Below are 72089 nucleotides of genomic sequence, written 5' to 3' on the forward strand. Positions count from 1 at the left end.
TAAAAATGTTAAACAAATATTTGATGAATGTTGAATAAGTATTAAAAATTGTCAAACTAGTATTTGAAAAATGTTGAACAAGTATTTAAATTTTTTGAGTATCTAAAATGTTGAACAAGTATTTCAAAATGTTGAATAAGAATTAAAATATATTGAAATGAGTATTTTTTAAATGTTGAACGTGTATTAAAAATGTTGAGATAGTATTTCAAAATATGGAATAAGTATTAAAAATATTAAAATGAGTATTTGAAATTCTTTGAAAAATATTGAATAAGCGTTCGGACAATGTTGAACATCTATAAAAAAAATGTTGATCACTTATTGAACATTAAGTTTTTTGACATATGCAAACATGTAGGGTGAAAACAAAAACAAACATAAGGGAAAAAAATGAAAAATGGTGAAGAAAAAAGAAAACCAAACTAAAAATGGAGAAAGAAAAAGAAAACCAGACAAAAAAATGAAGAAAGAAAAAACAAACATAAATGGAGAAGAAAAAATAAAACGAAGAAAAACCTTGTCATAAAATAAAAAGAAAAAACCCCGAAGAAAGCGGCTGCAGTAGCCATGAGTAGAACGCGCCCCTAGTTCTTACCACGAAGGAAACGTGGTTAGCGCGGCGCGACTTCCCCTTGGAGACCCTGGTTGGATCCCTCCTTCTCGCACATTTCTTTGTTCTTTTTACACAACACGTGTGTGAATGGGCCGGCGCAATATGACGCGAGGGAGGAAAAAGCTACAACGATAGAAGGTGCTTATATCGATTAAGGCGATATAAGGCCCTGTTTGATAGCAAAGTACTACAAAAAATAGAGTATAAAAACTACAGTAATTTAGCATGTAGGTACAAAATACCATGGTTTTAATATAACAACGTTTTTTTGAAGTATTCACAATACAGAGGACCTGTTTGGCTACGCCACAAAACGCTGTAAAATTTCCTGGCTAGCCATTCGCCGTGCATGCCTTTGCTGAATTAAGTTTGTGTATGATGTACATGCACTCACTCCACAGTAACAATGTCTCCTTCACCGCACGCACAGTCAAGGTAGCAATGAGTTGGGCAGCAAGAACGAACAACAGTAGATGATAGGCTACGGTTGTAAACGTATAATAGCTAGATGAAAAATATAGTGGATGGAAGTAGCACCGTGGTGTAGTACTAGAATATATGGATCGATTAGGCTAATGATGATTAGCGGCAGCTACGGCGGCGGAGTAATTAGCAGATGGATAATCAGAACTAGTAGAAGTAGGAGGAAACAAGGATTCGCCCTTTGCAGATAGCAAGAACCGAATTGATCTAGTGCCTATTCCACCACGGGCCGAGCTGAGCGACATGCAGAGTGGAGAAAGGTGATCAGTAAGGGACCAGTGGTCGGCGGGAGAGGCTGGAGGAGCCAATGAGGGAGGATGAAGGACACAATACTCACCTTTGGTCTCTCCATCACTGTCTCTTTGGTTCCCTATGGCCGTCGAGGGAGGTTTTTTTCAAAGACGACAGGGCGGCGGCGGCGTGACAGCTAGCTAGGTCTCTTTTTTTTTATCGAGCTAGCTGTTGTGCACGACAGGGAAGAAGATAACGACGCCAGTCCCTTCTTTTCGGCTGCTCAGTTTTTTAAAAAGAAGTCCGAGATTCTTTTTTTTATGCAGAGAAAAAATTGTAGTTTGCTTAATACTGTATACTGTAGTATTAAAACCACAATTTTTAGAGGCAACTTTACCCTACAGTAAATATTAAAAAAATAATTAGAGGCAACCAAACAACTCATTGTAAATAAAACTATGATAGTCTCAAAAACTGTAGTATTCTCAAGAAACTTAAAACATACTCTGCTATCAAACGGGGCGTAAATAGTCTCCGCGAAGATATCCTTTCGCGGCTTGCCTCTGGTGCAAGGTTAGTTGGCTGGCTAGTACTGCAGCTTCCAGGAGCGGGTTTAGGAAGCTTCTGTGAAATAGTTCGGTCTGATTGCAGAAGCTTCTGTTTTTTTCCTTGTGTTTTTCTTATCAGTTTTCATGGTATTTTTGTCTTATTTTGAATGTCTTTTGTTTTTCATTGTGTATTTTCCTTTTTTTAAATACATGTCGAATTTTTGATACACGCTCTACGTTTTTAACAAGGTAACATTTATTTTATACAGGATGAACATTTCGCAAATATGCATTGAACATTTTTTGAATGCTATGAAACCTTTTTGGGACTACATGAACTTTTTTAACATGTATAATTTTTTTCTGGAAATGCGCTATATTGATTCTTGGAATGAGTGGACATTTCTTTAAATGTCAATTTTTTGAAACTATGTGAAAATTTATTTTTGTTATATAAATACCTATTTAGCAAATGTGAGAAACATATTCTAGGAACGTGTGGACATTTTTTTAGAATAGCATGAAACATTTTTCGAAAATGCTATGAAGAATTTTCCGAATGCTTTAACATTGTTTAAATGACATGCAAGATTTTTTTGAATGCTATCGTCATTTTTCAATGGCTGCTTAAAGAATTAAGTGCAATTTTCACTTTTTTTTACAGCAGTTACATCATTGTTTTCGCGTGAAAAGGGCAAGTTTATTTCTTCAGGGAAGTACTAGTTCTTAAAACTTGTTTATTCAAAATTTTCTTTGAGAGGTAACCTTTTTTGGATCAACTTATTAGAGAGGAAGTACTCAAAATTGGACTAACCAAAAGCACACAATTATGTATGTGGGCCGAAGTATAGTAGCCTAGCCCACCAGTGGTCATGCTTTGGGGTGAATATATGCATCTCCATGGCTTCACCTATGGCGTGAGGGGTCAGTGGAACGACCGAGTACTGTAGTTATCAGGGGTGGCTTTGGCTGTAGGAGATATGCCCTAGAGGCAATAATAAATGATATTATTTATCTCCGAGTTCATAATTATGTTTATGTTCCATGCTATAACTGCAATGATTCTCGAGTCTGCAATATCCACGAGGCTCGGAGGAAGACTCATATGCACGTGTGGAATAATAAACGGTAAGAAGTATTCCTAGTCTGGCAAGACTAGCTCAAGTGTTGCATGATGGTTCTGTTTTTCTGATCATGGGCATGTCTATGCCAGCAATTTTGAGGGCACAATGTTAAGAGAACATTTGTGTTGAATTGACCCGGATTGATGTTATGCTAAGAGATTCATTCATCACAAGTTAATGATGCATAACACAGAGATGGTTAATGTTTGCATGATTCCTTAGACCATGAGAGTATCTAGTTTCTTCATGCTTGCTTCATGAACTTTGGGGTTTGTTAAACGTCATCCGTAAATGGGTGGCTATTACGGCGGCTTACGGGTTCACGGAAAAGTGTGTCAAGTAACTTGATAGCTCAAGATTGGGATTTGCTCCTCCGACGATGGAGATATATTCTCGGGCCCTCTCGGTATTACGGTATCCATCATCGTCTGGCCAGACACAGTGTGATTTGATCACTGGGATGCCGGAACACGGAAACCAGAAAAGAGAACAAAACCGGTAACGAGGTAACTTGCATGGTGGACAAATTGTTCATCCACGGGGATGCAACAAATCTCACCTCGGGTGTTTGTGACATATCGCGAAGCAACAGGAATAGCTCACTGCAACTGGAGGTTCACTCGAATATTCATTCGTGTGGGTATAGGGGTCAATATGGGTGTCCACGGCTCCGATGTTGATCATTGATCGGAAGGGGTTCTGGGTCATGTCTATACTTCACCGAACCTATAGGGTCACACGCTTAAGGGTCATCTATCTGCTGAATACTAGATAGGGAGTCTGAGAGAAAATCATCGAAAAAGTTTCGGACACCGAGAAGTTTCGGACAGCGGAAAAGTTCCACAGAGAGAGGTCACCGGATGAGTTTCGGTAAAACCAAAATAGTTGTTTCGGGGTATGCCATTAAGTCAAAATGGTTTCGGCACATGCCTGATAATTCTTGGAGGGTGCCAGAATCATTCTGGAAACTTTTTGGAATTTTCAGAAATAAAAACCGGAAATGTTCCGGAGCTGCAGGAACCGGTTCAGATGCTTTTCACAGATGAAAATCACTAAACTGGAATTGTTCCAGAACGCTTTGAAAATTATTATGGTGGGTATTGGAAATGTTCTAAGCCCACATAAATATTTTCAGTTCGAACGGACGCTGAAAAATGTCGTCGTGAATAGTGAAAGTGCTTTTTGGGATATTTTATGGAAAGCCACCTTTTGGAGCTTTGCCCAAAAGATCTAGGGATGACATGGATGTATTGGGAGGCCCTCATGGGGCCCCCCCAAGGAGTGTGGCCGGCCACACTTGGGGCTCCACCTTGGAGCCCCTCTTGTTCCTTGGTTTCACTCTTATGCCCTTGAGGAAGGACTTCATTCATGTGCATTTTGGGTCTTTGTGTTAAATTACCCTACCCCTTGGGATTTCCTATAAATAGAGGTTGAGGGGCAGCCCTCCACACTCACTCTTTCTCACATACATGTGCCATGCATGATCTGGCTTCTCTCTCCCTCCCAGCGAAATAGTTTCGTAGAGCCGTAAGGCTGTCTGGGTTCCGGCAGGAACTAGTTCTGGACGGCGAAACCCTGCCCGATAGATGACGCCGTATGTGTGCAACTCTGTAGAGAGATCGTAGTTTCGGTCTTAGTTCGTGAGTGCCTCCCGAAGGGCTGTCCGAGTGACCGTTCGAGTTTCGAAGGTCCTCCCGAAGGGCTGTCCGCGACACCGTCTGGGGGGCTGTTCGACCGTCTCCCGGAGGGCTGTCTGAGGAGCAGATGAGGGTCTACATCCTCGCGGTTGGGAGGTTGAAAATCCTAGCTGCGGGGATCTGCACCACCGTTCGTCATCGACTCTACTTCCCGCTGCGCTACGAGTCGGTAACGAAAAAGATCAAACCATGTATGCAGTCTCCATAGTGGTCCTGGGCTGGTGCGTAGGTCGGAAATTTTTTGTTTTCTGTCACGTTCCCCTACATGGGCAAACTTCTATGAACTGGTTCGGTCCGTTGTAGCTTCTGTGCATTTTATTCTTTGTGTTTTTATTATCGATTTTGATGGTTTTTGTCAGTCTTTCTTCAGGTTCCTTTCCTTTTCCGTTTCTTGTTAACTTTTGTTTTTCAAATACATGTCGACTTTTATAGTACATGTTGAATAGTTTTGTTATGCATGCATAACACTTTTCGATACACATTGACCATTTTTCAAATATTTGATGAAATAATTTTCTGAATAGATATTTGACTCTTGTTTTCAAAGAAATGTTAAACATTTTCAAATATGCATTGATCATTCTTTTGAAATGTATGAATCATTTTTAACTACGTGAATTTTTTAATATTTTTTTAAATGCAATAAACATATTCATGGAACACGTGAACATTTTTCCGAATGGCAAGAAACAATTTTTATGCTACGTGACCATTTTATTGCATTGTATATGTTTGGTTCAGATTTGACGAACATAATCTTTAAACATGTGAACAGTTTATAGAACTGCAGGATACATTAAATTAGGCAAACACTTTTTTAAGTTATGTAAACATTTTTTTAAAACGTCATGAACATTCTTTCCAAATGCTTCAATATTTCTTAAATGACACGAAACAGTATATTTGAATGCATCAATACTTTCTAAAAGTTGCATGAACGGAAATTTGATTGGAATTTTTACATCTTTCTAAAGCAGTTACGGGGTTGTATTCGCCTAAAAAAATTGAGATTTTTATATTTTTAGGGATAAAGCAATAGTAGCTCTTACCACTTTTTTATATAAGATTTTCCTTTGAGATAACCTTTTTGTTTAGAAATGAAGTACTAGAAAGTCGACTAGCCAAAAGCACTAGACCAGCCGAAAGCACACATCTATGTAAGTGGGCTGAAGTATAGTAGCCTACCCACCAGTGATCACCCTTTGGAGTGAATCTATACATCGCCAGGTCTATATCTGGCCGTAGCGAGAGGTCCTTCGATTTCGCCTCTGGCACAAAGTTAGCAAGCGACCCTAATACTATAGCAGATAGGAGTTGTTTTGGGAAGCTTGTATGAACCGGTTAGGTCCGGTTTTAAAAGCATGCGTGCAACTTATCTTGCTTGTGTTTTTCTTATAGGCTTTCATAGGTTTTCTTCGATCTTTTTTGGGTTTTTCTTTTTTATATAAATACCTGTAGATTTTTTCAATAGACGTTGTACATTGTTTTTCTACATGCATAACATTTTGTTGATACACCTTGAATGTTTCTAAAAAAAATGATGAATATTTTCCAAACACATATTTCAAATATTTTCCAAGTAAATTTTAAACATTTTCAAATGCATGTTGGCCATTTTTTTGTATTGTATGAAACATTTTTGTAACTGCTTGAACATTATTTTACATTGTATAAACATCCTTTTGAAATGCATGTACACATTCTTGGAATGCATGAAGATTTTTATTAAATGTCACGAACATTGTTTTGAAAGTTTTAAAACATTGTTCTAAAGCATTCAAACCTTTTTTTACATTGTATAAGCATGTTTATTTTACAAATGCGATGAACATATTTTTAAAATGCACGAACATTTGTTTGGATGGCCAAAATATTTTTGAAATTATTATTTTTACATTATGTCATTTTATTTTGGAAATGCCACGAACATTTTTTTCCAAACATATCAATATGTTTTAAATGGAACAGAACATCTGTTTGAATGCTATCCACATTTTTAAAAAGTTGCATGAACAAAATTTTAACTGCTTTTAAAACAGTTACTGAGTTGTATTCACGTAAAAAAAAATTGAGAATTGTATTGAAAAAACGAGAGGAGTTCTTACCATTCATTTCTATTTTCCGTTGAGGGTAACCTTTTTTTTACTTCTTCTAATCAACCTTTGTTTAGAGATGAAGGGCATGCACGTTTGGCTCTGTCCTGAAGTACTACACACTATACTAGCAAAAAAACACAACTATGTATGTGGACCAAAATATAGTAACCTATCGTACTAGTGGTCAAACATTGGGATCGCCAGGGCTATGTCTCGCCCGCACGGAGAGGTTTTTCAATCTCGCCTCTGGCGTGAGGTTAGTGGGCCTGCCCAGTACTGTGTCTGGTAGGAGCGGTTTTCTGAAGCTTCTGTGAACTGCTTCGGTCCAGTTTTAGAAGCTTCCAGGCAGTTTTTTCTTTGTGTTTTTCTTATCGTGTTTCATAGGTTTTCTTCATGTATTTTTATTATTCTCTTTTAAAATAAATTTTGAATTTTTTAAATACATGTTGTACATTATTCTTATTCATGTGTTAGATTTTTTTGATATGCGTTGAGCATTTTTTAAATATATGATGCAAATTTATAATAATAAATGTTTTAAAAGGTTTTTGAAATAAATTTTAAGAAAATCAAGTACACATTGAGCTTTTTTGAATGGTGCAAAACATTTTTTTAACTACATGAACATTTTTACATTGTGTAAATATTTTTCAAAAGTTTGACAAACATATTCACAAACATTTGTTTTTACAAATGTGACTCTTGAGTGCCACAGAGCGAGCAACACCCATTCGACGGGCTCATGCTTTTTCGCAATTTCCTCTCATATAGGCAAACATCCCCTAATCATTTGCCACCGGAAAAATCTGAACACGCAAAATTTGGCGAAAATGGGAGATAGAAAATTTGCCTGCAGGCTCGATAACCCCCAAGAGATCACGTCCTGACTGTGCAAAAGAGAAACATCGTCTAGTTCCTTAAGCATGTTAATTCCACTCAATCGTTTTTAGAGGCCCCAAGCCCCGCCTAATTCAGTTGCCATCCCTTATCCGTAAGAGCAAACTCGACCTAGATCTTGGGTTTGACCGCGATCTAAACGGAAATCATCTTTGACCCCCCTCTCTTCCCGATCCACCAATTCTAGAGGGCCAAGCCTTGCTTGAAATTTAAGTGCTGGTGGATTGACCAGTTACGACCGGATGCTTCGCACAACAGGTGCTAACTAGCCCCAACGGTCAAAAAGTTGTGGGTCTGAAGGTATTTAGCCATACGATCAACACAATCACACACCCATAGCTAGTGACGATACGCAAAAGCATGCACAATGGGGGACTTTGAACCATGTGCGATGACCCGAAGAAAATTGTTTTTGTACATTTTGTTTAATTCCAAGGGACCATCAGCCATCAGCCCAACAAAAATGAAACGACAATTTTGTATAAAAACAACAACAATGAAACAACATCTAGTGCAACACAAGGAAAACTTGGGATACAATCAAAACTGTCTACCGTCCAGATCGAACGATCCATCGTGCATGGGTAGGGAATTAAACTCTTCCATATACTCCCTCCGTTCCTAAATATTTGTCTTTCTAGAGATTTCAAATGGTCACCACATACGGATGTATATAGACATATTTTAGAGTGTAGATTCACTCATTTTGCTCCGTATGTAGTCACCATTTGAAACCTCTAGAAAGACAACTATTTAGGAACGGAGGGAGTATCTTTCAGGCTTTTAGGGCATATAAATTAATTCGGATGACATAATTAAGTTAGCAAACTGAATAACTAAGGTGATGGGAAACAGAAAAGGAGACAAATACGGCTGCCATCCTAAGTTGCCTTTTGTGTTCCTAATTAATCTTAACCCAACGTACGCTCTACCAATGACAGCAAATGAGATCATAATCAGACGTTACATGCAGGATTCGCGTGTACATATACCCCGTTAATTGCTCCATTTCATCTGTATATATATATGCTGCTCGCCCGGCCAAGTTGCATACTCGTTCACCAATTGACCCAGTGCTTCTATTTACTTTTCGGAAAATAATGTTGATTGAAAACCCTTTGGCATCGAACTAATTGTCCGAGATGAAAGTCTACTTTTAATTACTAGAATTAGTGCATTAGATATATTCTGCAATGTAGTCAATCAATGGATGTCTTATTGAAATTCAACAAAGAATTATAAAAGTTAACAAAGAAAATTTGATAGCGGCCATGCCAACTCATCCTTTTTCTGGTGCACGTACTATCACATCTTTCCCATTTTTGACTCTTGAAATTCTCACAAACACTGTCGGGCATCCAACAAACATGACGTGACACATGCCTAAGGCTATGAACATCTGCTACCTCTTTGATTAAAACAATCAGGTTATTTTTTCTGTTAAGGAAAAGGGTAATACCGATGATATGTAATTGACAAACTTGTACCAATAAAAGTACGTCTTAGTGTCTTACAAGCATATGACGCGTGATGGTTGTTTTCTACATGTCGACAATATTTCTCTCGCATTTCCTGATTAAAATCAAATGTTTTCTGCTTTGAAGGAAGTGTACCTATGTGTGACATGGTTTTTAGTAAGTAAGGCAATTGGATAAACATAAATTATCATAAGACCTATTTCTGTAACGTGATAGCAAAAAATATTGGCCAACTAGTAGAAAAAAAGAATCTATAATACATTTTTTTCCTTAATGTGATTTAAGTGAAACAATTTTTTTTCTGTAGAAAAGTAAGACATTTCTCTCTTGGCTTCTAGAAAGTACGAGATTTCTCTCCGCTCTTTCAATTTTCTTCATTCCTTTTTGTTGAACTTATAAAAGATTCTAGGTATAACTTTTCAGAGATAATCAAATGGGTTTGGTGTACAAGCCATATTCTATTATGTTCCTTTTTTTCGGTGGGAAATATTATGTACAAGTACCTTTTTCGACAGTGCCACTAGATCTTTATTTGGTCTCTGTTACATCCTGTGGTGGTGTGGGATTCTGTAACTATTAATCGCAAACATTTAAATATGGTTACACGAGATTTGTTAAAGAAATACGGATAGCATGAAAATAATTGGATATGGGTGCAACGAGAGTTTTGCTATATTTGTGTGGATTTTGTTACGGAATGGTCTTAAAAACACATAGTGGAGGAAATCAGTGGGGGGCCGGTTGATTTTTAAAATGGATAGTGTGACGATAATTGTATATGGGATTTGACGATACATGAGTTGTATCAGATAGCCTATTATCAGTGGACGTTTCGGGTTCATTGTAGAACCGACAATAATAAAGAAATGGATGTTTGCTTCACCTGATTTACAGGCCGGGGTGACGATCTTTCTCGAGGTTTGGGGAATAAAAGTTCGATGTTTATACTAAACTAATAAACATAAACTTGTTGTTTACTTAACTAATAGACTCACATTGAAATTTTCTTTGTGATCTCTTTTGGATACATTCATGATGCAAATTCACCTCTTCTCATTGATGAAGGTTGATGATTTGATCGGGACATCTTTATCCTTAGTTGACAAGTTGTTCCCCGACCAATCCATGGGGCGGTTCGGTTCTTCATATGCCCCGCAGAACTGGCTGCCCCTTGGTATTTTTGCTTAAAGCCTACAATCTCCCTAGCCAGGATTGTCGCCACATACTTGCCCTCTTCTACTTTACTTATTTCCTGACATGAAGGAGCATTTGAATGGCTTAAGCAATTGGCCCATCACACCATTGACTTTGTTTGCTTGGTCTCGGGATTCCTATTTGTCGCACATGGGTCAAACTGGTGCCCTTTCACACATGGCACCCCCAACTAGGCTGGCATATGTATCTGGTGCGCCAGGACAATTGGTGCTACCGGCGCACCGGTCCCCCATTGCACATTCAGAAATGTTCCAAAAAAATTCGGAAAACATTTAGTGCATCGACATCAATGTATGTTGTCACTAAAATTCAAATCAAAATCCAAAACATTTACAAAAATGACAAATTTGACACTGAATAGTACATAACACAAGTTGGGCTTCAGTTTTGGCCCATTAGCACATTGATGTCAAAATTGTTATTTTTTGTATGTCCAGCAATGTTTTGAATTTTGATTTGATTTTTTCTGACAATATACATTGATGTTGTGTCAATGCACTAATTTTTTCAAACATTTTGAAAGTACATCGGGGGACTGGTGCACCGGTAGCACCAATTACCCTGGTGCACCAGATATGTTCCCGCTGAGTCGACCCATGTAGCTATGTTGTGTACTGTAGTGGGGTCAACTCTAGAGACCAGGGACTGTAGCAAATAGAAACCGTAGCGTTTTTTCCATTCGAGTTTTCAAAAATTCAAATTGTTTTTTCTAACAAAATGAATATTATTTGGGAAATATTTTTTGGAAAAGTTCATATCATTTGAATTTTGATTTTTTTTGAAAAAGTGACATTTTATTGAAATTTTAATTTTTTTGATATCATGAACAATTTTTGAAAACCTGTTTTTCTATTGAAAATTCCAAACATTATTGAAAACATGAACAAATTTTGCAAGTGTAAACATTTTTCTAAATTCCAAACATATTTTAAATTGCGAGTATGTTTTGAAATAAGTTATTTTTAAAACGTGAACATCTTTTGAAAAATGTTGAATATGTTTTGTAAAGTAAATATTTTTTAAATTTATGACTTTTTTTAATAAAATGTTCATGTCTCAGAAAAAAATGAATTTAAAAAAAGATCAGGAATTTGAGAAAATTTTCTAGATTTGAAAAATTGTTCATGGATTTGAAAATTATTCCTTTATTTCAAAATATGTTCAAAATTTTTCAATAAAAAGATTTAAATATCTTCATGGTTTTAAAAAATGTTCATGGATTTAAAAAAAATGTGTCGTATGTAATATTTCTTTAAAATATTCAAAAAAGTTCATGATCTAAATTTTTTTTGGGATTCAAAAGAATCATGAAATTTAAATTTGTCTTTATTCCGAAAAATGTTCCAAATTTCAAAAGTTGTTCACAAATTTTAAAAATGTTCCAAGAGTTCAGGAAATATTGTTTGGAAATAAGTCACGGATTTCAGAGAATGTTCTTGAAATTCAAAAAGAAGTAATGAATTTAAAAAATGTTCACAAATTTCGTACAATATTTCAAAATTCTAAAAATCATGAATTTCGACCACATTAGAAAAATGCTCTGTATTTTGAAAAAAATCATGAAATTGAGAAAATGGAAATTAAGAAAAAATGAAAACAAAAACCTAAAAGAAAAATCGCAAGATAATACATCAAAAATAAAAACTGTTTCAAGGAAGTTTCTAGAACCTGAAACCGAGAAATAGCAACCTAACGCTCGCGAGGTGTGCACATTTGTGCAGTATCCGCCCAGCATGCACGCACTATAATCCATCGGTGAGATAAAGCCGCAGTCCCAGACCCTCTCCCGTGTCCGTCCATTCTTGGCTACCCTTGCACGCATGTGTTTGGGATCACCCCTCACGCGCTCACGGGAGGGCGCTTTAGCTAGTTTCCAGCGTGTCTGTCTTTATTTTAACACAGTACGAACATAGACGTTCATATACACACATACATTCAACGCTATGAATGCACGCACACACATCCTACTCTATGAGCACCTACGATATACTAAGCTGGCACAACATTTGAGATTGACGAAGTCGCCCCAAATTCCTTTGTAGTCGATGAGACCGCCTTCTCCTACTGAATGCCAATCACCGGAAGGTCTGAAACAAATCTTGGAAATCACGTTTCCTTTTTGGTTTCAACATTTTTGTCCCTATTTATTTTCTAGTTTTCGTTCTTGTGTGCTTCTTCCGATTTTTACTATTTTTACTACCGATTTTTGTTAGGTTTTTTTAATCGATTGGTATTTTGTGGTTTTGTGTTTATATATTTTTATGTTTTTTAAATATTATTTTTTGAAGAAATTATTTTGAAAAAGTTGTAAACATTTTAAATTTCAGAATGTTTCTTTGATTTACAATTATTTATTGAAACCCAGAAAAAATCATCAAAATCCATGAAGTTTTGATGAACTTAAAAGCTTTACCCTCACACCTCACTGTTTTGCTTCTCGGTTGGGTGGGCCATGACCGAGCTTTGCCTGTGAATCTCCGTCCCTGCCGCGAACATGCACAATGGTGAGGAATATTATTACGGCCCCTTCTTGCAAAAGCAATACATAATTCAAGACTAATAAAAATATTAGAAAGACCCTGAGCTTGTTTGAGGGCGCATGCCACAAATGTGACATATCCTCCTTTTGCTTCCGCTTGAGAACAAGCTGCTCGCGATCGATTTCGAGCAACACAAAGCCATCATGGCAAGACAAAGGCGCCGTTGGGCATTAGAGAATCCCATGATGGCGTGTAGAACTGATCCTTGGGCTGATGTCTTGTGTCGGCAAGAACTCTACACTAGACACACCACCTTGACTTTCGGAACCAACGTGATTCTTGATACACTAGTAATATTTTTGCTGGATATTTCGACGGTAGGTAGGTCTCTTCCCTACTGTTTCTAGTCCAACCAAAGTCCATTTTTTTACCTGCCCATGTCACCTTTAGGACCAACCATCCAGGGCAAGAACTGCCTATATAAACACCAGACGATCATACAACTTGTTTCACACAAAGAAAACTTGGGTACACAAGGTTAACAAGTAGAGATGGCTTCATCGGTTGGAGTTACTTTCAGAGCTCGCGGGTTGTTCGTGTTCGTGCAGGTCATGGTGCTCATCTCCGTGGTGATCATGAGCAGCAGCTACACCTGGAGTTAATTGCACAGAAATATCACAATTGGGGCATCACATGCAGATTGGTACCACAATTGCTAATTTTTACGTGTCAGTACCAACATTCGACGTGGCATGTTTTTTGCAGAAAACCCCCTTACGTTGTATGTAATCACAAAAATGCCCAAATTTTTTGCGGGAAAAAGGCTCCATGAGAGGCTTTTTTTTGGTCGCAATTTCCACCACCGAATCTGGACTGGTTTGAAATTTTCCGCCACTTAAACAAATAAACAAAGGAAAAGGAAAATCAGGCACTGGCGGGAATCGATCCTGCGACCTGCAGTCCACGGGCGCAACGCGCTAACCACGACGCCACAGCGGAGCTCGCGTTCGAATACGAGCCTTCCCTTTCTTATACTATTCCTGAAGCGCTGGCCGGCCCACCGAGGCCTGCATTTTTTTTTTCGTTTCGCACTTAACTGGCGCGCATTTCTTATTCTTTATTAGTTCTTCATGGATACGCAGCACATATCCTCCCCGTGAGCCTGTATCCACCAGTTTTTGGTAGATTCTACAATCTTTCCTGGACCGCTTTTCTTCTCTTCTTTATTTTCTCTTCTGGTTTCTCTTTCTTTTAACTTTATCCCTTTTCATTTCTATTTTCTCTTTATCTTTTTCTTTTCCTTTTAATTTTTTACCTTTTCATTTTAGTTTTTTCTTCTCTTATTTTATGTTTGTCTTTGTTTCAATTTTTTCCTTTCATTATTTCTTTTTCTTTATCTTCTTTCTTTCCATTTATGGAAACATCTTTCAAATTCATGCACATTTTCTGAATAATGAAAAAAATCAAAATAATAAACATTATTTGAAATCATGGTCCTTTTTTAAAATTAGTGAACATTTTCTGAAACCATGAACATTTTTGGAATTAAAAGATCATCATTTGAGATTTGGCAACAATTTTCGGAATTCATGAACATGTTTTTATTTTTGGTGAACATTTCTTGAACGCGTTAACATTTTTTGAATCGATGAACTTTTTTTGAAACTAGCAACGTGGCCCGCTCGATGCCCGGGCTAGAACTTTAGAATGTTTAATACTGAAAACATCTTATTTAATTTGTGTAAACAAAAATTGGAACCAAATGTGATGATGTTTATAAATATAAGTATTTTTGTAAAAATAGTTTTGTCTTAGGTATGTATGTTTTTCTCATTGAATATATTTCTTATACATTTATCATTTACCTGCTTGTCGGGCATGCCATAATAAATGTACTTTTTATGATGAGTCACATTCAATTTATATATTGTATAATTTTTTTGATAGTTTTATCATGTTTCGATTTTCGATTTATTCCTGAAATACAAATCTAGTAGTTCTTATTGTTTATGTGTAGGCGCATATGTATATTTTCTAACATCATGTAAGAATGACATGTTAATTTTGTAGTTGGAGTGATGAATGTACCTGTAATATTTTTCACTTCGGTGGGCATTACCTCGAACACGCGCGCCAGTTAAGTGCGAAACGAAAAAAACCAAGCTGCCAAGTCGTGGAGGCTTTGAAAATAGCACTCGCATCCGCGTCATGGGGGATGTGAAGGTGGCTCTAAGGACGAGAAGCATCAGTACGTTGCAGCCATAGCCAACGAACACGGAGAGAGATGCCAAGGCCACCGAGTGAGATGGGCCGGCATACACGCTGCCATCTTTACTATTAATTGTTTCATGTGCTGCCATTTTCTCTTGCACATGCAGTTCTGCTGCCGTTCTTCAGTGAGGAGAAGCCGCCCATTGCGCTTAGACCAGTCAGTTGCGTCTTTCCGCCATGGCACAAGAATTAAGATACCTAGCACCCCCCCCCCCCCCCCCCCCCAAAGCTAATACAGAATACTAGTTAAGCAATGCAGAAACATGCACCCTATATGCATGCATAGGTATTTATGTACAACTGTGATGCATGTATGGTGATATTAAGCATGCTATAGGTAATTAGTACGTACAAACTCTCAAAGTGCACCTGAAGTGTGTTATGTATCAACTATTGTTATGACTACGAATAAAAGCAGTGTGTCTTAATGTTACGAAACTTGTGTTGATCATTTTTCACCGTGTTAAGTATTTTTTTTAAATGTTCAGCCATCTCCTTCCCTACAATATTCATAGTCAAACAATACCACGCAGGTGAGCTAGTTAATTCACAACAAATGACTACTCTTATCTTAGTACAAACAGGAAGGTATATAAGCCTCCCAGCCTTTGCATCCGCATGAACACAAGAGTACATGGCCACAGTTTGGTTAAAGTTGACGCAAGACAAGAGGCCAAAGTAATCAAGAAGCCGACTACAACAAATACACCACAATAAGAAACCATAACAATAAATGATATAAACATCTAACACCTTCAAGAAGGTAGAACATGCCAATGATAACGTCGCGGATCCAAGATGTGATTAGCTAGAACAAGGATTTTCATGACGGATGCCCTGTCCAACTACTTAGGCTAGTACAATGGTACGAAAACAATGCCTTTCTTGACACTACCTCCGTCCTGGTTTATTAACCCCCTTTGTATTTTGTGCCAAACTTTGACCTTAGATTTAACTAATAAAATATTAATGCATGTTATAAAAAATAATATCATTACAAACTATGTTCAAATATGAATCTAACGATATAATTTTTTATGACATGCACTAATATTTTGTTAGTTAAATTTATAGTCAAAATTTAGCACAAAATACGAAGGGGACTAATAAACCAGGACGGAGGTAGTAAGCACCATGCCAAGGTGGAAAGTAGAGTGGTTTGGGTGATTTTCTTGTCGTCATATAGGACGTGTTGAGCGGGAAGCAGAGTTATGATAATTATGGGTAACAAGAATTAATGATAACCGGATCACTCACTCAACGACATAGCTAGACTCATAAGGCGAATAGATAAAGGATTCAAACAAAATTAATTATATCAAGCAAGCAAGGTACCTTACATTTGGCCAGTCATCAAACTTCTTTTTTTGACAACAGGTGAATTTTATTGACTCAAAATGAGCATCAAGGGGTTATAGACACAGTGAGCACACACATTGCCTCTGCATGACCAAGATGCACATAACCAACACTAATGCACACACAAAGAATCAAACCGGGAAAATGTAATGTCATACAAGAGCAAAGCTATGCCTAGATAAAGAAAGAAGAAAAAGAAATTCCGAAGCGATCAGAATAACGATCAACAAAACATGTATCCATGTGATGTACATATACCAAACTTAGTTATGTATTCACCTATTATAAGAAAATGGGATATGATATTGGTGGGTATATGTATTGATCTATCAAATGGTGCCGCTACGTGTAGTGCTTTGGAATATTTCCCGCAGATATATGTATTAGTGGTAGATGTCACTTTCGTTATCGTAAGTTTATATAGTCAAGCATGTCGACATCATGGGCGTTGACAGTAAGTGAAGCCAAGTGTGGACTCCCTGTATCAAACTTTTGACCTACTCACGCCAGCTTCAAGACAACTCGCCACCAAAACAATGAGCAAAAACAAAAGGAGAGGAAACCGCGTGTCCCTAGGTGGACCGATCAAAGAAAAAAGATGCCAAACAGAAGAAACATTGACACGAAAAATACAGCAAAGGCAAACCCCACCCGAAAGGCCGAAACAGAGACGGTGAGCTGCATGCTCATTGAGGCCGGAGAAGAAGGCATGCTACACATGCGTGCAAGAAGTGAGAGAAGCTGGAGTCGTGTTCGACCGTCACCGGCTGGAACGGGCAAAGATCGCTCAGGAATAGCAGGTGCAAGGCATAATCAAGAGGGAGGCAAATGTGCACGCCGTCTGACGTGTGACATAAATCAATGAACTTATAACAAGACACAACCTCCTTAAGGAACAGATCGAGCCACCCTCGGCGCAACATTCGAATATGGCTCGATGCTAGCCAGCCGGCAAGGCCACCGCCGCACCCCTATCCGGATAGCCCTCTCCGACCACCCGGTTCGTGGTTGGCAAGAGCGAGGCAACCTGTCAAGAGGCAATGGGCACTGATAGACGGACCTAGCCTTGACAATCACGCGTCGTGCCGACCATGGCCGGTTGACCCTATCCAGCCACCCGGTGAAGCCCAGCTGGATCGATCGCACGTAACATCCTAGACCAAGCTAAGAAGGACGGCTCGCACGAGCAAACAATCCCCTCAAAGGTGGGTGTAGCCCACCCCTCTCGCCAACGGCCCCCACGACCTAGATCCACGCGTGAGCCGCCGCCGCAAGTACCACGAATGGCCCACCTGTCGGGACCGAACCGCCTGGCGTGGGGCGAGGAGGCCGACAGGCAAGTCCGCCCTCCCCGTCTCGTGTGAGGCAACACGCGAGAGTACCATCGCCAACGCGTCCGCCGACGCCCAATGATGGTGGCCCCGGGCACGCCCCACGGTCCACCCAGTCAGGTCGCCCGGGCACGCGGAGAGCCCCTGAGATGCCGTCACGACACTCCAACCGAAAATGGATGGCGTGAAGGCTCGACAGTTCCATCGCGGGCATGCCCGATGCTGCCCAATGACGTAGGCCCCGGGCGCGCCCCCACGGTCCACCCATCATGGACACTCCAGCTGGGTCGCCCGGGTGCAAGCTGTCCTGGCAGATCAGATGGCTCGAAGCTGCCCCGAGAGGCCCCCGCGGCTGCTCTCCCCAGCAACGGGTGGCCAAGAGGCTCTCTTTCCCCGAGCCCAGGAAGGCGGATACTCCAGCATTCTTTATTGCTACTGTTATTTGATAAAAACTACCTTCACGTTAAAAAAATGTTGACAGGTTAAAATCTTTGAGAAACTCTGGGTGTTTTTTTAGGACAATATTGTGTGTAACTCACGAGAAAATCCGGGTCTTTGTTTTGTACAATAAACTGACGTCTGGTTAAATTCTTTGAGAAAGCTTGAAGGTACTTATGGTCAATATTGCTTGAGCTTTGCTAGAATTAGATTATTTCTATCCTTAATTTTCGGCCACCAGAGTAGCTTTAGCATCAGGAACGGTCAACATGAGGTCACAGTTTGGGACGAGCGCACTCAGGTTTATTTACAGATGGTTCAAGCTTAGTGCACTTGTACCTGTCATTCTACCCCCTTGAAAATCATGAGCACAGGGAGATCTTTTCGTTGAATCCAATGCTCACCTTTTCTTTCTTTGGTGGTTTCTTATGCAGGGACAACAAAGGGAAAGATATACACGCGAAACACGTACGTCGCCTTTTGTTTTTAAACTCCTCAAAGCTCACTACTTTGCAGACCTTTGCCTCGACCAGTACAAAAGCTTAAAGCCTCCAGTCCAAAATTCTAGGGTTAATTTGCAAGCAACGTCCAGAACCAGAATTTAGGTGGACACGGTTTCCATGCTAAGACGAGGTGAGATTATTTTCGTAAAATTATGACCCTTGTGTCCAGTCGTACGCGGCCAAATGAGCTGCCTACCTACCATGAAGTTCGCATATAAGGTGAAGTTTCGCAGGCATACACCAAGACCCAAGCTCCTACCACAGCCATGCGACTAGTAATGGAGAAGTCCCCTCTCCTACGCTTCATCTCACTCACTGTCCCACTAGCCACGTTTCTCCAGGCCATGGCAGTGCCGTCCCTGCAAGAACAAGCAGGAGCCCTCCTTGCCTGGAAAGACACACTAGAAAGCCACCCTGCCCAGCTTCAATCCTGGGGAATGGGAAACAACTCTAAGCGGCCCTGCAGCTGGTACGGCATCGAGTGCAACAAGCATCAAGCAAGTCACCAAGATCTCTCTACGTGGGCTGCGGCTGAGAGGGGAGCTCCACGCCCTCAACTTCACGGCGTTGGCGACCCTGACGAGCATCCAACTCTCGCACAACAGGCTCACCGGGAGGATCCCTCCCGGCATTGTGTCACTCAGAGACCTCCGGTTCCTGCTTCTTCAACGCAATCAGATAAGGGGCCCTTTATCACCTGCTTTAGCATCATTGAAAAAACTACGGTGCTTAATGCTCCAGCAGAATGAACTCTCTGGTGAAATACCAAGGCAAATAGGAGAGCTAGAAAATCTTGTGACACTTAAGTTATCAATCAATAACTTGTCTGGTCCCATCCCCAGTGAACTAGGCTACCTAAAGAAGCTTGTCAGGTTAGATTTTGTCCACAACAACCTCATAGGCTCCATTCCAAGAGATTTAGGGAATCTCACTAAACTCACCATCTTGTACCTTACTGGAAATTATTTATCTGGATATCTTCCTCGAGAACTATGTTACCTGATGAATTTACGAGAGCTGTCCCTTGAAGCAAATGAACTCACGGGTTCCATCCCTGATACCTTTGGGAGTCTACTTAACCTCACTTGCTTGTATCTCTGGGATAACAAACTTTTTGGGCATATTCCTGTAGAACTAGGTTACCTGGTGAATTTAGAAGACTTAGATCTTAGCGGCAACAAACTCACTGGTTCCATCCCTAATACCTTTGGGAGTTTGGTTAAACTCACTGGCTTGTACCTAAGGGATAACCAACTTTCTGGATTTATTCCTCGAGAAATAGGTTACCTGGTGAAACTAGAAGAACTGTATATCAGTAATTACACAATCATGGGTTCCATCCCGGATACCTTTGGAAACTTGACTAAGCTCACTACCTTGCAACTCAGTGAGAATCAATTGTTTGGACATGTCCCTCAAGAAATCGGCAACTTAACGAATCTTGAGAAACTCGAGTTCTCCAATAACTACCTCTCCGGTCCTCTGCCACCCAATTTGTGCATTAGTGGTCGGCTCAAGAATTTTACTGCAGAAGTTAACTACCTGAATGGACCTTTGCCATCAAGCTTGTTAAACTGTAGAAGCCTTGTCAGAGTTCGTCTTGAAATGAATCAACTAGAAGGAGATATTTCTGAGATGGGAGCCCATCCAAATCTAGTGTACTTAGATATGAGATCAAATAAACTGTTTGGTCAATTATCTTATAAATGGGGAGAGTCTCATAAACTTAACAAGCTAAGTATCTCAAACAACAACATCACAGGTAAAATACCCGCAAGTATGGGGCAAATGTTTCAACTACAGATACTTGATCTTTCATCAAACAAGCTTGAGGGAGAGATTCCAAGTGAACTGGGAAAACTTAAAAAGTTGTTCTACCCGAGCCTCGCAGATAATTCACTCCATGGAAGCATACCACAAGAAATTTGGTCCCTGTCTAGTTTGGAGTTTTTGGATTTTTCGTCAAATTACCTAAGTGGTTTGGTACAAGGATCAATTGAGAATTGTTTGATGCTCCGCTCATTTAATTTGAGACACAATAACTTGAAAGGAAGCATTCCTCCTATTCTAGGGGCATTGCACAACTTACAAGACAAGTTGGATTTAAGTGATAATTCATTTGTTGGGGCAATACCAAGCCAACTTAGTGATCTGACCATGCTAGAAACTTTGAATCTTTCAAACAATGCACTTACTGGCTTGATCCCGTCATCATTTAAGGGAATGGAAAGCTTGACATTGATTGATTTATCTTATAATGAATTAGAAGGGCCAGTACCAGAGAGTAAGCTCTTCCGAGGAGCTCCAATCCAATGGTTCATGCATAATAATATGATATGTGGTGTTGTGAAAGGATTGCCCCCTTGTAGTAGTGCAACTCAGAATGGAGGGAAAATGAAAGGATACAAAACAGTTGCACTAGCCATGGTTACTACTACGATATGTCTTGTTCTTGTTGTATCTATATTGGTGTTCCGACATGAGAGGAACAAATCAAAGTCAATTGTCAATTCTAGAGTTACACAAGAAAAAATATTCTCTATTTGGAGTTTTGATGGGGAAAATGTGTTCAAGAAAATTGTGGAAGCAACCAACAATTTTAGTGAGACACATTGCATAGGGACCGGGGGATATGGGTCTGTCTACAAAGCTAGAGTTTCAACATGTGAAATATTTGCGGTGAAGAAGATACATACGATACAAGATGATTGTTATGTCAACGAGGCAATGTTCAATTCTGAAATAGAGGCATTGGTGCGGATTCGACATCGAAACATCGTTAAGCTATTTGGGTATTGTTCATCTAGACAAGGAAGGTTCCTTATCTATGAATATATGGAGAGAGGCGACTTAGCAGAAATATTGAGATCCAATGCAAGAGCAATCGAGTTAGATTGGAGAAGGCGGATACATATTGTACTGGACGTGATTCATGCTTTGGCATACATGCATCATGATTGTTCGTCACCAGTAGTCCACAGAGATATAACGAGCAACAACATTTTGCTTCATGTGGAATTTCGAGCTTGCATTTCTGACTTCGGTACTGCTAAAATTCTCGATATTGATGGCCAGAATATAACAAGGCTTGCGGGGACAAAAGGCTATCTTGCCCCAGGTAAACAAAAATCAAAACTTAACAACTAGTTTTGTGAATGTGATGTATTGTGATCATTATGATGAACTTTGATCAATTTACTTGCAACACATACATATGCTAATTAGATTATAATAATTGCAGAGCTAGCATATACAGACAATGTGACAGAGAAATGTGATCTATATAGCTTTGGAGTGCTTGTTTTGGAGTTATTTGCAGGATGCCATCCAGGCGATTTGCTCTCATCCCTCTCGTTGAGAACCAAAAATAATGATGTTTACTTAAAGGATCTGCTGGACTTGAGGCTCGTGCTACCAGATGCCGCAACCACTAGAGAAATATACTCCATGCTCAGTGTTGCAGTTCAATGCCTTGAGCCAAGTCCATCACGCAGGCCAACGGCACGGCATGCCAGTGAGGAGTTATCCACGATTAAAGCATGTGCAAATCATATTGATTTTATACATGCTAGGCTCATCATTCCTACACAGTAGTGCCTATGTCTATGGATGACGTGATTGTGCCATGTAATTTCTTCTATACCAGCTACGTACTTCCTTGGAAAGCATAGTGAACTTGAACTAATGTAAGCATCTTAGTACCATAATTAAACTAGTGTATAATTCTTGTTAATATTATACAATGCAGGATGTAGGGTTTTACCTCATGACGAGGGCCCGAACCTGGATAAAACATCGTGTCCCTACTTCTCCTGTAACCATCTAGCTCAGATCACCAAGCTTGGGACCCCCTACCTGAGATCTGCCAGTTTTAGCACCGACACTACTCTAATCCATATGCAAACGTTGTTCCTACATAGATCAACATAGAGCGTAGAAATCTGGCATAGATAACATATAAACATAATCTGATTGGACATAGAAACTTAACACAATCCGATCGAAAAGTGCCTGCCACCCGAGTTCATCACTTAATGATTTAATATGAATTAAAATTAGAGGCTGATTTCACCACTTCCTTGCCGGACGCTTCCCCTTGGGGTCTCGGTGGCTGGACTCGGCGTAGGCGTCGGTGTCCCCGGGCGCGTCACCATCATCATCGCTGTTCGAAGCGGAGGAGGACGACGATATGAAGATGCCCGCCATGTGCCAGGCGGCGAGGGTCTGCTCCCCTCGGAGCCGTACTCCTCTCTTCGCCGTCGTCGCTGGCTGCATCGCCAACCACTCCTACTCCTGGAGCGCCATGCGGAGCACCTGGCATTTTGCGGCAATGACGACGGGCGCCCGTCTCTGCGGAAGTGTAGGAGCAATATCTATGTCTTCTACAGTCCTTTTTTTGGCATGAATATACGATGGAAGCAATATCTGTATATGCATGACTCTGCTGGTTTTTTCAGAAATGATCGTTTTTTAACAGCAATCTGCAAGCACAGTGAGCGTGCTACAACATGATCGTGTCCACTAAATATATACATTTGTCAAACATGTCGGCAAGCCGTATTTCCTTTGAATAGTATCTGAAGCTCAATATCAAGTGCCCATGTCTAACCTTCCGTGGAGTCCAACTTTTCAGCTCAGAGGCGGAGCCAGCGTGTTAGCGTTGGGGTCAGATGAACCCAACGACTTTTCCTGGTATAGTACACATAGATAGATACGTAATCGTATGAACCCAACCAAAAACAAGGCCTGAACCCATCAAGCTCCAACGCGCCAGGTGAACAGCCTAATAAAAAAGCCCAAAAGCCCAATGGTAAATTGCCTCTATACCTCCTGTTCGTACCCTAATCTATTCTTCACGCCCATGATCAGCCGCCACTCGTTGCCACACGCTACGGCAGATCGACTGCAGCAAAGCCGGCGATCGTTGTCCAAAACTCCAAATTCCAGGTACTCAGATTGCATCACCACATCGCCTCTCTGGTGTTCATATTTTAATTTTCTAATTGCTTACTCCATGTACTTAGTTTGTTTGACCGATCTAGGGTATAGAATGACATATATTCTCAAAAGAGAAATCGGTCACTACATCCAAATAATATAATTCAAAGCCACCTTAAACGTAGGTCAAGTGCATCAAATTTCTGAAGAGGTAAGTCATCAATTCCTACAAGCGTGTGTCTCTATTTCGTCTAATGTAGTAATGTTTGCTTCCCAAATTGTATTGCTAGTGTTTTTAATTTTAAGAGTGATTACGTGGTAATTGGAATATTGCGACTTGTCAATTTTCGGGGATGATTCACATATATTTAGGTTATTTTCCGACGGCTAGATGCACCAGAACCAGGTTGACTCTATAATCACACAATTCAATTAGTATGGTTTTATAGTTACTAGTTAAACGTGTTTCTAGGGAATAACAAATGATAATATTTCCGCATTTGCTATTCATACATGATATTATATTTCTATCCATTATGCTTTTTGAGTGCTATATACTTCTTCTTAGAAACAGAGTGCTATATATTTGATGCAAGGTGGTGCAAATAAAATGATTGACCTTCAGTGCAAAAACAGACTATACACTTAATTAATTAGACAAAATCCTCACAATTTATCAATGAATGAACCCATCGGCTAAATTTTCTGGCTCCGCCCCTGTTTCAGCTGGAATCAAACAGATCATTGGCACCCATCAAGTCCAACTTTTCAGCAGGAATCAGACTTTTTTTGCCTTTCCTTGGACCTCGGCGGACGACCTGTCCTGATCGCACGTGCTATAATATGATTGGCGTACACGCAGCAAACGAGGACCAACGTAGCGTCTCGAGCCGTATGTCGGTATGTGTAGCTGTCTCAAGACTCAAGAGTCGTGCGTGGGAAGAACACCCATGAGAATGCTACATGGATCATCATGAAACAAATATAAGATGACTCCATGACGTTCACAGGGACAAACCAAGAAGTAACTCCTACCATGCAAGTCATGGAGACCTCCCCTCTCCTCCAACTCATCTCACTCGCTCTCCTACTAGCCTGGTTTCCACCAGCCAGGGCTTTTGTGCCGTCACTGCTGGAAGAGCAAGCAGTAGCCCTCCTCGCAAGCCACCCAGCCCAGCTGCAATCCTGGGGAAGGGGAAACAGCGGTACATCTCCGTGCAGCTGGCATGGCATCAAGTGCAGCACCGGCAAGCTTGAGGCAAGGAACCAGGAGGTGGTCACCGAGATCTCTCTCCCGGGGCTGCGGCTGAGAGGGGAGCTCGATCAGCACCCTCAACTTCACGGCGTTGTGTACTCTTACGAGTATCCACCTCTCCAGCAATCAGATAAGGGGCTCCTTTCCACCCGCTTTAGCATCATCCTTCCCTAACCTGCGGCACCTAATGCTCAGGAGAATGAGCTTTCTGGTGAAAGACCATGGCAAATAAAACACCTAGAGAGTCTAGTGGGGCTTGACTTGTCAGCCAATCACTTATCTGGTCCCATCCCCACTGAACTAGGCTACCTACAGAAACTAGTTATGGTAGATTTTACCAGCAACAACCTCACAGGCCGTATTCCAAGAAGTTTAGGGAATTTCACTAAACTCACTATCTTGTACCTTGGTGGTAACAAATTCTCTGGATATATCCCTCAAGAACTAGGTCATCTCTTGAATTTGCAAGAGTTGTCTCTTAGGCAAAATAACCTCACTGGTTCCATTCCAAATACTTTTCGGGGTTTGATTAACCTCACTGCCTTGTACCTATGGGGTAACCAACTTTCTGGGCATATTCCTCCAGAACTAGGTTACCTTGTAAGTCTGGGAATATTAGATCTTAACTCCAACAAGCTCAAGGGTTCCATCCCCGATACCTTTGGGAGTCTGAATAACTTCACTGTTTTGTATCTATGGGATAATCAACTTTCCGGCAAGTTCCTCGAGAACTAGGTGACCTACTGAATCTTGAAGATTTGGATCCTAACAAGACCAATTCATGGGATCCATTCCCCCTAGATTTGGGAATTTGACTAAGCTCACAACATTGTACGTCCACCGTAATAAATTCTCAGGATATCTTCCTCGAGAACTAGGTTACTTGGTGAATCTACAAATGTTGGATCTTAGCGCCAACAAACTCATGGGTTCCATCCCCGATTCCTTTGGTGGCCTAATTAACCTCAGTGGCCTGTATCTATGGGATAACCAACTTTCCGGGCATGTTCCTCGAGAACTAGGTTACCTCGTGAATCTAGAAAATTTGAAACTTAACAAGAACCAACTTTCTGGGCGTATTCCTCGAGAACTAGGTAATTAACCTGGCAAAAATAATCTTGTAGGTTCCATTCTCAACTTCTTTGGAAATTCCAGTAAGCTCACTACCATGTTCCTTGCTAGTAATCAGTTCTTAGGATGTCTTCCACAAGAAATAGGTTTGCTGGTGAATTTACAACGTCTGGATCTTAGCACAAACAAATTGATAGGCTCTATCCCCAATATCTTTGGAAATTTGACAAAGCTCACCACCTTGCAACTCAGTTACAATCAATTCTCCGGAGAAGCTCCTCGAGAAATTGGCACCTTAATGGATCTCGAGCTATTGCAGTTGGATGGTAACAATATATCTGGTCCTTTGCCACCTGACTTGTGCTCTGGAGGGCGGTTGAAGAATTTAACTGGATCTGATAATAATCTGAATGGACAACTTCCATCAAGTTTGATACATTGCCGAAGCCTAGTCAGAGTTCGTATTGGAAGGAATCAGATAGAGGGAGATATCTCTGCTTTAGGAGTTCATCCTAATCTGGTGTATATGGATATGAGCTCGAATAAACTGTTTGGTCAATTATCTTATAACTAGGGGCAATGTCATAATCTTACGATGCTAGCATCTCAAACAACAACCTTACGGGGAGGATACCCGCATGTATGGGGAGACTATCTCAGATAGGGCTTCTTGACCTTTCATCAAACAAGCTTGAAGGATATATTCCAAATGAACTAGGAAATCTAAGAAGGGTATTCCATTTGAGCCTCGTGGATAATTTTCTCCACGGAAGCATTCCACAAGAAATTGGGGCACTATCCAATCTGAAGTTGTTGGATTTGTCGTCAAATAACTTGAGTGGTTTGATGCAAGGATCAATTGAGAATTTCTTAAAACTGCTCTCATTGAATTTAAGTCACAATAACTTCAAAGGAAATATCCCTATCATGCTACAGTTATTGCGCAACTTACATATCACGTTGGCCTTGAGTGATAATTCATTTATTGGGGCAATACCAAGCGAACTTAGTGGTCTGATCATGCTAGATACTTTGAATCTTTCACACGATGAACTTAGTGGCTCCATCCCGTCATCATTTCAGAGTATGGAAAGCCTGACAACCATTGATGTATCTTACAATGAATTGGTAGGACCAGTCCCAAAGAGTAAGCTCTTCCAAGGAGCTCCACTGAAGTGGTTTATGCATAATAAGATGTTATGTGGTGTAGTGAAAGGATTGGTTCCATGTAGTAGTGTAACTGAAATTGGGGGAAGAAGGAAAGGACACAAAACACTTGTAGTAGTAGTGGTTGCTACTCTGATATTCCTTGGGCTTGTTGTAGTGATATTGATGTTTCGACATGAAAGCAAGAAACCCAAGGAAATTAACACCATTAATGTAACTCAAAGAAAAGGCCTTCTCTATTTGGAGTTTTGATGGGGGAAATGTATACAAGCAAATTGTTGAAGCTACCAACAATTTCAGCGACGTACATTGCATAGGAACATGGGGACATGGATATGTCTACAAAGCTACACTTGCAACATCTGAAATATTTGCAGTGAGGAAGATCCAAATGATTGAAGATGACTGTTGCATGAATGAGTCATTGTTCAATCGTGAAATCGAGGCATTGGTACAGATTCGTCATCAAAACATTGTAAAACTATTTGGATATTATTCCTCTAGTCAAGGAAGGTTTCTTATCTACGAATATATGGATAGAGGAAACTTGGCAGAAACACTAAGGGTCGATGAAAGGGCAGTTGGATTGGACTGGAGTAGGCGGGTAAATATTGTGCTGGATGTGATTCATGCTTTGGCATACATGCATAATGATTGTTCGGCACCAATAGTCCACAGAGATATAACAAGCAACAACATTTTGCTTGATATGGAATTTAGGGCTTGCATCTCTGACATTGGTACAGCTAAAATTCTCAATATTGATGACCAAAATCTCACAAGGCTCGCTGGGACGAAAGGCTATATAGCTCCAGGTAAACAAAAATAATCAAATGTTATCAAATACTTTTGCAGTTTTAGTAGTACATATGTTCGTTTTGATGTATTGTCATCATTTTCATAACAAATTAACTTTTGATATGCACTAATTATTTCATATAAATTCCAGAGCTAGCATACATTGAGAATGTGACAGAGAAGTGTAAAGTATACAGTTTTGGAGTACTTGTTCTAGAGTTATTTATGGGGTCCCATCCAGGCGATTTGCTCGCATCCCTCTTGATGGCTCCCAAGAAAACACATCTGTACCTGCAAGATCTTTTAGACTCCAGAATCATGCTACCAGATGCTGACACAGCTAGAAAAATATACATAATGATCAATGTTCTTGTTAAGTGCTTGGAGCCAAACCCATCACGTAGACCAACGGCACAACACGTTAGTGATGAGCTTGGGATTAAAACTTGCGAAGATTATGTTGATTATCTACAAGCTACTTTCACCATTCCAATCCAGTAGTGCATGTGGCTATGCATGATGAATTAACATGTTGATGAAGCTATGACCTCTAATTATATAGTCAGGGAGGACGAATTCGGCCCATTAGTCATAGGGTGGGTTACACCGACGACTGGAGTCAACCAACAATACATGCGAGTACATTGAATTGAAGTACAAGAAAAGAATACCACTATATATAGTAGGTCCATTTGTACCTTTTTGGTTGAGAATTATATATGTGGCTACTACTGTTTTTCCCGTCTGTATGTTCCCAATAACTAACTATTGCTGACCACTCTCCATAGGGATTCATATAGCTTTCAATATTGTCCCTGCAGGTAGCATTGAATCGTTATTTGGGACGTGGTTAGCTGGAGTGGAACATAATACCGCAGCTCGTATTCGGATTGGAATATGCGCATTTTTGTGGGCTATATGGAACTGCAGAAATGATATGATTTTTAACAGACAACACATGTTAAACTTCTTACAGGTCATATTCAGAGCTACGACGTGGATCTGTACATGGTCCTTACTCACTCCTACAGACTCCAGGGAGCCTTTGGTTACTGGGTGCAACCAATGGGAGATGGTAGCACGGGTTATCTTCAACCGGTTTGGATGTCGGTCGCATAACAGAATAGTAGTCTAGGGTCCTAGTCTTCTATCTACTTACGGTTGTGGCTTTTTGTTCATCTTTTTTTCGTTGCTCCGTTTGCGAGCTATAATAGTTTGAAGATTTTGTGATACTTTGAGACTTTTAATAATATGGCTGCATGCATCGTTCCGATGCAGAGGCCAGGGGCAGACCTCCTTTTCCAAAAAAAAATCCATATTTGAGGTTTGCATATGGAACACCTCGAAATTATACTTGAAGCTGGAGATTCAATTAAGAGAAATTCCGAAGCTATAATTTTGCCTTTCCCATCAATAAGTTTAGCCCACTAGAACTACGTGATGATAACCGACTCATTTTCCTTGTAACCCTATCCCAGCGCACCTATATAAGGCCGGGTAGGACCCCCCCCCCCCCCCCCCCCCACACACACACACACACAACACACAACTCAGTTTCCTTGTAACCCTATCCCCGTTCACATATAATGATTAGGACCTTCACATGCAACAAATCGTACACAATACCACAAACCCTAGCTTCATACGAGCGAACCATCAATACAATCCTCTAAGAAAGGAAGTAGCCTATTACCTCATATCGAGAGCCCAAACCTTGGTAAATTGTTTTCCCATGTGCACCCCCTCTATATTTGTTGCGCGTACAGTGCCGCACAAGTGTCAAAATTCTTATAGAGGAATGGTACTAGTGGCGAGTCACGCCACTAGTATTTGCCCAAAGTATCAGTACCAGTGGTATGAGCTTCCAGACCCATTACAGTAATAACATATTACTAGTGGTGTGTTGGACATAAAACTCTCCCCTAGAATGTGGGCCTTAGCAGTGGGGCAAGGCACCAGTAACTAGTGGCGTGTTGCATGTCGGGCACACCACTAGCTAGTAGCACGCCTACTTGTGGCGTGTGTGGTTGTGCCAACACAATAGTAACAGGGTCCTTTTTTTCTTTTTCTTTTTTCTTCTTTCCTTTTTATTTTCTATTTCTTTCAAATACATGTCTACTTTTTTTCAATACGCGTTGCACATTCTTCTTACACACGCGTAACATGTTTTTTGATACATGTTGAGCATTTCTCAAACATGATGAAGAACTTTCTTGAAGAAGAATAGGGCCAAATCAGTCGATTAGGAGCCTACGTGAGGGTAGGTAACAAGGCAATGAGATCCTGCCAGTTCGCTAGCTCTACGGGAGAAAAGGAACGATGGAACCAAGGTCCCAATTGTTGGCAGCAACAGCTCCAAAATGGGGATCTCTTTGTTAGAGCACTAAGAAAACAAAATTCGGCAATAGAGATCCAAAGGGAGCCACCCCCCTGCCACCAGTCTAACCAGAAATGAACCGAGGTTCCGAAGCCAACCTTGAACAGATCCAGACTCCAAAATTCCTCACGGACTTTGACCAGAGATCTCCCGATTTGGGATCCTTCCCTAGGATTTACATTAAAGGGTTCGACATCAGGGAAGTATTTGGCTTTGAGGATTTTAAGCCATAGAGAAACAGGAGGATAATGATAGATACGCCACCACCATTTCATGATTAAACAATTTTTCATTAGGAAGGTGTTAATATTGCCCAAACCCCCGATGTTCTTTGGCAGACACCACACTAGGCAAAGATTCGACTATGCGTGGAATCGATACAGTTTAAGCCGTATCATCCATGCTATTTGTTTTCCAAGTACACGATTTTCTGCACTCGATACAGTTTTTTTCATGTGTTTGCCGAGTACCTGTGGAAAAGGACCTGACAAAGTTACTGTTGCACTCGGCAAACAATTTGCTTAGTGTTTTTTTGCCATTACCGAGGCCCAAGCTATATCTATGGCAGCTAATGTTAACTATTGCGGAAACTATTACCCATAGCTTTAATATAACAACTATAAAATATTTTGGACGCAATCAGTGAAAGTGGCATTACGCCAGATCAAATAAGCGTCCACGGCAGCAATATTTTGGACGTCGTTCTATGTTAGCTTTCTGTTTCTCTTTCCCTTCAATTGCTCATATACTCATATATATGCATAGTAATTCCGGGCTGGTTCATATGCATATTTATCCAGGAAATAAACAAAGTTGTACAGGTTCATATATATGTTCATGATGAGAACATGCATGCATTTCACATATTTTGCAAAGTTTGTTAAATTTCATTTTGCAGGGATGGAGGTAATCTCATCGGTTCCTCTATAAAAAGATGGAATATAATTAGGTCTATAAATTTCAGGCTGCCCTGCTGCTAACAGCTCCATTTTGTCCCGGATCCTGCTTAGCTTGCAGTCTTGAGTGTGTCCTGGATGACGAAGGCCACTGCAAGGATGCGAAGTGAGCAATTATTGTGAGATTAACCCATCATAGGTGTATATGGCAAAAGGAGTGCTACAAAAACCTTGCTTTCAACATCACACAATAGTACTACCAAATGGTAATTCTGATTTATTTTCAAAATTTTGGCACAAAATGCATATACCATGTCAGAACAATTCAGATACAAATTTAATTTACACATCCACAATATATACGAGAAGATTTTGTTTTTTGCTATGAAGAGAGATTATCCCTTTTTTGCGGGGAGAAGAGTTTATCCTTTATGTTTCTCCTAATAGGTGTTATGTTTTAAACTATAGTTTTGCGGTTGCAGGATCATTGTACAGTACTGTCTACACGCAAAATATCAGATATTCTTATGATTTTTTTAGTGGTGCTATCATGCATTATTGGTAGCGAGGTAGCATTAGCCCTATCGCACTAGAACTTCTCCCGGCCACAAGGAAATACACGAGCACAGATATACTTATATACCTCGCCGCCGTCCAGATGGTTTGACAGTGCCTTCTAGATGGTTTTTGGCAACATTTCTGCAAGATAATAAGAGCATAAATAGAAGTATTGTGGTGAGCGAAATGAGCTGCACTACTCACAGTTCAGCCAAATTCCCCCACAAGAACAAGAGAGAGAATCTCCGTCGGCACCGTCCCGTTCAGCCCCCTGCGTAGAGGATGTCGCCTCCGCATCTCAACCATTACAAACTAGCCTGAGTATTCTTCATTACTAAAGTTGCATATATATGACCACGCAGGTACCAATGTAACCTTCCACGTTGCAGCCGGCAAATATGCTAGACATACGGTAGGTTTCCTCAAAAAGGAGAAGCTTCGTATTTCATCTATCATTGATGAATTAGAAGCTTTGGCAGAGGTTAGACCTCTATCTGAGCATGAAATCGAGATTAAGAATCATTCGAATGCACAGATAGCTAACATGCTGCGTGAAGAGGAACTTAAATGGTACCAACATTCTAACTCTCAGTTTATCCTGAAAGGTGATTCGAATACTAGATACTTCCATGGAGTTGCCAATGGCAGACGCAGGAAGAAAATTATTCATTCCCTACAACAGGACGAGGGCACAATTGAGGGGCATGAGCAACTGAAATTTTATATCACTAATTATTATAAAAATCTGTTCGGAGCCCACAGGAAGGAAACTTCTCGATGGATGAGTCCCGAACAGATGACATCCCCCAGGTCTCTGATGAGGAAAACAACCTTCTAACAGCCTCATACTCGGAGGAGGAAGTTAGAAAGGCAGTTTTTCTAATGGAGCATAACAAAGCCCCAGGTCCAGATGGTTTCCCCGCTGAGTTCTATCAGAACTTCTGGGATGTGATGACCCACAAGTATAGGGGATCTATCGTAGTCCTTTCGATAAGTAAGAGTGTCGAACCCAACGAGGAGCAGAAGGAAATGATAAGCGGTTTTTAACAAGGTATTCTCTACAAGCACTGAAATTATAGGTAATAGATAGTTTTGTGATAAGATAATTTGTAACGAGTACCAAGTAACAAAAGTAAATAAAGTGGAGCAAGGTGGCCCAATCCTTTTTGTAGCAAAGGAGAAGCCTGGACAAACTCTTATATTGAGAAAAGCGCTCCTGAGGACACATGAGAATTATCGTCAAGCTAGTTTTCACCACGTTCATGTGATTCGCGTTCGGTACTTTGATAATTTGATATGTGGGTGGACCGGTGCTTGGGTGTTGTCCTTACTTGGACAAGCATCCCACTTATGATTAACTCCTATTGCAAGCATCCGCAACTACAAAAGAAGTATTAAGGTAAACCTAACCATAGCATGAAACATATGGATCCAAATCAGCCCCTTACGAAGCAACACATAAACTATGGTTTAAGCTTCTGTCACTCTAGCAACCCATCATCTACTTATTACTTCCCAATGCCTTCCTCTAGGCCCAAATAATGATGAAGTGTCATGTAGTCGACGTTCACATAACACCACTAGAGGAAAGACAACATACATCTCATCAAAATATCGAACGAATACCAAATTCACATGACTACTAATAGCAAGACTTCTCCCATGTCCTCAGGAACAAACGTAACTACTCATAAAGCATATTCATGTTCATAATCAGAGGAGTATTAATATGCATAAAGGATCTGAACATATGATCTTCCACCAAATAAACCAACTAGCATCAACTACAAGGAGTAATCAACACTACTAGCAACCTACAGGTACCAATCCCAGACTTGGAGACAAGAATTGGATACAAGAGATGAACTAGGGTTTGAGAGGAGATGGTGCTGGTGAAGATGTTGATGGAGATTAGCCTTCTCCCGATGAGAGGAGCATTGGTGATGACGATGGCGATGATTTCCCCCTCCCGGAGGGAAGTGTCCCCGGCAGAACAGCTCCGCCGGAGCCCTAGATTGGTTCCGCCAAGGTTCCGCCTCGTGCGGCGGAGTCTCGTCTCGAAAGCTTGCTTCTGATTTTTCTTCGGACGAAAGACTTCATATAGCAGAAGATGGGCACCGGAGGGCCAACAGGGGGCCCACGAGGCAGGGGGGCGCGCCCAGGGGGGTAGGGCGCCCCCCATCCTCGTGGCCAGGGTGTGGGCCCCCTCTGGTATTTCTTCCGCTCAGTATTTTTTATTATTTCCAAAAACAACTTTCGTGGAGTTTCAGGACTTTTGGAGTTGTGCAGAATAGGTCTCTAATATTTGCTCCTTTTCCAGCCCAGAATTCCAGCTGCCGGCATTCTCCCTCCTTATGTAAACCTTGTAAAATAAGAGAGAATAGGCATAAGTATTGTGACATAATGTGTAATAACATCCCAAAATGCAATAAATATCGATATAAAAGCATGATGCAAAATGGACGTATCAACTCCCCCAAGCTTAGACCTCGCTTGTCCTCAAGCGGAAGCCGATAACGATAAATATGTCCACATGTTTAGAGGTAGAGGTGTCAATAAAATAAAATACGGACATGAGGGCATCATGGTTAATCTTATAACAGCAACATATATGGATATTGTCATATGATTTCTTATACTCAAGTAATAATCTATTCACAATGCAAAGTATGACTCAGAAACTTTATTGAGAACTAACAAACTATAATCTCAGTCATTGAGGCAATTGCAATTTATCATAACATCAGAAAGAGTCTATGTCAGAGCTTTTTAGCAAGTCCACATACTCAACTATCATTTAGTCTTTCACAATTGCTAACACTCACGCAATACTTGTGGTTACGGAGTTTTAATCGGACACAGAGAAAGATAGGGGCTTATAGTTTCGCCTCCCAACCTCTTACCTCAAGGGTAATGTCAACAATAATAGTTCATGCTAACCTACATCCATTAGATATACATATCAGGATCTTTCCAACATCCTATGCTTGCCAAAGGATAAAATGTAAAAAGGAAAGGTGAAGATCACCATGACTCTTGCATAAGGTAGAAGATAATCATAAAAGATAGGCCCTTCGCAGAGGGAAGCAGAGGTTGGCATGCGCTTTCAGGGTTGGATGCACAAAATCTTAATGCGAAAGAACGTCACTTTATATTGCCACTTGTGATATAGACCTTTATTATGCAGTCCGTCGCTTTTATTTCTTCCACATCACAAGATCATATAAAGCTTATTTCCTCCACACCAATCAATCATACATATTTAGAGAGCAATTTTTATTGCTTGCACCGATGACAACTTACTTGAAGGATCTTACTCAATCCATAGGTAGATATGGTGGACTCTCATGGAAAAACTGGGTTTAAGGGTATTTGGAAGCACAAGTAGTATCTCTACTAAGTGCAAAGAATTTGGCTAGCATGAGGGGGAAAGGCAAGCTCAACATGTTGGATGATCCATGACAATATACTTTATCTCAGATATAAGAAAACATAACCCATTACGTTGTCTTCCTTGTCCAACATCAACTCTTTAGCATGTCATATTTTAATGAGCGCTCCCAATCATAAAAGATGTCCAAGATAGTATATTTATATATGAAACCTCTCTTTCTTTATTACTTCCTATTAATTGCAACGATGACCAAAACTATGTTTATCAACCCTCAACAACTTTTAATCATCATACTCTTTCTATGTGAAGTCATCACTCTCCATAAGATCAATATGATCTCTTTGTTTCTTTTTATTCTTTTTCTCTTCTTTAATTCCCTCAAGATCATAGCAAGATAATCAAGCCCTTGACTCAACATTAATCTTTATTATATAGCTCACGGACTCGATTACATAAAGGGATCATAAAGCAAAACTCACAACTAGATCATACCAAAACTTTATTCTACTAGATCAAGATACTACTAAAAGGATCGAACTAAGAAAAATGATAAAGATAGGAGTGTGATGATGATGATACGATACCGGGGCACCTCCCCCAAGCTTGGCAGTTGCCAAGGGGAGTGCCCATACCCATGTTATTATATCTCCCTTGTTGGTGAGGAAGGTGGTGGAGTTGTCGATGATGTGGGCTTGTCGTCCATCTTCCAAGGCATAGGCTCACCATCATAGAAGGATGATCGAGTCTCTAGGATCCTCAAATCTGCAGCCAAACTCATCCTCTGGAATCTATATTCATACTCACAGTTTTGGTTTTGCAGGTCATAGATTTGGGCTTGGAGGTGCTCGATCTTCTCATGAAGCTTGAAGATGGTCTCCCCAATGTTCTTGGCATCCAGCTTGTGGTTGTTGGTGAACTCCGCGATCATCATGTGATTGGAATTGAGTCCACATTCCACCATCCCCTGACACTTGAAAACTTGTTGCTCCAATGCTTCGAGCCTCGCCTCCACGCTTCCGGTCCGCTTCGGTCCCTCAACATCGCGGATGTGCAGCAACCCATCACGCATCTCAATGGTTTGAGGGTGTCGCAGCACCTCCGCGAGGTAAGGGTCGATGACCTTCTCGAAGAACATGTCCTTGGGGGCGCTTGGAGACGTCATGATGATCTAGATCTGTCAGAAAAACAGCTCGAAACGAAAATAGAGGACAATTGCATGATACAGGAGTCAAAACCTTCGGGAGGTTATATAATGAATTTTTACCGACCAAAATACGTATCGTGCAAGAAAACGGAGTCCGGAGAGCGCACGAGGTGCCCATGAGGCAGGGGGGCACGCCCAGGGAGGTAGGGCGCGCCCTCCACCCTCGTGGAGGCCTCGTGTCCTTCCCGGACTGCTTCTTATTTTTCTATTTTTTTAAATATTCCAAAACGGAGAAAAATTGCCATTAGAACTGTTTTGGAGTCGGTTTACTTACCGTACCACATACCTATTCCTTTTCGGAGTCTGAAACGTTCTGGAAAGTGTCTCTTATGTATTCCTCCGGGGTTACGGTTTCAATAACATTGGGTTCAACATTTATGGGATTACCTGAGATATAATGTTTGATTCTTTGACCGTTCACCACCTTCGGATTTGTGCCTTTGAAGTTGTTGATTTTTATAGCACCGGAACGATAGACCTCCTCGATAACGTAAGGACCTTCCCATTTAGAGAGAAGTTTTCCTGCAAAAAATCTCAAATGAGAGTTGTATAGCAATACATAATCACCTACATTAAACTCACGCTTTTGCATTCTTTTGTCATGCCATCTTTTAACTTTTTCTTTAAACAATTTGGCATTCTCATAGGCTTGGGTTCTCCATTCATCAAGTGAGCTAATGTCAAATAACCTCTTCTCACCGGCAAGTTTGAAATCATAATTGAGCTCTTTAATAGCCCAATAAGCCTTATGTTCCAGTTCGAGAGGTAAGTGACATGCTTTTCCATAAACCATTTTATATGGAGACATACCCATAGGATTTTTATATGCAGTTCTATAGGCCCATAATGCATCATCAAGTTTCTTGGACCAATTCTTTTTAGATCTCTTAACAGTCTTTTGCAAAATTAATTTGAGCTCTCTATTACTCAATTCTACTTGACCACTAGACTGTGGATGATAAGGAGATGCAATTCTATGATAAACATCATACTTAGCAAGCATTTTTACGGAAAGCACCATGAATAAAATGTGAAGCACCATCAGTCATTAAATATCTAGGGACTCCAAACCTCGGAAAAATAACTTCCTTAAGCATCTTAATAGAAGTGTTATGATCGGCACTACTAGTTGGAATAGCTTCTACCCACTTAGTAACGTAATCAACAGCAACTAAAATATATGTATATCCATTAGAGGCAGGAAACTGTCCCATATAATCAAAGCCCCAAACATCAAATGGTTCAATAACAAGTGAATAATTCATAGGCATTTCTTGACGTCTACTAATATTACCAATTCTTAGACATTCATCACAAGATAAGACAAACTTACGGGCATCCTTGAAGAGAGTAGGCCAATAAAAACCGGATTGCAATACCTTATGTGCAGTTCTATCTCCAGCGTGGTGTCCCCCATAAGCCTCGGAGTGACACTTGCATAGGATTTGTTCCTGTTCATGCTCAGGTACACAACGTCTAATAACACCATCTACTCCTTCTTTATAAAGATGTGGGTCATCCCAAAAGTAATGTCTCAAATCATAGAAAAACTTTTTCTTTTGCTGGTATGTGAAACTAGGTGGTATAAATTTAGCGACAATGTAATTAGCATAATCAGCATACCATGGAGCAGTATGAGCAGCATTTATGACATTTAATTGTTCATCAGGAAAGCTATCATCAATAGGTAGTGGGTCATTAAGCACGTTTTCTAACCTAGACAAGTTATCTGCAATGGGGTTCTCAACTCCCTTTCTATCAATAATATGCAAATCAAATTCTTGTAGCAAGAGAACCCATCTAATAAGTCTAGGTTTAGCATCTTTCTTTTCCATAAGATATTTAATAGCAGCATGATCAGTGTGAATAGTTACTTTAGAATCAACAATATAAGGTCTGAACTTATCACAAGCAAATACAACTGCTAAGAATTCTTTTTCAGTAGTGGCATAATGTCTCTGGGCATTATCTAGAGTTTTACTAGCATATTGAATAACATTTAATTTCTTATCAACTCTTTGCCCTAGAGCAGCACCTACAGCATAATCACTAGCATCACACATAATTTCGAAAGGTAAATTCGAATCAGGTGGCTGAACAATAGGTGCAGAAATTAATGCTTTCCTAAGTATTTCAAATGCTTCTACACAATCATTATCAAAGACAAATGGTATATCTTTTTGTAATAGATTAGTTAGAGGCCGAGAAATTTTTGAGAAGTCCTTAATGAACCTCCTATAAAAACCGGCATGACCAAGGAAACTTCTTATACCTTTGATGTCCTTGGGACATGGCATCTTTTCAATAGCATCAACTTTAGCTTTATCAACTTCAATACCTCTTTCAGAAATTTTATGCCCCAAGACAATGCCTTCATTAACCATAAAGTGGCACTTCTCCCAATTCAAGACAAGATTAGTTTCTTCACATCTCTGCAAAACTCGATCAAGGTTGCTCAAGCAATCATCAAAAGAGGATCCATAAACGGAGAAATCGTCCATGAAAACCTCACAAATCTTTTCACAAAAGTCAGAGAATATAGCCATCATGCATATTTGAAAGGTAGCAGGTGCATTACATAAACCAAAAGGCATACGTCTATAAGCAAAAGTACCGAAAGGGCAGGTAAAAGTGGTCTTAGCTTGATCATCAGCTGACACAGGTGTTTGAGAGAAACCAGAATAACCATCTAGAGAGCAAAAATGTGTATGTTTGGATAATCTTTCTAGCATTTGATCAATAAAAGGTAAGGGGTAATGATCTTTTTTCGTAGCTTTATTTAATTTGCGAAAATCAATTACCATCCTATAACCTGTAATAATTCTTTGCGGAATCAATTCATCTTTATCATTAGGAACGACAGTAATACCTCCCTTCTTAGGAACACAATGGACAGGGCTTACCCACTGACTATCGGCAATGGGATATATTATACCTGCCTCAAGGAGCTTTAGTATTTCCTTTCTTATCACTTCTTTCATTTTAGGATTCAGCCGTCGTTGACGATCAATAACTGGTTAGTCATCTGTCTCCAAATTTATTTTGTGTCGACATAGAGTGGGACTAATGCCCTTAAGATCATCAAGAGTATATCCAATAGCAGCACGGTGCTTCTTCAGAGTTTTCAATAATTTTTCTTCCTCCTTCTCTGAAAGGTTAGCACTAATAATAACAGGATATATCTTCTTTTCATCAAGGTAAGCATATTTAAGAGTATCAGGCAATGGTCTAAGCTCAAACAAGGGATCACCCTTGGGTGGAGGAGGATCCCCGGCCCTAAGATTTCAACCGACAAGTTGTGTTTCAGAATAGGACCCTGTTTAAATAACACTTCATCTATTTCCCTTCTTTCATTCATAAACATATCATTTTCATGGTCTAGCAAATATTGTTCTAAAGGATCATTAGGAGGTACGGCAATAGAAGCAAGACCAATAACTCATCTTTACTAGGCAATTCCTCTTCACGGTGTTGTCTACAAAATTTAGAGAAATTAAACTCATGAGACATATCACCTAGACCAATAGTAACAACATCCTTTTCGTAGTCTATCTTAGCATTAACAGTGTTTAAGAAGGGTCTACCAAATATAATGGGACAAAAGCTATCTTGTGGGGAACCAAGAACAAGAAAATCAGCAGGATATTTAGTTTTCCCACACAAGACTTCAACATCTCTAACAATCCCAATTGGTGAAATAGTATCTCTATTGGCAAGTTTAATTGTGACATCAATATCTTCTAACTCAGCAGGTGCAATATCATGCATAATTTCTTTGTATAAGTCAATAGGTATTGCACTAGCACTAGCACCCATATCACACAAGCCATGATAACAATGATCTCCTATTTTAACAGAAATAACAGGCATGCCTACCACAGGTCTATGTTTATCTTTAGCACAAGGTTTAGCAATTCTAGCAGTCTCATTGCAGAAATAAATAACATGCCCATCAATATTATCAGCCAAGAGATCTTTAACCATAGCAATATTAGGTTCAACTTTAACTTGCTCAGGAGGTGTATAAGTTCTAATATTGCTTTTACGAACCACAGTTGAAGCTTTAGCATGATCCTTTATCCTAACAGGAAAAGGTAGTTTCTCAACATAAGCAGTAGGAACAATAGGATCATTATAAGTGATAGTCTTTTCTTCAACTTTAATAGGTGCAGCTACTTTTACTTCTATGGGATGATGATATTTAAACCACTTCTCCTTAGGGAGATCAACATGAGTAGCAAAAGATTCACAGAAAGAAGCTACTATCTCAGAGTCAAGTCCATATTTAGTACTAAATTTACGGAAAACATCGGTATCCATAAAAGATTTAACACAATCAAACTTAGGTGTCATACCTGACTCCTTACCTTCGTCGAGATCCCAATCTTCAGAGTTGCGTTTAATTATTTCCAATAAATCCCATTTGAATTCAATAGTCTTCATCATAAAAGAGCCAGCACAAGAAGTATCGTGCATGGTGCGATTGTTATCAGAAAGCCGAGCATAAATTTTTTGAATAATCATTTCTCTTGAGAGCTCATGATTGTGGCATGAATATAACATTGATTTAAGCCTCCCCCAAGCTTGAGAGATGCTTTCTCCTTCGCGAGGCCAAAAATTATATATATAATTACGATCACGATGAACAAGATGCATAGGATAAAACTTCTGATGAAATTCCAATTTCAATCGCTTGTAGTTCCATGATCCCATATCATCACATAACCTATACCATGTCAATGCATCTCCCTTCAAAGATAAAGGGAAGACCTGTTGGGGATCGTTGTGGAAATCAAAATTTTCTACGCATCACCAAGATCAATCTATGGAGTTTACTAGCAACGAGAGGGGAGGAGTGCATCTACATGTAGGGGAACGCAGTAGAAAACAAAAATATTCCAACCTACGCACCAGCCCAGGACCACTATGGAGACTGCATACATGGTTTGATCTTTTTCGTTACCGACTCGTAGCGCAGCGGGAAGTAGAGTCGATGATGATCGGCGGTGCAGATCCCCGCAGCTAGGATTTACAACCTCCCAACCGCGAGGATGTATACCCTCATCTGCTCCTCAGGCAGCCCTCCGGGAGGCGGTCGAACAGCCCCCCGGACGGTGTCGCGGACAGCCCTTCGGGAGGACCTTCGAAACTCGAACGGTCACTCGGACAGCCCTTCGGGAGGACCTTCGAAACTCGGACGGTCACACGGACAGCCCTTCGGGAGGCACTCACGAACTAAGACCGAAACTACGATCTCTCTACAGAGTTGCACACATACGGTGTCATCTATCCGGCAGGGCTTCGCCGTCCAGAACTAGTTCCTGCCGGAACCCAGACAGCCTTACGGCTCTACGAAACTCTTTTCGTGGGAGGGAGAGAAGAAGCCAGATAATGCATGGCATGTGTATGAGAGCAAGGGATGAGTGTGGAGGGCTGCCCCTCCACCTCTATTTATAGGAAATCCCAAGGGGGTAGGGTAGTTTCACAAAAAACCCAAAATGCACATGAATGGAGTCCTTCCACAAGGACCTAGGAGTGAAACCAAGGAACAAGAGGGTCCCCAAGGGGGGATACCCCATGTGGCCGGCCACACCCCCATGAGGGGCCCAAAAAATGGCTCCTATCCATCCATGTCATCCCCAAGATCTTTTGGAGCAAAGCCCCAAAAGGTGGCTTTCCATAAAGTAACCATAAAGCTGATTTTCACTATTCACGACGACATTTTTCAGCGTCTGATCGAACTGAAAATATTTATGTGGGCTAAGAACATTTCCAGTACCCACTAAAATGATTTTCAACGCGTTCCGAAACAATTCCGGTTTTAGTGATTTTCATTTGCGAAACGCATCTGAAGTGGCTCCGGCAGCTCCGGAACATTTCCGGTTTTTATCTCAGAAAATTCCAAAAAGCTTCCAGAATGATTCTGGCATCCTCCAAGAATTATCAGGCATGTGCCGAAACCAATTTGACTTAATGGTGTATCCTGAAACAACTTTTCGGTATCATCGAAACTTATCCGATGACCTCTCTCTGCGGTACGATTTCGCTGTCCGAAACTTTTCGGTGTCCGAAACTTTTTCGGTGATTTTCTCTCAGACTCCCTGTCTAGTATTCAGCAGATAGATGACCCTTAAGCGTGTGACCCTATAGGTTCGGTGAAGTATAGACATGACCCGGAACCCCTTCCGATCAATGATCAACATCGGAGCCGTGGACACCCATATTGACCCCTATACCCACACGAATAAATATTCGAGTGAACCTCCAGTTGCCGTGTGCTATTCCTGTTGCTTCGCGATATGTTACAAATACCCGAGGTGAGACATGTTGGCATTCCCGTGGATCAACAACTTGTCCACTATGCTAGTTACCTCGTTACCGGTATTGTTCTCTTTTCTCGTTATCGTGTTCCGGCATCCCCGTGATCAAATCACAAAGTGTCTGGCCAGACGATGATGGATACCGTAACACCGAGAGGGCCCAGAGATATCTCTCCATCGTCGGAGGAGCAAATCCCAATCTTGAGCTATCAAGTTACTTGACACACTTTTCCATGAACCCGTAAGCCGCCGTAATAGCCACCCATTTACGGATGACGTTTAACAAACCCCAAAGTTCATGAAGCAAGCATGAAGAAACTCGATACTCTCATGGTCTAAGGAATCATGCAAACGTTAACCATCTCTGTGTTATGTACCAATAAACTTGTGACGAATGAATCTCATAGCATAACATCAATCCGGGTCGATTCAACACAAATGTCCTTCCTGACATTTTGCCCTCAAAGTTGCTTGGCATAGACATGCCCATGATTGGGAAAACATAATCATCATGCAACACTTGAGCTAGTCTTAGAGGCACAACTAGGAATACATTTTACCGTTTATTATTCCACACGTGCATATGGGTTCTCCCCAGAGCCTTTATGGATATACGGGCTCGGGAACCACAGCAGTTATAGCATGGAACATAAACATAATTATGAACAGGGAGATAATCAATAACATTTATTAATGCCTCTAGGGCATATCTCCTACACTACATACCCTTGTAGATCGCGAGCGGAAGCGTTCAAGAGAACGGGGTTGATGGAGTCGTACTCGTCGTGATCCAAATCACCGGTGATCCAAACGTCGAACGGACGGCACCTCCGCGTTCAACACACGTACGGAGCGGTGACGTCTCCCACGCCTTGATCCAGCAAGGAGGAGGGAGAGGTTGAGGAAGAAGGCTCCAACAGCAGCACGACGGCGTGGTGGCGGTGGAGTGACAGTTCTCCGGTAGGGCTTCGCCAAGCACACGCGGAGGAGGAGAGGTGTTGGGGAGGGGAGGGGCTGCGCCTTGGATGTGGTGCTGCAGCCCTCCCCTCACCCCTCTATTTATAGGGAGAGGGGGAAAGGGGGCCGGCCCCTCTAGATGAGATCTAGAGGGGGGCGGCGGCCAAGGGGGAAGGGAGCTTGCCCCCCAAGCAAGGGGGGCGCCCCCCTTTAGGGTTCCCCCCAAACCCTAGGTGCATGGGCCCTAGGGGGGTTGGCGCCCAGCCCACTAAGGGCTGGTTCCCTTCCACCTACAGCCCATAAGGCCCTCCGGGGCAGGTGGACCCTCCCGGTGGACCCCCGGAACCCCTCCGGCGGTCCCGGTACAATACCGGTATACCCCCGAATATTTCCGGTGACCGTATGGTGACTTCCCATATATAAATCTTTACCTCCGGACCATTACGGAACTCCTCGTGACGTCCGGGATCTCATCCGGGACTCCGAACAACATTCGGTAATCACATACAAACCTTCCTTATAACCCTAGCGTCATCGAACTTTAAGTGTGTAGACCCTACGGGTTCGGGAATCATGCAGACATGACCGAGACACCTCTCTAGCCAATAACAAACAGCGGGATCTGGATACCCATGTTGGCTCCCACATGTTCCACGATGATCTCATCGGATGAACCACGATGTCGAGGATTCAAGCAATCCCGTATACAATTCCCTTTGTCAATCGGTACTTTACTTGCCCGAGATTCGATCGTCGGTATCCCAATACCTCATTCAATCTCGTTACCGGCAAGTCACTTTACTCATTCCATAATGCATGATCCCGTGACTAACTACTTAGTCACATTGAGCTCATTATGATGATGCAATACCGAGTGGGCCCAGAGATACCTCTCCGTCATACAGAGTGACAAATCCCAGTCTCGATCCGAGCCAACCCAACAGACACTTTCGGAGATACCTGTAGTGCACCTTTATAGCCACCCAGTTACGTTGTGACGTTTGGTACACCCAAAGCATTCCTACGGTATCCGGGAGTTGCATGATCTCATGGTCTAAGGAAATGATACTTGACATTAGAAAAGCTTTAGCAAACGAACTACATGATCTAGTGCTATGCTTAGGATTGGGTCTTGTCCATCACAACATTCTCCTAATGATGTGATCCCGTTATCAATGACATCCAATGTCCATGGTCAGGAAACCGTAACCATCTATTGATCAACGAGCTAGTCAACTAGAGGCTCACTAGGGACATGTTATGGTCTATGTATTCACACATGTATTACGATTTCCGGATAACACAATTAAAGCATGAACAATAGACAATTATCATGAACAAGGAAATATAATAATAACCATTTTATTATTGCCTCTAGGGCATATTTCCAACAAGACCTTCTTCTTAATAACATCATCGGGCATACCTGCAAGCTTAAATAATCCACAAACTTCATCCACATATATTAGGTGCTCATCAGGATGTAATGTTCCATCTCGTGCAAAAGGATTAGCTAGCAGTTTCTCTACTATACCCGAAGGAATTTCAAAGTAGACATTTTCATTTTCAGTAGGTTCAGTAGGTTGAGGAGAAATCTTTGCTCTACTGGTTGGGGTGAAGATACCCCGAACAAGCCCCTCAGAGGATTACTTTCCATAGTAACAAGTGACAGTAAATTTCATCACACTATATAAATTTTTCCTTACCAAATTCCACCTACCAAAGGCGCTTCACTCCCCGGCAACGGCGCCAGAAAATAGTCTTGACGACCCACAAGTATAGGGGATCTATCGTAGTCCTTTCGATAAGTAAGAGTGTCGAACCCAACGAGGAGCAGAAGGAAATGATAAGCGGTTTTCAGCAAGGTATTCTCTGCAAGCACTGAAATTATAGGTAATAGATAGTTTTGTGATAAGATAATTTGTAACGAGTACCAAGTAACAAAAGTAAATAAAGTGGAGCAAGGTGGCCCAATCCTTTTTGTAGCAAAGGACAAGCCTGGACAAACTCTTATATAGAGAAAAGCGCTCCCGAGGACACATGGGAATTATCGTCAAACTAGTTTTCACCATGTTCATATGATTCGCGTTCGGTACTTTGATAATTTGATATGTGGGTGAACCGGTGCTTGGGTGCTGTCCTTACTTGGACAAGCATCCCACTTATGATTAACTCCTATTGCAAGCATCCGCAACTACAAAAGAAGTATTAAGGTAAACCTAACCATAGCATGAAACATATGGATCCAAATCAGCCCCTTACGAAGCAACGCATAAACTAGGGTTTAAGCTTCTGTCACTCTAGCAACCCATCATCTACTTATTACTTCCCAATGCCTTCCTCTAGGCCCAAATAATGGTGAAGTGTCATGTAGTCGACGTTCACATAACACCGCTAGAGGAAAGACAACATACATCTCATCAAAATATCGAACGAATACCAAATTCACATGACTACTAATAGCAAGACTTCTCCCATGTCCTCAGGAACAAACGTAACTACTCACAAAGCATATTCATGTTCAAAATTAGAGGAGTATTAATATGCATAAAGGATCTAAACATATGATCTTCCACCAAATAAACCAACTAGCATCAACTACAAGGAGTAATCAACACTACTAGCAACCTACAGGTACCAATCCCAGACCTGGAGACAAGAATTGGATACAAGAGATGAACTAGGGTTTTAGAGGAGATGGTGCTGGTGAAGATGTTGATGGAGATTAGCCCTCTCCCGATGAGAGGAGCATTGGTGATGACAATGGCGATGATTTCCCCCTCTCGGAGGGAAGTGTCCCCGGCAGAACAGCTCTGCCGGAGCCCTAGATTGGTTCCGCCTCGTGGCGGCGGAGTCTCGTCCCGAAAGCTTGCTTCTGATTTTTCTTTAGACGAAAGACTTCATATAGCAGAAGATGGGCACCGGAGGGCCAACAGGGGGCCCACGAGGCAGGGGGCGCGCCAAGGGGGGTAGGGTGCGCCCCCACCCTCGTGGCCAGGGTGTGGGCCCCCTCTGGTATTTCTTCCGCTCAGTATTTTTGATTATTTCCAAAAACAACTTTCGTGGAGTTTCAGGACTTTTGGAGTTATGCAGAATAGGTCTCTAATATTTGGTCCTTTTCCAGCCCAGAATTCCAGCTGCCGGCATTCTCCCTCCTTATGTAAACCTTGTAAAATAAGAGAAAATAGGCATAAGTATTGTGACATAATGTGTAATAACAGGCCAAAATGCAATAAATATCGATATAAAAGCATGATGCAAAATGGACGTATCAGGATGTCATCAAACCAGATCTCCTTCTTTTGTTTAGCGACCTTCATGCTGGCCAACTTGAATTGTTTCGCTTAAACTTCGGTGAGATTATTTTACTACCTAAGGTTAATGAGGCTAAAAGGATACAACAATATAGACCTATTTGCCTCCTTAATGTTAGTTTTAAAATATTCACGAAGGTTGCGACTATAAGGCTAAATTCGGTTGCTGAACATGTGGTTCGACCTTCACACACTGCTTTTATGCAAGGCAGACACATCCTAGATGGAATTGTTATCCTTCATGAAACAGTCCATGAACTACACCGGAAAAAGCTGAATGGGGTGGTACTCAAAATAGACTTTGAAAAAGCTTATGATAAAGTCAAGTGGCCCTTTCTTCAACAGACTCTCAGAATGAAAGGATTTTTTGCAGAGTGGCGCGCCATGGTCTATAACTTCGTTTCTGGAGGTAGCGTTGCCATTAAGGTCAATGATGACGTTGGGCACTATTTCCAAACGAAGAAGGGATTGAGACAAGGTGACTCGTTATCTCCCATGCTATTTAATATAGTGGCGGATATGCTAGCGGTCATCATTGAGCGTGCCAAGGTTAATGGCCAAATTGCTGGGATCGTAAATAACCTAGTTGATGGTGGTCTCTCTATACTTCAATATGCCGACGATACGATTCTCTTCATGGATCATGACCTCGAGAAAGCGAGAAATATGAAACTGATTTTATTAGCATTCGAGCAACTCTTGGGTCTCCAGATCAATTTTCATAAAAGTGAATTGTTTTGCTTTGGCGACGCTCAAAACGAGGCCCACCTTTACGCTGAACTATTCGGATGTAGGTTGGGCGAATTTCCGATCACATATTTGGGGATACCGATACATTATCGGAGACTCACAAATGCTGAATGGAAACACGTCGAGGAGAGACTGCAAAAAAGACTTAGCAGTTGGAAAGGTAAACTGCTGTCTCTGGGTGGAAGATTAGTCCTCATAAATTAAGTACTAAGTAATATAGTACTATATATGATTTCCTTCTTCCAGTTGCTGAAAGGAGTCTTACATAGATTGGATTATTTCCGATCGAGATTCTTTTGGCGAGGAGATAGCGAGAGAAGTAAATATCGACTGGCCAAATGGAGTGTGGTTTGCCGTCCCAAAGACCAAGGCGGGTTGGGCATTCATGACCTTGAGATTAAGAATAGGGCCCTCCTCGGTAAATGGTTGTTTAAATTACTGACGGAAGATGGTGTATGGCAAACCCTCCTAAGGAGGAAATATCTGGGTTCCAAGGCGGTATCCCAGGTATACTGGAAGCCTGGGCATTCCCATTTTTGGGCGGGTCTAATGGCTACGAAGAAATATTTCTTTGGCTATGGATCCTTCTCGATTAAGGACGGCTCGGAAATTAGACTCTGGGAGGACAAGTGGCTAGGAGATACCACACTCCGGGAACAATATCCAGCTCTATACAACATTGTGCGCCACAAGGGTGATACTATTGCCACGGTAATGGAATCATTTCCGCCAAATGTGACATTCAGAAGAGATTTAATTGGACCCAGACTACAATCGTGGAACATCCTGCTCCAGCGGTTGTCCACGGTGCAATTGTCACATGGGTCTGATGTTTTCCGATGGAACCTCCATAGGAATGGCCAATTCTCAGTGGAGTCAATGTATAGAGTGTTAATCCAGTCTGATGTGCCAGTTGATAATAACAAGAAGATCTGGAAGATGAAGATACCTCTTAAGAATAAAATCTTTGCATGGTATCTTCGTCGCGGAGTCATTCTTACTAAAGACAACCTTATTAAGAGAAGTTGGCATGGTAGTCCGCAATGTATCTTTTGTCACCATGATGAGACAATAAAACATTTGTTCTTCCAATGCAAATTGGCATGTTCTATATGGTCAGTCATCCAGATAGCTTCTGGCTTGTATCCTCCTTGTAGTGTTGCTAATGTATTTGGCAACTGGTTACATGGGATTGATTACAGGTTTAGAACTCTTCTTAGGGTGGGAGCGCTTGCCGTTATTTGGTCGCTTTGGCTATGTAGGAATGATAAGGTTTTTAATGATAAAGGTACTTCTCTGATGCAGGTTATCTACAGATGTACTGGGACTCTTCGTTTATGGTCCTCTCTACAACGTGTGGAGAATCGAGACCTGTTTACGGAGGTGTGTACACGATTGGAGGATACGGCGAGGATTACTTTTACCCAACATGGGTGGCAGCATGATCTTAGGATTGGCCCACCTCCGTTTTAGGCGTTATACATACTCTACATGTTTATTTGTATTTCGCCTTTTTATTTTTCGTTTGTGCGAGAAGACTTTATTTGGCTGTGTGCATCGTAGTATGCAGAGGCCGGGTGTAATGCTTAAACCTTTTAAGTAATAAAACGCCCCTTTTCGAAAAAATATACTCCACTTGACTTGTTCATATCTCACATTGGATACACACCTCGATAACAACGCTGCAGCTCAGCCAGCAACAAAGAATGAAGTAATCAACGTCACTTTCTTAGCGTGTAGCACAAAATTAAACTTCGAAAGATGATCACATGAACGTAACGCCGACGTTGATGCCGACCTTTGATCGATCAGTAAGCACTTAATTACCACCTCCTCTGCGGCCATTCTCTGCATATAAGGAGACGGTGTCAGATTCCCAAGCCGTCCCTCGCCCTCGTGCATGCCTCCTCGAGTGGAGGGACGAAGCAGAGCCAGGGAGGAAGTGGGAGGTGCACGACGACATGGCAACGCCCTCGCCCTCATCTTCACTCCTCCTCGAGGGCCGCCCTCCGGGCCTCTGGCCGCCGCCGGAGTGGAAGAAGAAGACAAAGCCACAGGCGGTTACCAGAGACTGGGCGGACCTGCCGCGTGATGCGCTTCTACTGGTGCTCGAGAAACTGCACCAGGTGGACGTTCTCCGGGGACCTGAGCTGGTGTGTCGTCCCTGGCACCTGGCTGCCCGCGACGAGCCGTCCTTGTGGCGCCGCATAGATTTGCGGTTAAGCCATCTCCCCGACCCCTCTTCCGTCTGGCGCTTCCACGAGATGGGCTGCGCCGCCGTCCGGCGCAGCCGTGGGAGCTGTGAGGCGGTGTACAGCGAGGGCGCCATCGATGAAGAGGCCATATCTCTCCTGGTAGAGTCGTAAGTTCTTCTCTTCACTTGACTACACGAGACATATTCCTATGGAAAATTATCATTAACACGTGGAATGCTTATATCCATGAGAGTGGTTTTTCAACTCCCGGTGCCTAGGCACCCTCTCTATAAACAGTAAAAAAACTCAAAAAAAATTGAAACTTTGCAACATCAAATATGATCAAACTTTGTAGGTTATTGCAAGTTTTCATGCCAAAAAAAAAAACATTCAAAGAGCTCTACACACAAAAAAGATTTCAGTGCTTGAAGTTTTGAGCACTTTTAGCACTGAAATCTGAAAATCGTTTGTGCACCTTTCTCTACATGATACTTGAACATCAAAACTTGTAAGAACCTACAAAGTTTGACCATCTTTGATGTAGCAAAGTTTCAGTTTTTTTCTTTTCTATTTTTTGAATTTACTGTTTATAGAGGGTGCCTAGGCACCCTGGAGCTCCTACACCTTTCTGTTATATCCATTTCAAATATGACATGTACATCAGAGTAATTTGGATCAGATTTATATACATTAATTTATTTGCAGGGCGCACTTGTTGAAGAGTCTTCGACTCATCAACTGTATTTGGATCAATGATAGGATCTGCTATAACATATCACATTTAGTTATGCTTGAGGAGCTAGAAATCTCAAACTGTGGTGTCCGCAAGTTCTCTTCCACATGCTTCGCGGTTGGATACTCTTGCCCGCACCTGAAGCGTTTCCGTCTCAGCAGTTCATGTTTCATTAAACGGCCTGTCTGGGGCGCGGTTGATTGCGAAGTTGAGGGCATCACCCGGATGCGTGGGCTACGTTCCTTGCAGCTCTTTGCTCAGACTATTAGCACAACTGGTTTGGCAGCCATCCTCGATAGCTGTGTGCAATTAGATTCTCTTGACATTCGCCATTGTTTCCATGTTGAGATGGGAGATGAGTTAATGTCAAGGTGTTCTAAGTTTGAGATTTTAAGGCTCCCACATGATTCTACTGACGACTACGATCTTGAGTTTTCAGCCCCAGATATGAGCACTGAGAGCCCACGACCACGACGCATGCGCAATTATGGGGACGAGGGCGGTGCCTTTTTGGAGGATGTATATTAGTCTGACCAAAGACCAACGCATTAAGGCTACCGTTGTTACTCCAGCATTCCAACTTAGTCCGCGAATTAGTTTGTATGTTCCCTAGCTAGTCTGTAGAACAGCTGAACAGGCAAGGTTATAAAAAAAGGAGGATTAGTTACATATCTGAGTCTATGAATGTATTCCTCCTACGATCCATTGTGCAATAATTCTGTCTGATGATGTATATAAACTCTGGATGTGGCAATCCATTTGTACATAACTGCATATAGGTAAAATGTTGTCCAATTTAGATCACGTGTAAAATAAAAATTATTCAATTGTTCTCTATTTGCAGGTGACACAGGTATTTATATTATTCGACCAATCTAAAAAAATTATCACCGTGTGGAATTATAAGAACATTTCACATTTTAGGGAAAAAAACACTACCCAAAACAGCTCAACGCATTTTGGCGTGGGACCACCATTGACGAGGGAGTCTACCCGGCAACGGGCGACGGCTTGGTGCCAAGGCCGCTGGAGTAAGGGGAGCAACTAGAGTGCGTCACTTGGCAAGGTCTCAGCAGCCGCCACGTGTCGCGTGTTGGTCGCTCTGTTAGGATTTTATTTATTTTTATTTTTCCATATGCGTTTCCGTGTTTTGGATGGGTTTTTGTTTCGCTTTTGCCCGGTATGTTCTAAGTTCTGGAGAAAAAACTAAATATATTTGCGCAAAAAAACATGTTTTCTTTTTTCCCCGCGAGAGGCACAACTATGCCTCTTGAAAAAAGAAACCACAGACCTAACCTACCCAGCCTAGCTAACCCTGAGTAGCCGATAACTAACCCTCGCCCACATGTGTGCAGGCCAGACGGCCATGGCTCAGCCTCACCAAGCAGCTCCTTCCCCCCTGTCCCACCGACACCCACACATGAGGGTCACTCTCAACCCCCCGACGCGCCCCACGTGCCACGATGCCCGTGCCCCTGGACCAACCCCACTGATCCCATCCTTAAACCCATTGTTCACCTCTCATTTCCCTAGCTCGCGGACCCCTAGTTGCCGCAAAGCTGCCACGCCGAAGCTCAGAATCCCTGCCATCGTAGCTCCGCTCCGGCAAGCAATTCCAATGGTGCTGTTTTTGACCCATAGGTCTTCCTCGTCGATTATTCAACCCTGATTTTACGACTCATTCAACCTGCCTTTACAATTGCAGGTTATTTTTCGGGCCACTACACTGATCTGTATGTGCTCGCTACTCACTCCAACAGATGCCAGGGAGCGTATGGTTACTGGGTCTATCTGTTGGGAGACGGTAGCACGGGCTATCTTCAACCGGTTTGGATGGCGGTCATGTAATAGGATAGGTGTTTAGTTTCCTATCTATATTTTTTCCGCCGGTCGTGGCTATCTCGTTTTCATGCTTTTGCTCTTTGTGAACCATTTTATTATTTAAGACTTGGAGACTTTGTTGAATATTTTGCTTATTAATAAGATGGCCGCATGCATCACTCTGATGCAGATGCCGGGGGATAACCTCCTTTTCGAAAAAAAACTTCATATGTTCATATTCATTTCAAATGTTCATGCTTAAACAAAGTTGTACTGGTTCATACGTTCATACTCATTTCATTTTGCGGGGACAGAGGTAACCTCATGGGTTCCTCTTTAAATAATGGGATATAATTAGGTCCATAAACTTCAGCTGTCCCTACGGCTAACAGCTCTAAAAGACGAATCTTTTCAGTTTGTGCTTCCAGTTTCATTATTTCTAGATCCTGCTTAGCTTGCAGTCTTGAGTGTAACCTGGATGATGAAGGCCACTGCAAGGATGCCAAGTGAGCAATTATTTGTGTGAACACACAAATAAATGTATATACAAAAGGAATAACCACATGGAAAGCCTAAACCATCGAAGGTGTAGATCGCAAAAGGAGTGCAACATCACACAAGAGCACTACCAAATGTTATTTCCGATCTATTTTCAAAATTTTAGCCTAAAATTTATATGCCATCTAAGAAAATTTCAGATACAAATTTAGTTTACACATTCATAGTATGAGAAGATCCTTTGTTTTTTTTTTGCTATGAAGAGATATTGGGCGTACCACTAATATTTATGGAACAGTTTATCCTTTGGCGGGGAGAAGAGTTTATGCTGTAGGTATCACCTAATACATGTTATCTTTTAAAATCAAATTTATTGCAATGCAAAGATCATTGTACAGTAGTGCCTAGACGCAAATTTTTCATATTTTCTTATGATTTTTTAGTGGTGCTATCATGCATTATTGGTAGCGATGTAGCATCAGCCTTGTCGCACTAGAACTTCTCCCCGCCACAAAGAAATACACGAGCGCATATATGCTTATATACCTCTGCGCCGTCGAGATGATCTGACAGTGCCTTCCAGATTGTTTTTGGCAACATTTCTGCAAGATAATGAATAAGAAATTAATATGGTGTCTCGGTTCAACTGACCGGGAATAAATAGGAACATTAGTAAAAGTAATGTGGTTTTGAAATGAGCTGCACTACTCACAGTTCAGCCAAGTTCCCCACAAGAACAAGAGAGAGAATCTCCGGCGGAACTCTGCCAGTCAGCATATTCCCGTTCAGCCGCCTGCAAGGAAGAAACAAAACTTGTCATTTTGTACTTAGAAGATTGCACCTTGTTTGTATTGGTGGTTTAACATACAATGATGCAATGCATGCTAAATATCATTTCTTCATCTTTGTGTAATACTTGTAATGTGACCAGAACTCATACAGATAACGCAGCGTCCGGACGGCCCCGAGCGAGGCCGGTATGGCTCCAGTGAGAAGGTTGTCATAGAGATGAAGAGAGATCAGGCTTGTCAGGTTGCCCAAGGTCGCTGGTATCGATCCGGTGATGTTATTTGCGTACAGCTCACTGCATGCAAAGACGAGGAGGTCAATCCCTGGTGTAGTGTACGTGCAGCAGCAATGTCTCTGCTTGGCAGCAAGGTTGCAGTTCTTCTTACAGATGCTGAAGATGCTGAAGACCTCCCAGCTCCGGAATCAGGGGGCCTGAGATGCCCGCCTTGCCCAAATCCCTGCGCCGCATGCACAGCGGAAACAAGCATTCAGAGGCATACTTATCCTTTAAACAAGGCCGGAGAAATGAGAAAGAAAAGTGAACTTACACACGGACAACGGAACCGTCGCTCGAGCAAAAGACATGAAACCAGGTGCAGGGATCGGGAAGGGTTGGATCCCAGCTTTGGAGCACGTTGCTGGGGTCCTCCCATGCTTGCCTTTGCTCGTAGAGGATGTCGCCTTCAGATCTCTTACAAACTAGCGTAAGTATTCTTGGAAACTAGAGTTGCAAATATATGACCATGTGCATGTACCTACGTACCTTCTACGTTGCAGTTGGCAAGAGTTGCAAGAGCAAGGAGGCTTGTCAGGAGAACTACTGCAAAGTGAGTCGCCATTGCGCTTGGAGCCTGAGATGTCTTATTTTGGGTTGGTGGTACTGGTGGAGCGATGGAAGGCTTTTTATACGCACTTGTGCAGAAGGAAATTTCCCTCCTCTACTGAACAAGATGCCAACACACATACGTACGCACGTACGCACACAAACGTATGGTTATATGTTTTTCTGACGTAAAGGGCATACGCTCTACTAATCATTAAGATAAGCAAATAAAAAAAAAATTAACATACTATGTTATTTTAGTCTTGCAGAGAGTGACTGCCAACCATGTGCAATTATTTAGTTGCCGGCCATGCATCCAGGCCGACTGGTGAAAAAGCGGCAAATGGAGACATTATGTACGAAGCAAGTGCACGCGTTTTGCGAGGTAGCTTAACTAGGAGAAAAGAGTTAGCAAGCCAAGGAGGTAGATCCCACGTTTTTTGATTAAAAAAATGCCGGTTAACGACCATTTACTACATAAAATTTGCTTACTTGAGACGAGGACCCTTTGTCCCGCGCCGCTCGCTCGAGCGACACGAATAGTAACCTAACCGACAATTCCCTCTCCCTTGCCCCTCCTCATCGCTGTTGTTGCGGACAACACCAGGGTTCTCTTCCATGCGGCCGGCATCGACCGTGGGCTAGTATTTCACGGTTGTTGGCCCAGGAACTTGCGTGAGGGGAGTGGCAATGCTGGTGTCGGTGCGCGGCTTCGCTGCTGCTTGTGGCAGAACCGGCACGGAGGTTGTGGACCATTGTGGCGGCAGCAATCGCCGTCATCTCCCTCCTCATTGGGAATGTGAGGCACTCTCCTATTTGTAGCGGTGGCCCGAGCCAGTGACATGCTTCGCACACGCCCTCCAGTTTGCGCTTGTTCAGCAATCTTCTACTGTTGCGAACAAGGTCACGGAGAATCCTTGCCTGGGGGCAACTGATGCAAACAATGGTGTCTCCTATGGGTGTCATCTCTTCCTTGAAGGCATTATCGTTTCCTTTTTGTTCCCTTCTCGGGCAGTTGGGGAAGCCCTAGGCCAGGTTCACTGGGCCACATGACAGGGCATCGTCTCCTCCTTGGAGGTGTTTCCTGGCTGCTCATGGAGCCCACTGGAGTGGAAGTTGGAGGTGGTGGTCTCGCCAGTCTCTACAGTGAGGCTTAGGCATGTTGTCTTGTCGGTCTCTGCGACGAGGCCTAGGCACTATGTCATTTTGGTGATGGTTGCTGCTATGGGCATGAGCCTTTGGAGCGCAAAGTGCCAACAACACCAAAAGCTAAAAGGAATAAAATCATGTGGAGTCGCTTCAAAATAGTATAGTCAAATGTACAGAATTATATTTTTTTGCATGATCTATACTTGCTATATGAAGTTTTTCTAAAAGAGTTGTGTAGTCAAGTGACTACACAGCGAGTTGTGTAGTCAAGTGACTACACAGCGAGTTGTGTAGTCAAGTGACTACACAGCCTATGTGTGGCTTCGCCACTGCTAAAAGGTAGTATGTTTTATAAGATAACAATTCGACTGCAATGATGTACAGGGCAGAATGTTAGCCAATTAAAAGACGACATGTCTAATAGTTAGGTATAGCATAGAAACGCATGTTGACATGGATAGCTACACAAGAAATGATCGGTTTAGAATAATATACATGATAGAGTTGGGATAGATTGTCCAACATTATTTCAGATGGTTTTGGCACGATCCTAGCGCTCAACATTTATAGCTCACAAACTTTAGATTTCTTAAGCTGATCCCTCCTTGATTCTTCTGTTGGAACAACTTATCTCCTCCCATCCAAGGGGTACATCACCCATCATTCTCCTCGTGCCACCAGACGCTCCTCGTCATTTGGAAAAGACCAGCACACATGTCACCTGAGATTTGAAACACATACATTCCATACGTATGGAACATAGACGATTTGACCGGGACATCTTTACTGCCACTTGACAAGTCCTTCTCCGACCAATCCATGAAGCAGTTCTCGCTTTTATTCTTGGTAGACCGAAACCTTCAGTTCTCCATATATCCCCAAGAGCTTTGATTGCCTACCCAGCTTTTATACGACTGAATTTTTTTTCTTCAAGAAGGGGATAACTCTTGTGCGGTTAATATTTTTGTTCAAAGCCTACAATCTTATGGCCTCTCCTCAAGCCATAAGGAGGGACTTCGAAATTAGTCTTCGGGGTAGGGATTGTTTGTGTCCTGTTGTTCCTTATTTATCCTGTCAAATTATATTTTGATGTACTTTCTCACCCAGATAAGTATTGTACTATGAAGGCCTTTCCTCAAGCAATAAGCTGCTTTCGCTGAGCAATTTCCTTATAAATTCATGTTTTAACTGTTTAAACCGAAGGATTTCTTTACGAAATTCCTACTGTAACTGCTAAAAGCTTAGATAGAGCTAAAAAGTTATACAGATTTTCCAGTGGGTATTTGACAGTTGCACCATCGTATGAAATTCGTGCTCAGCGTGCTATTGTAATTAATATGTACAAACTCTCGAAGGTGCACTTGGAAGGTTATCTAACAACAGCTGTTGTGACTATACGAGTAGAACAAAGGGTGTCTTAAAGTTAATTGTTTGGGCGAATGAAATTTTTAGCTTCCTAAGTTCAAATTTTCAGGCTATGGGCCTTCTACTTCCCTACAATATTGGTAGTCTACAATACTGCAGGTGGACTACTCTGACTATGAAAAAAGTGGAGTGGTGATAATCACGGGTAACCAGAATTAATGATACCCAGAACAGTCGCTCAACGGTAGACTCATATTGCGAAGAACACATCTCCATATATATCTAATTCAAAAAGGTTAATTATTTCCAGCAAGCAAGGTACTATATAAGTACTTATGGCCTGTTTGGATCACAGCCCTTATGCACCCTACCAAATATTTGGTAGTTGACCAGGGTGATGGCGTGTGTTCCGATAATTTGGCTCGCCCCAGCCAATTATTTGGATTGCCATTGATTGGCAGGGTGGCCACAGGCACAATCCAAACGGCCCCTTACATTTAAACAGTCATCAAAACTTCTGCAGGTATCTATTTCATGCACATACACCAACCTTAATTAGGTATTCACATATTATTAGAAAATGGGAATAATATTGCTCTATCAAATGATGTTACTAGTATTGCTTCAGTACATTTCCCCCATACATTTTCAGTGGTAGAGGTCTCTTTCCTTATCCTTGTCGTACGTTTCTATGGTCAAACTGGCCGACATCATGGGTGTTGACAATGAGGGATGCAAAATGTGGACCACCCCGTATCCAACTTTTGACCAGCTCACGTGAGAGCTTCAAGACCAACATGCAACACTAGCCCGGCAGAGAAGAAAAAGGGGCAAAGAAGAGACTGGACTACAAGCCTCTATATAAACTCCTGCCGATCCATCTTATTTCAGACAAGGAAAGTTTCACAAGTTACAAATAACTTGGCTAGAGATGGCTTCGTCGTCGATCGGAGTTAGTTTCAAAGCTCGTGGTTTGGTCGTGTTTGTGCAAGCCATGCTTCTCATGTGCGTGGTGATCATGAGCAGCAGCTACACAATCCATGGCGCTGGCCGAGGTATGAGTTCCAATTTGTTTTCCTGTATATTTAATTATTTTCAAGAATACTATACATGTGTTTATTTTGAATCATTTTTTTGTTCTAATTTGTTTCCATCTATATTTAATTGGTTTGTGCTTTGATCTGTTTTGCCCATGCAGTCCCGCGGCCATTCTTCCGTGAGGCGAAGACACCGGAAGCGCACCTACCAGCAAAATGTCTCGTCCCGCCATGCCACTAGCGGGTGAATCAGCCTCGTCTAGAAAATAAAACAATAAGTGAGTAGTTGAATAAGCAATAGAGCATCTAGCTGATACAATATCTCAAAAGGACATTTACGTAGTCAGCAAATATATGTAACCACCATGTGTTGTGTGAAAAACATTCATGTGAAATCTATTTATTTCCGCCTCGTTCTCCACCGACATCAAATGTGATATCGATCATGTTAGCTGATACAATTTCTCAAAAGTGCATTTACAGAGTCAGCAAATATATGTAACCCCTGTGTGTTGTGTCTACCGAATAAAACATTTTTCCATGTGAAATCTATTTATTTCCTCATCGTTCTCCACCGAAATCAAATGTTTTATACAAAGCTCCTATGATTTCGGCCCAGGATACCCGCCCCATCGGATGCAAAATGGGCCCGATCTAAGTGGGCCAAAAAATGAAAAATGCGCCGTTGCCGGGGATCGAACCGGGTCACCCGCGTGACAGGCGGGAATACTTACCACTATACTACAACGACTTGCTTGCTTTGAAATGCAGGAACGACGTGACATTCGCAGCGGCACAAGGCAGGATGTGGCACACGCCATATTGCTTCCATGAACGCAAACATTTCAACAAGTTCCTACTACATGCTGTATAGAGTTAGCGCATAGAAGGGCCACGGATTAGGAGCTCGGGGGGTGCTACGCATCCTGTATGAATAGTAAAATCCCCCAAAAAGTAGGAAAAATAAAAAAAAATCCTAAAAATTTGGGGTATCAAATGAGCCTGGCCGACCATTCTACACCCTGTGAAGTTTCATGAAGAACTGACATCCGTAGTATTCTCAGCAAAAAGAAAAATGTTTGTTTACAATAATAAAAACTGTTTGAATGAATCGTTGGTCGGACTGTATTTTCTTCGCCAAGAATACCGTGGAGCCATTTCTTCACGAAACTTCATACGTGAGTAGAATGAATGACCAGGTTTGATACCCGAAATTTTGGATCTTTTATTTTTACAGGTTGTTTAGCAGCTGAGAGCTCCTATGCATTTTCGAAATAAAATCCATCTATTTTCCTCTCACATGTATTACACTAGATGATACCCCGCACGTTGTTGCGGGAATATTTTGCAACATATTTCAATGTGATTCGTTGTATGAAACATGAATATTTGAAATGATAATATATAAAGCTAAAACTAAAAATACATATAGTCTATTATGTTTGATTACTATATAGTGAAAATTCCCATGTATGCTTGCATGTTGAGATGAGTGTTTTTCCATGAATGTCATGATGAAGTGGCATGCTTGCATGTTGAGACACATATGGAAGTGTGGGTGGGCCTTTTCTCATGCTGTTGTGTGAGATGTGGCATGCTTGCATGTTGAGAGAAATAGTTAGTGGAGCCTAGCTATTTAGATATAGAAGATTAGCATTTATGTGAAAAGATCTATGGAAAACAATATATATAGGTCGATTGGTCGTACACAGAAATCACCCGCTCCATCGCGCGCAAGAGGAAAAGTCGCCTCCTCACCATGTCCAACGCAACCATGCTTTTTTCGCCCCACCTCGGCACCTACTCCGACGCTCCTACATTTAGTGCTCCCACCTGCTCCTTCTCAGGGGGCTCCTAGACTACTTCTCATCGCATCATTTTTTGGAATTTTTTCTTCCACCATGGACCTTGAGCACAGCTCAATAATGAAGCCCACCAAGCGCATCAAGCCTGTCCGAAACACCTATACTATGGGGAATGAGTAAAAACCAGAGCTCGTCGGATGGTGCTACTAAATTGGATATTGTAGTTATTCTGTCTTTGTTTTGGCGAGAAGCATGACTTATGTCACACCAGACTAACACAACTAAGGGGCCTCGTTGCATGTCTCCATGACCCACATGGCATAAGCCGCACATTCCGGTACATGAGCAATTTGTGTCGCTCTGTTTTCCCTTTGACCTCCTGGGTTTCGCTTAACATATCATTATGTGTGTGTGTGTGTGGTGGTGGTGGGACCCCCCCCCCCCCCCCCCCCCCCCCCTACTGGTTCGGAGCCGGGGCTTCTTGGCTAAAAAATTATTAGCCAACCAATGCCTACACCGTGACTATGATTTGCATTTCCAAATCGAAAACAACTCATTTTTTAGAAACTGACTTGACTAAGCGCCTTCTTGTCAAGAAGGAGCTGAATGATGTTGTTTTTGACCGATAGGTCTTCATTGTTGTTTATTCAACATTGAATTTACGACTCATTCAATCTATTTTTGCAATTGGCTAGTCATTTTCTTATTCAGCATGTTGGATCCTTGTATCTGCTAATTTGCTCAACTTTTCGTGGAATTCAACAAATGAGGGTCTTCACAATTCTTTCAAATGGTATTGAAATTGGTAGAGCCAATCACAAATTATATGGTGAGCCACCTGGAAAAACAATCGGCATAACACAAAAATTGACCATAAAAGCAATACAAATAACCCCATTAAAAGAAACCCAAGTTTTTTGTGGGTTCTCCCAAAATCATTTCCCCCATGATATCGGGGGGTTTCTCAAAATTTGAACATCACATACATCACAGTGAGAGATGAAGTGGTCATTCGAGGCAAGAGGGTTGACGCCGGGTGGTTCGCATCAATCGTACGCAAAGAGGCCGATCGATGTTATCCATCGCCTCGCCCGACGCATATCACCTCCCCATTTCAAAACTCGGTTTTTCCCGCGTTGTGGATTTATATGAGAGAAAAGGTTTTACCGAAAAAGGGTTTCCCCCCGCTTTGTATTACAAAGCAACAACATCGATACAACCAACGATAGGTGCTGGGGCGGAAGCAGCACAAGCACGCCCAAAAGAAAAGAAAGAGAAAAACAAAAGGAAAAAAATGCCAACAACGACGGATCAACGAAAATGAAGATGACTCGCAACCACTGCGCCCGCCGGAGAATTCCACCACGCTCCTAGCACCACGAAACGCCGCATACCAAGCAACACCTTCAAGAAGGAACGCGACGACAACGACGCTGCTACCGGACATGGCCTAGGGTTTCCCCCGGTACGCGAAGGGCCGTGGGAGGGAAGGGGGATATCCGACGCCCTTCAGGAAGGCACGGCGGCGCCCACGGGCGTCACCGCGTCGGTGCCGAACAAGCCGACAAGGATTTCTCCCAACCTCCAACCAACCACAACCCCAGACGATCCATCGCGCTCCACCATACTTGCCGTCCACCAATATGCGCCACCACGGACTCGCAGTCACCAACGCCGTCTCACCGTGACAAGCGAAGCGAGACCGGCGGGATCGAAACCAACCGAAAACGAGGAGCAGCAGGGTCAGCGGCCACGTGGGAGGGGACAACCTCCACCACCCTCGGCGGTGACCGACTGGACGTAGCTCAGGAGCAAACCAGGCACCCCTGCCCGGCCGAGCCCGAAGCGGGCTCGTGAAGCTCCCGTCGCTGCGCTGCAGTACACGCGCCACCGTCTCCGCCACCCCCAGCCCAAGCCACACCTCCGTCTGCCGGAGATGACGCCGAAAAGCACACGCCAGGCCCACCCAGACCCAGATGGGGCCCAAAAGGGCCCAGATCTGGGCCGGAAGGGCTCCGCCGCCAGCCATCGCGCCGCCCCGCAGCCAAGCAGCCACGCCACCGCCACCTCGCCACCCGGAGCTGCGCCGCCTGCGAAGACGAGCCGCCACCGGATCCGACGCCGGCCTGGGTGCACCGCCGCCGGCGCCATCGCCCGAGCCACAACGCCGCGCGGGGAGGAAAAGAACGGGGCCGCCGCCGCCGGCATCACGCGAGCCAGGCCCGGAGGCCTACATCGGCGGCGGCGGGAGGGGATTAGAGGAGGGGGGCTGCTGGGAGGGGAGGGAAGGGGAGCCCCGGGTCGCCTCGCTCGGGGAGGCGACGCGGGGGGTACGGGGGAGGAGGGGAGGGGGAGGGGGAGCCGGGGCGCGCCCGCCGGCGCCCGGGGGCGGCGGGAGCGGGGGAGGGCCGCGGCGGCGGCGGGGGAAACCCTAACGGGAGAGAAAAGGTTTTCAAAAACTCAGCCTCAAAACACCGAAGCCCTCCAAGCGCATCGAGGTTGGAAGAAACACATGGACTATGGGGAATGAGTCCGAAGTGGGGCTCGTCGGATTGTGTTACTAAACTGGAGATGATTTTTATTTTGACAAGACACATGACTTATGTTGAGACTAAACAACCAGGGGCCCTCGTTGCGTGTATCCATGATCCACATGTTCTGCTATGTAAAGCAATTTGTGTCACTTTGTTTTCCTTTTCACCTCCCGAGTTTCCGAGAAATCTTCAAAAAAGTTGGATTCACTTAACAGATCATTGTATTGGGGCCGGGGGGGGGGGGGGGGGGGGGGGGGGGGGGGGGGGCGTATAGTGCGATGTTGCCATGTTCAACTTTCTCAAAATCTCCCCTCATTTACCAGTATGTAGGCCGAGGTTTCTTCAAACATGCCTCTGTAAGTGCCTAAAGATTTAATCAGTGAACTAGTGCCATGCACAGTGACCATGATATTTTCTTTCCAATCGGAAAGAACTCATTTCCGAGAGACGAACTCGCTGAATCCTAATCTTTTTGACCGATAGGCCTTCCTCATTCGACCTGCTTTTGCAATTGGATAGTCACTTTTTTATTCAACATGTTGGATCCTTGCATGTGCTAGGTTGCTCGATTTTCCATGGATTCAACAAATGGGGGTCTTCATAATTCCTTCCTTCAAATGGTGTTGTGGCGGAGCCACTCGCAAATTATAGGGTGTGCCGCATGAAAAAGAAATCAACATAACACACATAGTGCCAAATTGACCAGAAAAAGATATACGAATAACCCTACAAAACTAATCCTAAAGTTTACCGTAGGTTATCCCAAATTCGTTTTCCCCATAATATCAGGGGTTTTCTCGAAAATGTAACATAACACACGTGAGAGATGAAGTGGTCATACGAGGCAAGAGGGTTGACCCCATGTGGCTAACATCGAACGGGCGCAAAGAGGCCGAAAGATGTGATCCATCACGTTGCCCAATTTCAAAACTCGATTTTCCCGCGTTGTGGATTTATGGTCGATTTACATCAGAACTCGCCCCGACTCGGAACTCAAGTTTCAAGTAAAGTGTCAAGAATCGAACCAGGCCCAAAAATAAAGAAAATGTGTGTGATTGGAACTTTGGAAGTCCAAATTATGGAACTCGTTGAAAACCAAGGGACCGACTAAAAGTCAGGTACCTGAAATTATTTCCCGCATCAGCCCCTTCTTTTTTTGCCGCCGGATCTTCATCAAACGGCTTACGCGTCGTCTTCCACCTCCCAACTGCTTTCTTCTTCCCATGAGCCGATCATCCCCGCCTCTGCAGTTGCCGGCCTACCCCGCCCCATCCACCTGCCTCCCCCCGCGGTCGCCGCCCTGTCGTCCCCTCAACCTCCACCTAGCACTGTTGCTGGCCATCGCCCCGGCCATCCCTCTAAGCCCCGACGCGACGGAGAAGAATTCTGGCGATCCCCTGCATCCCCCACCCCTTTTATAGGATATATAACGAGGCAATTCTTTCACTAGCTAGATGGTGGGCCAATGGCTTCTACGGTGAGATTTTTTCCTTCTCCGGTGGCTCACCCCTAGCGGTGACCTGATCTAATAGCAAGACCCCCCAAACCAATCGCGTATAAATACTCTCTCGGTTCGATGCGGTGAGAAAGCGACTGCGTCGGCAGACAAATCTCACACGCTCCCCATCTTCTCTTCCCTGGCACGACACCGCCGCCGCGGCGGCGAGCGATTCCGATGGCGGCCACGGGCGGCGGAGGCGGTGGCGGTGGCCGCCACTGGATCGAGGCGGAGACGCCCGACTTCCGAGCCAGGATGCGCCGTATCTACCTGTGAGCAGCCGCCGCTCCTCTCTCCTCCCCCTTCTCCTCAGTCCGCGCCGCGTCTGCCCTCGACCTGATCCCGCCCCGATCGTGTGTCTGGTAGCTCGAATTTCGCGGGGGTCGGATCTGGGTGGTCGTGCGCCTGGTCTCCGTCCGGATCTGGGTAGTCGGATCGAGTGGGATCGAACGGATTGGTCGCATCGAGGGCTTAGGGTTTCCCTCTCTCGGCTGATTATCTGCACTTCTGCAGCCGTTTCTCGACAATCCCTGCTTGCGTCTGCTTTCGTTGCTCGATGAATCGACTAGATGGGTTCTGTACGAGGCTAGGTAGATTGGTTCGTTGGTAGTACTGGTTCTGATCTGGAGGGTTTCCGTTACTTGATGTGTTGGTTAGGCCTCCAGCTGAATACACTGTTGTTATTGTTACATTTCACGATGTGCCTAAACTGTCTGACAAATATTTTGGCATGCTTATGATGATTTGGTAGCTCGAATTTCCGGGGGATTCTTGGTCTCCGTCCGGGTCTGGGTGGTTTGATCGAATGGGTCGAACGGATTGGTCGAGGGCTTAGGGTTTCGCCCTCTTGGTCGATTATCTGTAGGCCTTTCTTGGCCGATTATCCAACTGATTGGTCGAGGGCTTAGGGTGTTTGGCGAATCAGCCGGGTGCCTAGGGTGGCCACCGGGTTCGTCAGCAGGTCTGGACCTCAGTTTGGGTTTCATCTGGAGGCAGGAGGGTTTCCGTTACATGATGTTTTTGGTAATAATGCTGTTTAGTTGGTTAGGGCTCCAGTCAAATACATTTATCTTATTGCTTCATTTCACCATGTGTCTCAGCGGTTTAACGAATCTTTTCGTTATTTGTTTTTTTTGGAGTATAATGAGACTAGTTTGGTTATGCAGACCATGGAAACTGTTCTACGCTGCCATTTGGCGGGTTTGCTAGTATTCATATGGTTAATTGTGAGAACAATTTGAGTAATTCAGGAATTTTAAATTGTTCTGCTAAGTTGCATACGAGTTGAGCTCATGTTATCAGATTGTTATATTATAATACCACATCAGGCTTGGATGTTTCCTAACCCCATTTCCTTCTAAATTTTTTCAGACCTACCAAATTGGCCACATATTTTCAGCCCAAGTATTCCCCCAATTCCCTGGAGGCCCAAACACTTATTGCCAGATTGGAGGAGGATGCCTTCAGGGGGACAAACAGTAAGGTGCGTTTATCCGCTCGTGCTTCCTTGCACCAGTCGGACAGCCGTTTCATGTGTTTCTACTAGTTAATTGGGCAACGGAGAGTACTAGGCAGTAGCCTAGTGGCAAGGGTTGCAGTGGCGTGCCCAGGGTTCGACTCCCGTCGGGAGCGGATCTCTGGCGCCTCACCCGGGTGAGCTCCTTCTATAAAAATATGTCCTGGGTGCTATTGCCCACGGATCTCTCCTTTCTGTTTAATTGGAAACCGCAAGGAAGCATTAGATGTTTTCTTTACTTGCTCACGTTTTAAATTTGATCCATTATGTGGCATGCTGTCCAATTATATGTTTCTGCTAGTTAATTAGACAATGCGAGGAAGCAATGTTACAAAGCTGCAATTATGCATGAGATGTTTTTTTAGTTCGCTCACATTTTTAATTTGATTCTGTGTCATGCTGTCATGATTTAATTTAATTTTCCATTTGTCCAGGTAGAGTACGTGAAAAAAATATCTGACAAGGTGGTCACTATGTTGAGAAATAAAACTGACGAGCTACAACGACGAGCGCAGTTACAAAGCCAATTGCAACAGGCTATTGAAGCACAGGCTTTACATGGAGGCAGTTCTTCTGTAATGCCAGAGGCAGTGATGGTGGCTAGTCGAAGGCCAACTTCTCAGTCTATGGCACCTCAAACTTCAGGCCTAGTGCCAAACCAGAACATGCTTCACCCTTGCACGTCAAACATGCAGATTGAGGTTGAGAAAAAGCATCATGGTCAGGATCATTATCCAAACTTTCAACCCATGGGAATCACTAGAGCAGGGCCGGGTGTCCAGTCTGGTGCATGGCCGATGCAGTCAGGAGCCAGTCAGAGTGAGAGCCAGTACATGGCCAGGCAACCGCAGGCTACAAATTTTGTTGGCTACAGCCTAGCAAGTGGGTCAAAGCCAGTTATTCGGCCAAATTCTCAGCACAATCACCCACTTGGCCAAAATGATAGTGCTATTGGAGTGCGACAGCCGCAGATTACAAGGTTGAATGAAATTTTGAGAGCCAACCAACAAGAGATGGGCACACAAAGGTACCAAATGCTTGGAGCACAACAAGCTGATGTCTCCAAGATGCAGCCTGGTCAGCTTAGAATACGGAATAATCAGGAGGATGCTAGGCAAACAGGTTTCTTACATCCACCATTCAAGGTATCTGAGCCCATGACTCCACCTGTACAACAGATTCCAGGTGCTCAGCAATCTCAGATTCCAGGTACTTAAGCTGCTTTATTTAACAAAAAAATGTGAATGCCATAAAACTCAAATCATTGTTTTCCTTTGATTGGTTTGTTTTTCACAAGTCACTGTGTCTGATATTTCAGCTATGATGGGAAGTACTAGAGAATATGATCTCGAGGAAATATTTTGTAAGGTGAGAGAATCCTCTATTTTGTATATGTGTATTATTTCTATAAATATATTCCTAATATGTGGTAGTTATGCACAGTTGCTTGAGTAAACCCAATTTAATTAAGGTTCTTGTACATGTAATGGGATGTTGTGTTTACCTGACCTTGTAGTTTAATGCAGAAGCCATCCTAGTTGAATGACTAAATCGTGTTGATGAGTTGTCGATGGTTGTTTTGTTAAATTTGTACAGCTCGGCCTAATTGTATTGCTGCAATATTTCATTGCAGATCAAGTCTTGGAAAGATGCTTATTTTCCTCAGTTTTTGGAACTGGATCGTAGAGTCGTTCTTCCAACACTAACAGAGGTCACTTGTCCTTTTGCTAGAGATGATTCTTCATTCATTGATGGTTTTGCGCATCTCTGTGACTTAAACCCTTGGTTCAATCTCCATACAGGAACAATTCTCATCACTACCTGAAGCAAAAGCTAATCTATACATACGCAAAGCAGATTTCAAGAAATCAATCAGAAGGATACTGAATTTAATGTCGTTGCAGAAGAGTGATGTGCACGAGGGTTTGAAGGTGGACCTCCCCAAGTACGAAAAACTCATACATCATTTCCTGGCTCTTCTGGAGAGGAATAAAACTTGCCATGCAAAGATGAATACAGGATATCAGTTGCAGAATTGTGATGAGCAGCGTAAAGCCATCAATCTTACTGGCAATGCATCCCCAATCACTGGTGGTACAAGGTAGGTAAAAGCAATAGCTTGGACAAATCTGGAGATATTTGTTTTGAAATATCAAAATAGAATTCTAAGATATATTGTATAGCTAGTTGGAACTGTCAACAAAGCATGTCATCCTTAATAGCTCAAACAGTACTCACTTTTTGTTTAACATTGTATGGTAACCAACGTCATTAGCAATTCTGCTTACTCTTACTCCCTTTATTTAATGTGTTTATCCTTTTTCATTTGCAGTAGAGAGCAAAAGCAACCTGCAGATGCAAGGATTTTGCAGCCGAGGCAAACAACTATGGCTAGAACAACAACACCTCATCAACAGAGCAATGATAACTACTTGCAAGGAATAGAAAGTGCTTCTTTCTCTTCACCAGGATCATTGCAGTCTTCATTGCAGTCTTGGTCTTCCAGTATGCTCGAGTCCTTGAGGCCCTCACCACTTGCAAATCCAGTGGTAGCACCAGCGTCACCCTGTGCTCCAGTGCCCATAATCTCAATGGACGTTGACAGCATAACTGCCTTCTTGATGGATGACAATGCAGCAGCAGCACCGCCACCAAAAGCAAATGGTTCTAACCAAGTCACTCGTACTGAACCGATAGTACCAGCCTCACCACTTCAGGCAGACATAGCAGCTGGTCATGGAGAGGTTCAGGCGCGAGGTGGAGACGGAACACCGGTGACTAAGAGGCCCATTGACCGGCTAATGGATGCGGTAAGTGTACCACATGGCTGAGCTCAGTCACAGTTCATGAATTGTTGCAATTAATTATACTGACAGTTCTGTGCTTATTTTGTATGTAACCTCAGATAAGATCTTCATCGCCTGGAGCGCTACACAGCTCTATTAATTCAATTCGGTCTTTCCTCAGCATGAGCGACATTGTACCACATGGGAAAATCGGCACAATGTTGGATTGCAACTCCCTGCAGCAGCAGGGTGGATGTAATACTGTGAACAAAATGAAGCGAGTTTTCAATCATACAGGGTCGCGATCTCAATCACTACCGCTGGGAAGCATGGATGGCAGTTGCATGTCATTTGAGTGTGGGGCCTCAGACTCTGGATCAAGCAGTGAGGTAAACTTTAAGAGGCAGAAAATACAGGTAAGACAATTGATCATTAGTTTCTTAAGTTTCCGAAAAATCCAGTGCTATCTGTTCTCATATCTATTGGAGCACGCACTTGATTTTCTCTTTGTCGTCACTTTGCAACAGTCTAACATATGTACTTTCGACAATTCTTGTCACTGGACAGAATGCTAGTAATGAGGCTCTGTTGGAAGAAATCAAATCTATCAACAGCACACTGATCGATACAGTGCTCAGCATATCTGATTACTGTGGTATGGATGGGATCCCCCGCTGTGATGGCGGGACAACAATCAAACTGTCCTACAGTGCCGTGTCGCTTTCGCCGACCTTTAAATCTGTCTTTGCCACATCTGAAGCGGTACTTTGGATTTCAGAGTTCAGACACTTGCTACATGTTACGCTCCAATGCACTGACTGTTTCTCTGACTAATTGATGCAGTGTCTTGTCTTGCCGGTTAAGCTATTCGTCCCAGCAGATTATCCCAGGAGCTCTCCGGTGCTCAGAAATGACGAAGGAGATGAGGTGCCAAGGTGAGTTGAGCCTGACCATGCTTTTCTACTTCGTACTGCTGATCGTCAGATATGTCCAAATCCGCCCCAGCTGCTTGACAATAGCTTCTTCGCCCACGCGCAGGAAGAATTCCAGCGCCATCTCTGCCTTGGCGGATGTGGTGTTCCGGCACGCCCTCGACGCTCTCCCGGAACCCCGGTCGATCGAGGCGATGGCCAGGGCGTGGGACGCCTCCGTGCGGAAGGTCGTGACGCGGTTTGCGCGTCAGCAAGGCGGAGGGACGATCAGCTCGATGTTTGGTGGGTGGAAGAGATGTGCGGCCGCATGAGACATGGATCAGATTTAGGATGCCACACACCTGTGGCTTGTTTGTTGTAGTATTGAAGAAACTGTAAGGTGAGTCTGTACCCAAACTGTAAGGCATGTCTGTTGATGGTGATCCCTGTTGTAGATGATGTAAACTGTTGTTTTGTACTGTGTGAGATAGATGTAGAATAGCAGCTTAGGATAAGTAGGGGGGAAATTCTGTTTGGAATTCGAACTGGCTACAGGCATGCCGAAACTGCTGTTGTATTTTCAATCTTGTTCTGATGGGACAAAAAATCCTGCAATTTACTTGTGGTAGTAAGAAACAGTTCGTACTTGCATGGTGAATTGGACTTGAATGAAGTATGTGTGCTGTGCTCAATGAGAAAGCATCAGCTGTGTCGGCATCTTAATTTGTTGAATATATTCGCATTCGGACAAATTACATCTCCCATGTTACGGTCACTGTGCTGTGTCTTTTCACACACTGACAAAAGCGAGCAACTGTAGATGTTTGTCTGACTGAATGATGAATTAATTCTATTTCTAGCTGGAAGGGTGAACCAGATTTGCTCTGATGAAATTCTGGTGAAAAGGAGTTTCTAACTGTAGATGTGCTGCTGTATTGGCACCTTATTTCCGCTGTCAATTTATGGAATTCTGATGAAATTCCACTTTTTTTTTTGGCGGATGAAAGGGAGTTTTGTTCATCACTGCAAAGCAAGGTTCCAACCCTCCGTGCAGGATAGAAGTTCGGCTTCTAAAGGTTCTGCACATGCCCTCGGTTCTCTGCATGATGAGAAGATGATCCTACCCGAACTGTCTCGCAGAATCATTCCGGCGCCGGCCATTCCGGTGGAAGCGCAGAACGACCCATCGACGTTGAGTTTGGTCCACCCATCCGCCGGACGAGTCCATCGTGATCGCGTCTCGTCCGCAACCTGAGCATGCGGTACAGGCTTTGCTCGGCGCCACCGCATCAACCACTTGTTTGTCTTTCGCCGGGTCTGCACTCGGATTGTTTTGGACGCCCACGAGTGAATCAACGTAGCTGAGAAGGAACCTCTTTGACGCTTCGACCGGAGGCAGCTGCTTATGATGCGTCATCTCATTGCATACGTTCAAGCAGCGCCAAAGAGTCATCATGAGCTCCATCCTCTCGGTTTCAGGAAGGTCACAAAGAGTTTGGGCGAGCCACTCCATGCCCGTCTGATGGAATGTCGTAGCAGCAGGGATCCGCCATCACTTGCCAAAGCGCCGCCGCCCTAGGACATCTGCAAAAAGCATGAAACGTATCCTCCGGCTCCATCGCACGGAGAGGGCATTGGTCAAAGACTTCCATTCCTTGACATTTTTTTATTAAGGCCTGGTTTGGTTACAGGGACTAGACTAGAAAAAGTCCCTTTTAGTCCCTATGTAATCAAACAGGAGGGACTTTTTCTTAAGGGACTAGAAAAAGATTCTACTGGAGGGTATTTTTTTTTAGTCCCTGGGACTAAAAAAAGTCTAGTCCCTTGCAACCAAACACCCCCTAACCCAAGTGGATAAGCAGTCCGTCAGAAGTTCCACCTTTTATGTTCACATCTATCTTGAATTGCCATGATGTGAGTGTTTTTGTTTCTTGGTCGTAAAGTAGTAGAGCAGGATATGCATGTATCATAACCATCTAGTGCAAATTATAGCAAACGATCCACATAGAGAAAGAGAAGGGCCTGATGTTGAAATGCCAACTACACACTATGAAGCAAGCAAACCGTGGAGTATATGCACCCGAGTTCAAATGCTCATTGATGAACAATAAAATCGACAAAATAGTTAAAAATTCAAAAAATTCTGATTTATTTGTGCTAACTTTGACAAATGTTTTGGGTGCTTGCAAAAAGTTATCATATAAATACATTAGTGGAAGTTGTGACAAAAAAATTGATGCTCCAAAAATACTATTATTGAAAGCATTTTGGAGTACTGATTTTGTTTTTCTTGCCATGATTTCCACGAATGTCATTTCTTGATGAAATTTGTCAAGCATACAAAACACTTTTCACAAACAAAGTCTACTTTCGGCAAAACCACCTAGTTAAACATTTGTCGTTTTCTTTAGTGGATAGAGAGCTCCAAGTCCTTCCCGGGAAAGGGAAAAGTATTGTGCTCGTACTTGTGTTCTACCAAGTGTCCAACCTTTTTTCCCTCTCTTTTTCTTTCCCTTCCTTTCCCCCCTTCCTTTAGTAGCTAGGTCCTTCTTTTATAGCTCAAGGGGTACCACAATAGCTTCGCTACTAAGGAAGTTACCTAGGTCTGACCAAGTAGGTATGTGCATTAAATGTTTGGTGAAGTGTCTGCGCCTTCTTGGCTCCCAGATTGAACACATGTCTTGTCACCACCGCCCGTTGTGTTACTTGTGTGGTGCGCGGCACATCCATGTATAGTTATATGCACCATGCGCTGGAGTGTGGGGGATGATTCATCCCTCACGTCTTGTCCCTCTATTGGCACGCCTGACCTCCCATCCTGTGGCGTAAAAGCTCTATGTGCATAGAACAGGCGCGCCACGCA

The 72089-nt window shown here is 42.6% G+C and overlaps 2 protein-coding genes and 2 pseudogenes across 3 annotated transcripts; 3 read left to right on the top strand and 1 right to left on the bottom strand.

Moving 5' to 3' along the window:
* The first annotated feature begins 19036 nt into the window (after positions 1-19036).
* Positions 19037-23066, top strand: LOC123050974 (MDIS1-interacting receptor like kinase 2-like; annotated as a pseudogene).
* Positions 23067-24735: 1669 nt separating this feature from the next.
* Positions 24736-29283, top strand: LOC123050975 (MDIS1-interacting receptor like kinase 2-like; annotated as a pseudogene).
* A 2096-nt stretch (positions 29284-31379) lies between these two features.
* On the bottom strand, positions 31380-54641 carry LOC123048162 (leucine-rich repeat protein 1-like). The gene is made up of 7 exons (XM_044471314.1): positions 54566-54641; positions 54351-54483; positions 54189-54260; positions 53930-54097; positions 53726-53806; positions 53560-53615; positions 31380-31420 (listed from the first exon to the last, which is right to left on the bottom strand). Exons 1-7 carry the CDS (start codon positions 54639-54641, stop codon positions 31380-31382), a joined length of 627 nt encoding a protein of 208 aa, XP_044327249.1.
* Positions 54642-64061: 9420 nt separating this feature from the next.
* LOC123048163 (mediator of RNA polymerase II transcription subunit 15a) lies at positions 64062-69854 on the top strand. Of its 2 annotated transcripts, none has more exons than XM_044471316.1 (11): positions 64062-64285; positions 65385-65496; positions 65964-66738; positions 66848-66897; positions 67163-67240; positions 67332-67630; positions 67865-68339; positions 68435-68731; positions 68883-69077; positions 69159-69250; positions 69354-69854. In XM_044471316.1, exons 1-11 carry the CDS (start codon positions 64191-64193, stop codon positions 69556-69558), a joined length of 2673 nt encoding a protein of 890 aa, XP_044327251.1. In that variant the 5' UTR covers positions 64062-64190; the 3' UTR covers positions 69559-69854. The 2 variants fall into 2 exon arrangements, with proteins under 2 accessions (XP_044327251.1, XP_044327250.1); XM_044471315.1 differs by having other exon boundaries at positions 64068-64285; positions 67862-68339.
* The last annotated feature ends 2235 nt before the right edge of the window (positions 69855-72089 follow it).

This window comes from Triticum aestivum, chromosome 2D (genome assembly GCF_018294505.1).
Source record: "Triticum aestivum cultivar Chinese Spring chromosome 2D, IWGSC CS RefSeq v2.1, whole genome shotgun sequence".
NCBI lineage: Eukaryota > Viridiplantae > Streptophyta > Magnoliopsida > Poales > Poaceae > Triticum > Triticum aestivum.

What these genes read in the sequence shown, in the direction of transcription:
- LOC123048162 (XM_044471314.1), bottom strand. Translation starts at nt 54,641, where the DNA reads ATGGCGACTCACTTTGCAGTAGTTCTCCTGACAAGCCTCCTTGCTCTT. An exon ending in TGCCAACTGCAACGTAGAAG is followed by an intron (nt 54,484 to 54,565) that starts GTACGTAGGTAC and finishes AGAGATCTGAAG; the next exon opens with GCGACATCCTCTACGAGCAA. An exon ending in GAGTTCTGGTCACATTACAA is followed by an intron (nt 53,807 to 53,929) that starts GTATTACACAAA and finishes TCTTCCTTGCAG; the next exon opens with GCGGCTGAACGGGAATATGC.
- LOC123048163 (XM_044471315.1), top strand. Translation starts at nt 64,191, where the DNA reads ATGGCGGCCACGGGCGGCGGAGGCGGTGGCGGTGGCCGCCACTGGATC. An exon ending in TTCTTCCAACACTAACAGAG is followed by an intron (nt 67,241 to 67,331) that starts GTCACTTGTCCT and finishes ATCTCCATACAG; the next exon opens with GAACAATTCTCATCACTACC. An exon ending in TTAAGAGGCAGAAAATACAG is followed by an intron (nt 68,732 to 68,882) that starts GTAAGACAATTG and finishes GTCACTGGACAG; the next exon opens with AATGCTAGTAATGAGGCTCT.